This window comes from Prenolepis imparis, unplaced genomic scaffold, assembly GCF_030444845.1.
Source record: "Prenolepis imparis isolate NDT839.2.m4 unplaced genomic scaffold, iyPreImpa1.0 SCAF_184, whole genome shotgun sequence".
NCBI lineage: Eukaryota > Metazoa > Arthropoda > Insecta > Hymenoptera > Formicidae > Prenolepis > Prenolepis imparis.
The window spans coordinates 3,190-73,979 of NW_028141342.1; the positions used below are offsets into that span (position 1 = coordinate 3,190).

The 70,790-nt window shown below is 39.2% G+C and overlaps 5 protein-coding genes and 1 pseudogene across 6 annotated transcripts in view; 4 read left to right on the forward strand and 2 right to left on the reverse strand.

The window, feature by feature from the left end:
- LOC145947911 (uncharacterized) overlaps positions 1-1,028 on the reverse strand; it is a 3,799-nt gene extending 2,771 nt beyond the window's left edge. For both annotated transcript variants that reach the window (XM_083057676.1, XM_083057675.1), the window contains exons 1-2: positions 367-1,028; positions 61-288 (exon numbers count right to left, since the gene is read on the reverse strand). In XM_083057676.1, coding sequence (XP_082913802.1) covers positions 61-265 — 205 coding nt within the window. In that variant the 5' untranslated portion in view covers positions 266-288; positions 367-1,028. The remainder of the gene's footprint in view (positions 1-60; positions 289-366) is intronic.
- A 14,138-nt stretch (positions 1,029-15,166) lies between these two features.
- On the forward strand, positions 15,167-16,003 carry LOC145947914 (rab GTPase-activating protein 1-like). Its single transcript, XM_083057678.1, has 4 exons — positions 15,167-15,253; positions 15,347-15,406; positions 15,483-15,674; positions 15,766-16,003. The coding sequence occupies exons 3-4, from the start codon at positions 15,522-15,524 to the stop codon at positions 15,997-15,999; spliced, it is 387 nt and encodes a 128-aa protein (XP_082913804.1). The 5' UTR covers positions 15,167-15,253; positions 15,347-15,406; positions 15,483-15,521; the 3' UTR covers positions 16,000-16,003.
- Positions 16,004-19,501: 3,498 nt separating this feature from the next.
- Positions 19,502-24,850, reverse strand: LOC145947915 (uncharacterized; annotated as a pseudogene).
- Positions 24,851-29,894: 5,044 nt separating this feature from the next.
- On the forward strand, positions 29,895-34,642 carry LOC145947916 (uncharacterized). The gene is made up of 3 exons (XM_083057680.1): positions 29,895-31,393; positions 31,713-33,786; positions 33,911-34,642. The coding sequence occupies exons 1-3, from the start codon at positions 29,895-29,897 to the stop codon at positions 34,640-34,642; spliced, it is 4,305 nt and encodes a 1,434-aa protein (XP_082913806.1).
- Positions 34,643-40,874: 6,232 nt separating this feature from the next.
- On the forward strand, positions 40,875-41,708 carry LOC145947912 (rab GTPase-activating protein 1-like). Its single transcript, XM_083057677.1, has 4 exons — positions 40,875-40,958; positions 41,052-41,111; positions 41,188-41,379; positions 41,471-41,708. The coding sequence occupies exons 3-4, from the start codon at positions 41,227-41,229 to the stop codon at positions 41,702-41,704; spliced, it is 387 nt and encodes a 128-aa protein (XP_082913803.1). The 5' UTR covers positions 40,875-40,958; positions 41,052-41,111; positions 41,188-41,226; the 3' UTR covers positions 41,705-41,708.
- A 3,241-nt stretch (positions 41,709-44,949) lies between these two features.
- Positions 44,950-45,390, forward strand: LOC145947917 (protein GVQW3-like). Its single transcript, XM_083057681.1, has one exon. It carries the CDS (start codon positions 44,950-44,952, stop codon positions 45,388-45,390), a length of 441 nt encoding a protein of 146 aa, XP_082913807.1.
- Positions 45,391-70,790: the final 25,400 nt, after the last annotated feature.

Here is a 70,790-nt window from a genome sequence, read left to right on the forward strand (position 1 = left end):
TTTTTCATAATAGTTTGCAAACAAGACAGACAGTAAATTAAGAACTCTTGTGATACTTACCATATACACCAAATATTCGTTTAATTGGATACGTGAACCAATTGTCTTGAGGAGGTTGCCGTTTTTTTATTGCTTTAATAATATCATGATCTGTTTTATAATTAGGATACGAACATTTCTTGTCTTTTTGTATCCAATTATCAGGTACTACTTGTATTCCATCCTCAAATTCTAGTAAATGGAATAGATTGTTCGGAAGAGCCATCTTCCAAATTAAATATATTAAATCTGAAAGATAAAAATGTATAAAATGTATGCAATGTATACAATATACATATCAACGAGAAAAAGAATAGATATACGTACATTATGCAACAATGGTAGAAGTACAAATAATGTATCAGAAATGTTGAATTTTACATATTTTATTTTCAGAGAAGTTAAAGGCCAGACCGATAAATGTTCATATCCTGTCGATTTATATATTCCTAACAAGGAGGAATTACATGGTTCGGTATATAAATCACTTAAATTGATAAATTTTCGACCAATAATGAAAAGATCATTAACAGCATTACTGACAATATTTTCTATGATAACAATCGAACCATCGTTTAAACCACAGCAATTATTTGGATTATGAATAGATAGGGTAAAATCTGCTCTTGAAAATGTTGAATATCGAGGACCATTCATTCCAGGCAACACTGGGCCCGCATTGTGTATTCCATGTACACCCATTTTTCTATGTTTTTTTTCAAACGATAAGCAATGTTCCAATTCTGTCAAACGATTGTGAATTTGTTGTAAAGGACGTTCAGCTTTTCTAAGATATTGTTTTATTTTTTTTAAATAATTTTCATATCGAAAAGCGCTGAATGTATCCAGGGGTCCAAATTTTCTAACATCTTCTGCCAAATGAATAAGTGCATGTATATTGTAAGATGCATAATGTGATCCATATAAGATTATAAATGACTGCACAAAGTGTTGTAGTAAAGACTCCGCATAAGTAATATGTAAAAGATCTGGAGAACACGATAGTGCACACATAGCCGAATGGCTACGTGTAATGTTAAAAAATTATTGTAGACATCTTTTTTCATATAATTTTTCAAAACAATGGGACCAGTATATAAAAGAAAAAGTCTGAATTCTGTGGCTTTCCATAAGCTCAAAAAATTTAATTCCCGTGGTCTACGGGCAAATTCTACGGGTATCGATGATCGCATTTCAATAGACAATCTGAAAATACTGCTTATTGATTGTGCCGGCAGTCGAACATTTAATGGTCCGGATAACCAAAGATTCAAAATTTTCTTGACCACACCAATGCAAACCAAGTGCATATAATCCAATGGGATGTGACTTATCATTCCAAAATTCGGTATATCTGATAAAATACTCGACCCAGTGTGATGTTCTATCTGTCTTTGTATAAGGAAACTTTCATTTGTCCGACTAGTACAATTTATATCTGGGAAACACATTCTCCCACTAATATATTCACCTTCAGTTGTACATTTTGGACAACTAAAGTAACCGGTATGTCCTTTTGTGACAGTTACAAAAGATTTTGCGGGTGCATCAGCAATTAATGAATCTATGGATACACGTATAGATTTTCCTTTATACTCAAGTCCTTCAGCTAGAATTTTTGCTTCATCCACAAAATCACGCAAAAATTCATTACAATCATACGGTTTCTTGGAACCATAGTAACAACCTATGATAAAAATATCAGAAAGGTTGGGTCTCACCGAGCCTAAAATAGGCCACAATTGATTAGTAGAGGATTTTGAAATTGGCAATCCATCTATACTGATTTGTACTGAAACTGAATCAACATCATCTTGACTTTTTTGTAGAAACTACACCAGCCGCTCCACCGACCAGAGATCCGAGCGCACCCAACATTGGTAGAATCGGTAATACACCCCCACGTTTCGCTACCGGAAGTATTCGTTTCTTCGCCATCTTTTTCTTCGTCTTCATCTTTGTCGTCTTCAGGCCCATACCGAACTTCGTCTTGGCTTTCATCGCTGCCCAGACAGCTGTGGCGGCGGCTCTCTCACCGAGAGTCGAATCTCTCGCAACGATGCGAGTTTGCGCTTCTTTGGCGAGTATCCTATCTGCCGCGTGTCTCTCGATGAGATCGTTGCTTCGAGAGTACGCTATATCGTGTTCACGGCACGCCGCGTCCAATGGGTTGATACCTCGATCGCCTCTGGCTAATCGCTTTTGTAGTCGCGTGCCCGGACCGCAAAACTGATAGCCGGGGATATGGAATTCGATCGGAAGTGCGTTTATCGCCTGATTTAATAGGCCTCTACCTATTTTCGTTGACATTCGCTGCAATCTTTTATCATCGGTGCTGGACCGTCAATGTGCGTTCGCTGCCACGGTCGATTGTAATGTTCGAAACAGCGGCGATAAGTTTGAACCTCCAAATCCGCCTTTATATGTTCCGGAAGCTTGTCCCACACGCAGTGAACGTAATTGCCGCACATTCGCAATAAAACTGTTTTCGACACAAATTGTAGCTGTTCGGCGCTCAAATTACAAATATCGTAAGGGCTTGATAGCAAGACAAACATTTTTTCGTTACTGAGCAATTCGCAGTTCCGCACAGCTATAAATAGGCAGACGTTCGATCCAGTCAGGAGTGTGAACATGAATTTCGTGCGACAACTTTTCGCGATACGCGTGACGAATTACGACGCCAGATTACGATCGATGGGGGACAACGCGGAGATGCGTAGACACGGTACGATACTGCCGACTACTATACGCGCGATCGTTTGCGGCCCCTCGAATTGCGGTAAAACTAACGTGTTGATTAGTTTGATAGAAAGCCCGCACGGCGTCCGCTTTGAAAACGTGTACGTGTACTCAAAGTCGCTGCAACAGCTAAAATATCGGTATCTGGAGAATTTGTTGACGTCGATCGATGAAATCGGCTATTTTACATTCTCCAATAACAGTGACGTCATTCCACCGAGCGAAGCATGTCCAAACTCGATTTTCGTTTTCGATGACGTGGCGTGTGACAAACAAAATACGATAAGAGAGTACTTTTCAATGGGACGCCACTCGAACGTCGACTGCTTCTATCTCTGTCAGACATACGCAAGAATACCGAAACATCTTATACGCGACAACGCAAACCTGCTAATCATGTTTAAACAGGACGGTACCAACTTGAAACATGTGTACAACGATCACGTGAATACCGACATGTCATATGAGGATTTCAGTGAATTATGTCGTACTTGTTGGCAGCAAAAGCATGGATTTCTAGTGATAGATAAGGATAGCTCGCTTACGAACGGCCGATACAGAAACGGATTTAACGTGTTCGCGATACCGCAAAACAATTAGTCGTTGCCGATGTTCTGTCGAGAGAGGTGAAACACGAGCGTTCGACACTCTACCGACATGGCTGAGAACGATAATATTCGCGAACGTGAAAAGATAGCGAAGGAGATTGCGAAAACGAGTGAAGCAATCCGCAAGAAACATCGCGCTTTGAAGACCGGTAAGATCGATGACGATATCGCGGTCAAGACCCATTTTAGACCTATTATTGAGCCGCTACAAAAGATTGTCGACAACTCGATCGCGGTGAAAAACGAGCCGGAAAGTACCGCAAAGATTAAAATCTTACCCATCAAGCGGTACAAGGAGGAGGAGGAGGAGAAGGATGATGCGACACCGAAAAAGAGGAAACGGTCAAACCCGAATCGCTCATCGACACCGCGTACATCGAATGCTTTATTGGATGAACCGATAAGCTCTACACCGTTCGCAACAACGAGAATCGTACAACCTATGATACCCGAAACACTCGCAAACGAAAATGTTTTCGAAACCTTGGGCAGCACGCTCGAAACATCGTTTGTTCGAAACACATTACAAACGCTGGAAGGTCAAGAAATGTTGCGACAGCACTTGGGACCACTGGGACAAGAGTACATGAGCACTCTCCTCGGTGGCGACAAAGAAAGGAAAATCGATCACGTGTACGGTGTCTATTTCGACAAGGATGAAATGCGTCTCGGTAACAAACGATTCGACATTGACAAACATGACTCTATAATTATAGACGAAGTGAAGTACATTGGTACACCAGGATTATACGAATTGATCTTCAAGAGAATTCCCGATGATGACATTTACACGGAGGATGATATGTATAAGTACAAGAGCATATTATTGGCGACGAACGCACATAAACGCAATTATGACACACAAGGCCAATTACGAAGCAACAGGGGATACAAGTACAAACATATAATCGCACCATTGATATCGATTGAAAAGAAAAAATCTGGAAAGGGAGTATTCATGCCTCACGCGATGGCACTAACCGACAATAAAATCGATTACATACACTGGGATGACCCCAACGAGCTAGTGGATCGGGTACGATTGCTGGACGCTTCGCGCCGAGCTGGCCACAACGCTCACGACAATGAGATCCTGTCGATCATCGAGGAACTTCGCGAAGCAGGCATTATTATAAATTGAATGGTGTCTCGACAAATCTAATCAGTCGATCAGCGTCACTTGTATCGGGAGAAAAAAAAAAAAAAATGCCTATCAACAAATTTGGATTATTCGAACCAAGAAATGATGCAACCGGCACAAGCGATCATTGGGATAGATTGATGAAAAGTTACGTGCGCGGAAACGCTCTGTGTCGTGTCGCTACAGACTATGATGCAAGATCGCGCAAGATTCGTCGTGTAGCGCAACCTGAAGCTGACACTAATGCCGTCAACAAACTGTATGTGGAATCCTGCGTTAAAAGATTGATGAATCAACAGAAAGAATCAGATGAGAAGCTGACTTCGTTCGAGAAGGATGTGCGGGCAATACAGATTGTGATAAACGAACTTCAACGCGCGGCTAACGCTAACTCAGAAACGGCTATCAACCTGAATGAGCAGCAGTGTATATGTTCGATAACCTTCGAGTCCAATCAGCGAATGGTGCTAGATTTTTTGTTACGTTCATAGATGACAGTTCAAGGTGGTGTGAGGTGTACTTCCTTAAGCAGAAAAGCGGTGTATGCAATGCATTCAAGCATTACAAAAGCTTCGTTGAGCGACAGACTGGGAAGAGCATTAAGGCATTGCAATCGGACAATGGTAGGGAATATCTCAACAGCGAAATGAGTTCTCTATTGGCGAATCACGGGATTGAGCAACGATTGACAGTAGCTCGCACCCCTCAACAGAATGGGGTTGCCGAGCGCATGAACCGAACTCTCCTAGATATGTCGCGATGTTTGATGCTACAGTCTGGACTGTCCTCAATGTTCTGGGCGGATGCGGTCGCTACCGCTTGCCATATACGGAATCGCTGTCCATCCAGTAGCCTGGGAGGCTTTACCCCCTACGAGAAGTGGACTGGCGAGTCGCCGAAACTTGAACACCTCAGGACGTTCGGGGCAAAGGTATTTGTTCTCGACAAGGACCCAGCGAAGGACAAATTCGTCGCGGTACGGCGCAGGAAAGGCCGCGGGTGGTGCGGTCTCATTAGCGACGGTTGAGCAAAAATTCGGAAAGCATTCGGCTGGAGAGCCGCCACCGGTCCGTTTATTCGAAGGACGGAGGAGAACGATCCGTAGGATTTAATCGGCGATCGCGTATGTGCGTGTGCCATGGATTGAAAGATGGCGAATGAATAAAAAGCTCCGCAATTACGAGTAAATTGGAAACCGTGCGAGCCACCCGTATATCGGTTCCGCTAGATATCGCGCGCTAATCACGATCTCGCCTAATTCACGATCATAGAGGAAGTGCGCGTACGTTAATGTCAAGATTTGCACTTATTAAAGACGCTTATTCGAGAAAAAGCGCGTGATAAAGTACAATTTTACGATAGATCGTAAAATTGTGATTTGAAACGGTATAATGGTGCATTGATTGCACGACGTCATAATTTTCATCGCGTTATCTTTAATCGCTCTTATTTTTACGTTCCGATCGCTTTGGTAGAACGTTTTCTTTGATCAGATATCGCTGTTTGAAAATGAATGAATATCACCGGCCGGGCAAGTATATAAGCGTTGTCTTTTATCGAATAAAATCGCGTCTTTATATTCGCGCTTTCCAGCGAACAAAATATTAACGTTTGATCAGAGTTACACCCGAGATCAAAGCTATCTCAATTTGCTAGAATATTTTCTAGAGTTTGATTATACACATTCTGTGTTATATAAAAGAATAATCTCTATTGGTCCTCTGGCAATATCGATTTTTATCGCGACAAGAGAGGGAAACGATCCCTCACAGATTTTATGTAATGTAATGTAACGAAACAATACGACGCGGCGCTTTGACCGCTTCTGTACGTAAATCTAATTAAACGCGTTAATTCATTGCAACAACGAGTCGCTGATCCATCAACTAAATAATACGTGTCACGTGACCGTGTCACAAATCGTCGCGGCACAATGTGGTATGCACATCCAGGCCATTAACATTGTCCTGTTGCTTTCGTGAGTGCGTGAGAAGCGACCCTAATTCTGTCAATCCTGAGGGTGGCCTCCGGTACGGATGGTCGTGGTGTACCGGCGATGTTAACTCGTAATTCTCATCGATTCCGGTGTAAATATACCCGGGGGCATGTATACCTGGCCGTGCAGGATTTCCGTTACGCTAGATATACCGGGCGCAATACACACACACACACACACACACATACACACATACAAACAAATCGCCGAGAAACAGTCGGACGTACAAAGGGAGATGAAACGTGCGTACACGCGACAATTGAAACACAAAATGCGGTTCGGGGGTGAGTCGATAACCTCTCGCCTCCTCTCCCTCCTTCCCACCCCTCGAAGAATTAATAGCTTCGAGTATCGAGTACTACCCTCGATATCGTTCGATTCTCTCCGGTTTTGCGACCGAAAAGTACGTATTGGAAACACGGCGCGCATTGCAATGTCGGTGACTCGTTTTTTCCTGCACGGAATTAGCGAACACGAACCTGACGCACATACGAACCTTGATACTACTTGTCTCGAAAAGGAGAAAAGAACAAGTTTTCGCTTGGTCGACTACAGGCGCGATCTCGTATGCACTTGTGCATGCGTTAAAGATGATTATACGTAGATGCACTCGTCTATTGATTTCGAAATATAATATTGCAAAAAGAGACACAGCTAAAGTTTCGTGAAAAGCAACGTCCTAGATTTTCAATTTTAATTATATCGCGTTTCTCGACCTTTTACTATATACATATAAATGCATATACATATATATAAAACAAGGTTTCGTCAATTGCATGAAGAGTTTTTCCACCAGTGAACGGTTGCGTTGTTAATCGCATCCGCACTTGTAACATATGATCAGGCGCATCTCACGAGCGGCAATCAGCGTGATAGCCTGCCAAGCTCACGGCTAGTCCTCGATCCGTGATCCCAATCGAGGGTGTGCGCATATACCACGTAGAGTATACGCATAACGCCCGTTATTGGACATGGATGGTTTCGGTGGATTTCGATGAATTAGCTGTAGGATATGACGCAAACGCGCGCCGCCATTGTACAATGTCCACTTGCGGATATGTATCGGCTGTATCTCGGTTGTATGGCCCCTTGCAAAGCTCCATTCAAAACGTTTGCGATACCCTTGTAGCTCCAACCAGCGTGCATACGATATCCAATACCTTGTATCTAATACCACGTGCAGGAAGCGTGCTCAAAGAGACGGTTTCACCGAGGAACGACAACGAATTAGTCATCGAACGTAACAAGATCGCCTTTAAGGCTTTGTGCTAGTCACTGCATGTTAGAATTATAACGTCAGAAACGAGGAATTACGTGGAATTTCCTCTTCTACATATATAATATACATACATGCAAACAGAGATTAAATCATTCGCGCGCGTGCGTTTGCTAATATATCACCATTTATATTTAATATAAAGTACAACTATAAAATTTAATTGCAAAAAATTGATTGTGTAATTTTTCTCTAAAATATTATGCAAATTTTGTGTATATAATTTTTCAACAGTAGTAATACTATGCCGGTTCTAACCCATGGGGCTCCGAGGGGGGTGCGGGGCGCGGGGGTTCTCCACTGCGAGGGGTATGACGTCACGCGGGGCGGGGGTATCTCGGTGGCGCGGGGGCTGACGTCACGCGGGTAGAGGGGGATGTTTCGACAAAGGAGGGGGAGTTTTCTGAGTGCAATATTTGTAGATGGTATCTTTACGACTTTTTTATGAGGGTTCTTAGACATTTTCCCCAAAAAGGTATAGAACAAGCGCCGATGATTGACAATTTTGTATCCTCGTTAATATAATTTTATTATGGAAGCGCCGATGTCCGGCTGCTCGAACTTGTCAACGGAGTGTTCTAGCATTTTTATTCAAAATTTTACCCTACTTCTACTTAATACTGGATTTTAGTACTTTATTACACTTAGGATTAACATAATTTTTCATATAATATTAAAAAAATTTTTGGTAAAATAAATTATTTTTGTTTTTTATTAAAAAAATGAATAGTCTGTAAACTGCCTTTTCTATAAAGAATAATTCGGTTAAAAGGTAGAATTGAGGACTTGCGAAAAAATTGTATATAATTTTGATAATTTTCTTTTTTACAACACAAAATTAATGAAAAACTACTAGTAAGTGTAAAATCTATAAAATACAAGCATTAAATAAAATGATATATGTCGCTTTAGTTAAATAAATAGTTGACCTGGTAAGTGCCAATCCGTATAAATTTTAAAATATTGCCAAAATTACTGCCTTTTTTTGACGAAAAAATATTCCAGACAGAATTTACTACGCTATTATCCACAAATATCATGTTTTTAGAAAACGTCCTGAAAACTGCCTTTGGACGTACATATATATATATATATATATATATATATATATATATATAATATAGGTCATTAACTTTATTTGGACATTTTATAATTTTCGCAAAAATAATAAAACTTTTAATTTATATATATTATTTGTTTGGCGCTCACCAATTGTTCGTGTCGTATGTTAGTTTGTCTATTATTGTTATCGCGCTAGTTATATTTTCTTTCACATGTTTGTCGTTTCGAATGCTTATTGTAAATTATTTTGACTTTATTGTATTGCCGATGGATAGCGAATCGGAGCCCAAAGGTAATCGATTAACTAAACGGTGCTGCCATCGCTATCCATCGATCCAAATTATTGAGTGTGGGAGCACACTACTCGCTTGCCGTGCCTTACAGGAAGAAGGCTCGGACACTTGCTCACGAGATCCGCTCCGGAACACTTGTTCGAATACTGGCTCAGTATCTATACGACTGGTTGTTCATACCTCACTGGAAGAGAGGAGACTTCATCCCTTTGCAGGAGTTGAAATTGCATGGATGGAAGGAACTGCATTCGGCACGCTTATCTCTCTCTCTCTCTCTCTCTCTTACTTACACTGCTTTATCGCTTAACGCTCACTGCATGCTGCACGGAAAAGCTGTGGAGGATCTGCTTGAGAAGCACGAGGCACGCATCGCACGGTGAGTCGCTTACCTTTGCTCATTAATCGCATATGTATTGGTTTAATCTCGCTATCCACGCGGCTTTGCGTAATTATCGTTTTATGTAAAGCATTCGCGTCGCTTTCGTATCGTTTCGTCTCATAAAACGTTCGCTATCATTCGCAAGATTCGCAAAGGGGAGAATTGTAGATACCCTCCCCTAACATTATTATTATGGAATATTTTATAACGCATTCTCTACAGCAGTATATGTTAAGGCTGGTTTCTCATGCTCTGTATATTGCGTGCGCATGCACTAGAGAGAGTTTTTTTTGTTCGCAAGGTGGCAACCATGCTTTTCTTCTTTTCTTGTTTTGCTACGTTGTCACCACTATCTCTCACTGTATCATTTTTGTGTGGACGAGCGTTACGTACTTTCAGAAGAAGAATAAATTTATACTATCAAAAACGCAGTGATATTCTTATCAATCCTTCCATGCAATATAACTATATAAGATAAAGCCTCAACAGGTTATGGGCCCAGGCACACTGTCTGTGGAGAATATTGCTTGGAAGAGTAATTGATAAAAGTCGAGACATCGCGAAAGTTCGGGAGCACGTGAATAGTGCGTGTAACGGACATTTCTTTGCAGCGAGAGATATCGCGAAAGTTCGGGAACACGCAGACTGTGTGTGCGATTTTTGTGTGAGACAAGAAACCGCGTTGTGCAAGAATAATATCGGACAATTTTCTAACACGACAAATAAAGCGCTTTGATGGCACTGGATTTCAAGGTTGGAAATTCCAGATTACAGCTGTTCTCATGGCGAACGAAATATTCGACGCAGTAGATGGAACAAGAGTAAAGCCGGCAAATCAAGCGGGAGCCAACGCAGAGCTCATGAAAATATGGATCCGCGACAACGCGAAGGCTATGGCGATCATAGCTTCGGCGATGGAACACGATCAGCTCGATAGTGTATTGGTCTGCACATCAGCAAAGGACATGTGGGACAGACTAAACAGAATTCATGAGCAGAAGTCCGCAACAAACAAGTTGATTCTCACCCAGCGGTTTCACGAGTATAGGATGTGCCCAACGGATACAGCGGTGCAACATTGTTCTAAAGTACAGAACATGGCTAAGCAATTAGTCAATCTCGGCGAACCGGTGTCGGATCTAACCGTGATGGCCAAAATATTGGCTAGTCTAACCTCGAAATTTAGCACACTACAAACAGCCTGGGACAGCGTAGACCCGGAAAGACAAACTATAGATAACCTACAAGAAAGACTTATCCGTGAGGAAAGCAGACTTGAAGCGAGCAGTGACACAACAAGTGCTCTCGCAGTTACGAAGTCAAGCTGGCCGAAGAAGAACACGAAGAAAAAGGACAACAAGGAAGATAGAAGGAAACCTCGTACGAAGAAAAATATCGAGTGCTATCGATGCCAAGAAAAAGGACACTATGCAAGTGAGTGTCCACAAAAGGGTCCTGGAAATCGCGATAAAGACAACTCGAACAATCAGTGTGCATTCGTCTGTGAGACGGACGGCAAATCTTCAAGAGTCAACAGTCGGTATTGTCAACCTACAGAAGAGCAAGCGAGACACCTGCTAGGTGTCGCCACGCGCGACGTATGGTTTACCGACAGCGGAGCGTCCGCACATATGACTTCCCGCCGGGACTGGTTTATAGAGTTTCATCAAACTAGTGGCGAGACAGTATATCTTGGTGACGATGGTGAAGTCAGTGGAACTGGAACAATTCAAATTGAAAGGCTTGTGAAAGGTGTATGGCAAAGTGCAACAATCGAAGAAGTGCTCTACGTACCACGTGTGAAGAAAAATCTGTTCTCTGTCGGAATGAACACATCGAAGGGTTTTCTAGTGGAATTCGGGGACGAGCATGTCAAGATCTCACGAGGAAACAAGATCGAAGCCACCGGCGTGAAACAATCAAACAAACTCTACCGATTATTTTTCCGAGTGCCGAATTCTCGACAAGAAGCTAATGTCTCAGAACTGGATATAAAAGTATGGCACGAAAGGTTAGGCCATATTCACAAACGTGCCCTCTGTGAGTTAATAAACAAAAACATGGTACAAGGAGTGTCTGTTAAGAACACGAAAGAATTTTTCTGCGAAGCCTGCCAGCTGGGTAAACTGCACAAATTACCTTTCAAAAAGCTGACAGATAGATCAAACAGACAACCAGGGGAATTCATACACAGTGACGTGTGTGGCCCAATGTCCGTACAGTCCCCAGGAGGCGTTTTTTCTTGACATTCAAGGATGATTTTTCTGATTTCAGACACGTCTATTTCTTATGACATAAGTCAGATGTATTCGACTGTTTCAAGGAATATGAACGGATGGTGTCGAACAAGTTTGGACGAACCATGAAGATTCTACGAGCAGATAACGGCCTCGAATACTGCAACAAGGAGATGCGGAAGTACTTGTCATCAAGAGGGATCACAATGCAGAACACAGCTCCCTATACACCCGAACAAAACGGGAAATCCGAAAGGAATAACCGGACGATAATAGAGTCAGCAAGAACGATGCTACTCTCAAAGAACCTTCCTAAGAACTTGTGGGCAGAAGCCGTAAATACGGCCGTGTACACATTAAATCGGACTGGACTGTCAAGAACGGGCGGAAGTAAGACTCCTTTCGAGCTCTGGATGGGCAAGAAACCAAACCTAAGTCATTTAAGGATTTTTGGATCAAAAGCGTTCACACATGTTCCCAGTCAATTGACCACAAAATTCGATGCAAGGGCAAAGAAAATGATCCTCGTCGGTTACTAGGGTGAATCTACAAACTACAGACTATACAGTCATGAGACGAAGAAGGTCACAATATCGAGAGATGTAGTGTTTAGTGAACAAGCTGATGAAAGAACACCTCACGACTCAGAAGAATCCAATGTCGAACTCACATGGCCAAACCATCCCGAAGAGTCGAACGAGGACAGTATAGCTGAAACTGTGAATGAAGATACATCGGCTCATGGAGAGAAAGAAATCGACAACGATGCAGACAACAAAAATTCAGATAATGGCGGATCGGCGGTGAGCAACGAGAAGCGGAAGCAACAGTCAGCAGGAACCTCCGAGACTCGTAAACTTAGAGAACGTACCTCGTTGAAACCTCCCGCAAGGTATGAGTTGAACTTAGTAGAATACCACATACCGAAACTTTTGAAGAAGCCGTATCGAGTTCAGAGAGTGCTAAATGGAAACAAGCAATCGAGGAAGAACTTGAGGCACACAAGAAGAACAATATCTGGAAACTGGTACCGAGAGTTTCAGGCGAGAAAATAATAGACTCCAAATGAGTCTTCAAGGTCATCAGAAATGAAGATGGCAGTGTGTGTCGCTTCAAAGCTCGACTATGTGCTCGTGGATTCCAACAGCGGAAAGGAATTGACTACGGAGAGACATTCTCACCGGTCGTGAGATACGACTCTCTTCGTGTGCTACTGGCAATCATTACTCAAGACAACCTCGAAGCTGTACAATTTGATGTACGCACTGCCTTTCTACATGGAGAGTTGTCAGAGGACATCTGGATGGAAGTACCAGTCGGCCTCAACATCAATAGAGAAGTGGGTGATTCTGAGACTCTAGTATGTAAGTTAAGAAAGTCCCTATATGGACTAAAACAAGCACCTCGGTGCTGGAACACTAAGTTCCGTGATTTTCTAAAACGTTTCAGCTTCAAAGAATCTGACGCGGATAAATGTGTATTTTTCGGAAACTACAAAGAATCGTTAGTTTACCTTGCGCTTTTTGTAGACGATGGTATCATCGCGGCTAAAACAAAGTTCTCGAATCAATAATCAAATCGTTAAGTGAGTCGTTCGATATTACTTCAGGTGAATGTAGCTGCTTTGTAGGATTACAAATAGTTCGCGATAGGATAAATAAAACGATGTTTATACATCAGAGTGCATATACAAAACAATTGATCGACAAGTTCGGTATGAAAAATGCGAAAGGACTTTCTGTACCGGCAGATCCTCACACCGCATTATACTCAGTCGCAGAAAATGTAGTAGAAGCATGTAAAATACCATATCGCGAAGCAGTAGGCTCTTTAATGTTTTTGGCAATAGTGTCCCGACCGGACATTTCTTATGCGGTGAACAATGTAAGCAAGTTCCTCAATAACTACGATACTAGTCATTGGCAGGCAGTGAAACGCATAATTGCCTATCTAGTCAACACTATAGGATACGGCATAGAATATCGAAGAGACGGGAGTGATTCCGAACTAGTAGCTTTCTCAGACGCAGATTTCGCAAGCGACATCGAAACCAGGCGGTCTACAACTGGCTACGCGTTCCTGATGGCAAATGGACTTGTGTCTTGGTCGTCACAACGACAAAAGCTCGTATCCTTGAGTACTACGGAATCTGAGTACATAGCAGCGTCAACTGCTACACGAGACGCTATCTGGCTGAGAAACCTATTACACGACATAGGACACAAACGTAAACATGCGACAGTCATACACATAGATAACCAAAGCTCAATTCGTCTTGTGAAGAACCCGGAGTTCCACAAGAGAACAAAACATGTAGACATTAGATACCATTACATACGTGAGAAATTCGAGACATATAGGTAACATATACCCCCACAGAAAACCAGTTAGCCGATATATTTACCAAACTCTTGCCTAAAGATCGATTCAAAAAACTCTATATTAAACTTGGAATGTATAATAAAACCTCAATCGACCAATAGAGCATTCAAACGGCGGAAGTGTTAAGGCTGGTTTCTCATGCTCTGTATATTGCGTGCGCATGCACTAGAGAGAGTTTTTTTTGTTCGCAAGGTGGCAACCATGCTTTTCTTCTTTTCTTGTTTTGCTACGTTGTCACCACTATCTCTCACTGTATCATTTTTGTGTGCACGAGCGTTACGTACTTTCAGAAGAATAAATTTATACTATCAAAAACGCAGTGTGATATTCTTATCAATCCTTCCATGCAATATAAGAGTAAAGCCTCAACAGTATATAGTAAAATCAGCTGCTCGTGCTAACGAGAGATATCGTGTATCTGTCTGTCATGTTCTGGACTATCCGTTTTGAATAATCGTGAAAATATGAGCTGTGCAGTGCAAGAACAAATGAGGAGTAAAAGTAATTAGCGTGCTTATGTAATACTCGAGTGTCCAGTGCTCAGTAATCATTTCGCGTTGTATATTCACCTGTGCATATCAGATAAAGACAAAGATGCGTATTCGAAAAAAATATATTTATGATACATGTGAAGCATTTAAGAAACCTGAAGCAAACAGAATATAAATGAAATCAAATTGTTGTAGCAAAAATAAAATCGTGTAGTTTAAAGCATAATAAATTAAAACATTATAATTGTAAGATATAATTATATTTTTTGTGAGAAATTTTGGATAATTATAAAATGTCAAAAATTTTTAAACAAAATCGGCGTATTCTTATAATATATTTCTTATAATTATAATCTATATTTAATTATATTTTTTTAAACTCTCCTAAATGAGAATTGTGTTTGTTCTTCGTATAGAGGCACAGGAAAATGCTGACGAGTACAGTAACGAGGTGGAACAATTACGAGGTACAGTGGCCAGAAACGAAGAAGAGAAGCAAAGATTGGAGGCGGAACCGTTGCAGATTAAAGAGATGTTATAACGTGAGGTGGCTCGGGCAGACGCCGAAAGTCGCAGAAGCAACGTCATTATAACCGAATACAAGCAGGTATTTGCCAAACATTATTTGATTCCACATAGTAAGATTTCAAATGAGTTCAATTGCATAGAACTGCAGGAAACGCAATTTATACTGTTTCAGATCTGTCAGCGTTTGGAAGACGATTACAATGCCGCAAAGACAACGTTGAGCGAATTACGAGTGCGTTACGATTCATCCTATGATTCAATTTGCGTTATATTATTCGTGTACAGAAATAAAACAACTGATGTTTCAGGCGAAGGTTTCAAAATGTGAGAAATGCAGGACATGTATAATGGATTCGTCCAATATATTAGCGGATATCGCGCATCCCTTGGAGAATCGAATAGATCCTATGCTTCACAGAGTGCAGGAAAGGGTGTGCGAATTAGAATTGGAATTGGCGCAGACCAAGTTGGCTCACGTCGAGGCCGAGTGTCGAAATCAGGTGACAAGAATATATATTTTTTTGCGTTACATTAATTTTTCGAAATCGCAAGATATAGAAATCCTTGATACAAATCGCGTTTGCGATGCAGGATCTGACGCATCAATTGCACGCTACTGCCTCGGAGCTGCAAGCCGCGCGAAACAGCTGGCCGTGGCTCAGTAAAACCTTGTCCAGCATAAAGGAAGCAGCGAACAAGAGGGAAGTCCTGGCTCCGGCTGCTTTGAGAGATCTGAGACGCGATAGCGCACCCGGAGGCGATTTGCATCATCTGATACACTCTCGAAGCCGCGACGCGCGGGACAGTCTCAAGGAAGTTGTGTGATGCAGTAAGCATTTCCTTAAAGTAGAGAGAGTAATTTTTTTACAATAAAACTTTATAATATTAAAATAAGACGTAATATTTATAAAATATCAATCGTACGAATGAGAAGCTCATTTTATCTGTATTCAAATTTTTTAAAAATATTTTATAGAAACACAGTCATCGATATTTCTCATTGATGTTGTTTAATATTCTTCCTATCTCTCTTTCTCTTTCTTTCGCATGAACGATATTTCATATTTATATTCGTTAATTTTTTATTATAGACAAAATGCCAGTGGAAGAGTTGGAGTCAAATATGCCAGGCACAAATACGTGAACATGACGTATATTCGTAGTTACATGTAATGTACGATCTGTTAAGTCGATGATGTAATTCTCTGTCACCACTATCCGCCATATTTCGCATGTCAAAGTGCTTTTCAGGCAGCCCTATTTATCGCTAATAATTATATATTGAAAATTGGTGTTACATTTTTTGTTCTTCAAAATTAGATTAATTTCTGTGATCTTTTTCTTTCAATACTCTACGAGTATAAACACGCTTATATTAATTTTATATTAATTTAATTTAATTTTTTTTTTTTTAGCATATGTAAAGCAATGCGCGAGCTTTTCTATGCTTGATAAAATTTTAAAAAAATGATATAACACTACACTTATTACGCGGGCTACTAACAATCGACAATTTACCGCCAAAAGAATCGCATTACGTACGCAAACATACGGTAAATTATTTATAATATTAAAAAATACACAAAATAAGTAATATATGCCGCGTTTTGTACGAAACTAGTCGTAAGTATGAAAGGGAGAAAATGTAGAAACTTCTACCGTGTATACAGTGCTTTCAAGTAACACAACAAATGCGCGATATCAATATACAATATAAATCAAGATTTATATCGCGTAACACAGCAATGAAGAGTTATTCTTTTTTTTCTTAATTAATTTTATCCGGATTAATATAACATTCCAAAATTGTGTGAATGCGTTTTCTTCCATTATTGCTTTTTATTATTAAGTCAGCTATTCTCTGCAATGATTTCAATTTAACTGACGTAATTGATGATGGTACGTACGTATAGTTATGATACTTTTACTGATTCACAATTAGTGTGTTAGAATTGATATTAAAAGTTTTCACTGTTTTAGTTTTTTATATGTATTTTCATCACCGATAAACTCGCGCGAAGCGTATATATTTTATCTCTAGTTCCGTAATGAGACATTAATCATACAAATATAGCAAAATAGATTATGCGTGTAAAAAAATATAACAAATAAATGCGAGATACTCAGAATTTTGTTTAGTTGCAATTTGCACTTTGTTTTGACAAAATTGATAGCAAGAAACAAACACACTATTAAAAGCCATAGAGCTTACTGGCATTAAGGCACTACTTAAAAGCGCAATTCTGTCAAATATTTGTAATTTTATGTAGTATTATAAGTGTTTTAACAATAAATTTGCTAATATATCCCTATAGCACATTCTTGACTATCAAACTTAACTTTGTGAGTCATGCCATTTACTCAAATATGATATATATTTATTTATGTATAATTGCATTTAAAAAATTAAAAAAGAAATTGTTACGCGCAACGAAATATTACTAAAATTGTCTATAATTCTACAAACATATTCATTTATGGCATTTATGCCATTGAGTTATACAATTCGATTTATTTGAAACACGATTCATGTTTATTTAATTTCTCGATTAAAAAAGGAATTTATTAAAATGCGATAAAATTAAGGAAAACTGTGTACACGATTGCAAGTAAAGTTTATGTCACGTTTTGCTTGTACTCTAGCGAATAACCAGTTATATCACTCAAAAAATAAAAGACTTTATTTCTGTAAATACTACAAAACAGTCGAAATGGTCTATTAACAGAATTATGTAAAGTTGTAGGCTAATCTTACGTATAAACCACACATACACACTGTATACCCTGTAATTTCATTCAACAATATTATTATTGAAATAAAGGAAGATATCGCACGTCTTCATGTAAAATATATAATATTAAGAAGTTCATAACTTTTATGCCATACAATATGTACATGCTTTTCTGTATTAGGTCAAAATATATCGAGAATATTATATCTACTATCAGATTTTATACCAATTTTATTTACCCAAAGCACGAGCGCGAACATAACTCTATGCAGTCTCAGTCTTAGGAAGTTTTAAGAAAATTGTAGTTAAATAATCACAAAACAACTCAATATTCATAATATATCACACATTTGTGATAATATAATGTACCAGATATCACACATATATATATATATATATATATACATATATATATATACAAATTTACATATATATTGTATATATTATATATACAGGGTGTCCGGTAATAGTCGCATCAACCGTCGTGTGTAGGTAGAGCTAGTTAAACCGAGTAGAAAAGTCCTCTACCATTTTGCGATATTCTCAATAATAAGAGAGATATTAATTAATAAAGATCGGCCAATTCGCGTAACGACGGCGAGAAGAGACAGCCCAGTTTTATGTCGTTACTAAGCATGCGGCGAAAAGAAACAGTATAATGTTACACGGTTGCTAAGCGCGCGATGAAGCGGGGAGGAGCGCTTTACAAAAGACAATAACTCCATACGAGTAGCGCTAACTCTGGACCCCCGTGTGGGCTGTCTCTTCTCGCCGCACGCTTATCATCGCGCGAATTGGCTGATTTTCTTTAATTTATTTCTCTCTTATTATTGAGAATATCACAAAATGGTAGAGGACTTTTCTACTCGGTTTAACTAGCTCTACCTGCAAACGACGGTTGATGCGACTATTACCGGACACCCTGTATATACATATATATGTGTGTTACACTTATCGAAACTTAACATATTTATGAACTTTCATCAATATTACATTAAGATCTAAACTATTGCATTGAAAACTTTTGACATTCAATAAACAATTAATGAAAATGTAGAATCGTAAGAAAATATATATATATGTATGTATATGCATGTGATATGTAAATGTATATATATGTTAAAAGATCAAATCTCTTGAAATTTTTACTATTAACAAGAATATTTGATCTTTTCTATGAAATAGAGAAGCTGAGATATATTTATCTGATATAAAGCTACAATTTGAAAAACTTCTTGCAATCCGTTCCTTAAGTTTGAGAGAGATGAATAACATAGAACGCAATGTTTGATTTACAATATAAAAATAGAAATTATAAGTTATACTTAATCAACTATAAAGAAAGAGAAAAATATGTTTCTACTTAATAATCAGATTTGCCTTGCTGTTACACATAGGTTCAAAACATTATAATTTCATAACGCCATAAAAAATAAAAATAAATATAGAGGTAGTTAAATGTCAACATGATTTAACCATTTAAATTAAAAAAATGTTGTTTTCATATCAAATATTCTAATGTAAAATGCAAAATTTTTCATCAGATATCAAATATAAGCAAGAATGTTCTCCAATGTATAAAACCTTACCCTCCAAATCTATATCTTGTAGACTTTGTTGGGAACGTCAAAGAATGATATGTACGATTATATTTAAATATCTTAATTATATCACACGCATCACATTCTCCCTTTCACGTCCCAAGTAAGTAAAGTTTTTTGTTCTTTGTGCTTGTAATCATTTTCCAATTTATATATCGCTCTCATTCTCGGAAGAACTGCTATCGAAACCTTCGTCACGACCCACATAGTTACCATCATCTAGTAATAATATTATAATACTTTTTAATAAACATTAAAATTATTTAAATATTACAATTACAAATATAAAATTTAAAAATATATTTTTTGCCTATGCAAACAGTGCAAAAAGATAAGGAGAACACATAGTTACCTGCAACTTCATCTTCGAGGTCCCTCAAATTTTGCCGAGCTTGCATATCAAATTCAAGCAGATTGGCCATGTCCAATAATCTCAATAACCATATAGGAAAGCCGTTTTGCATTACATAAATATCGTTTTCATTCTCGAGATCGTTTTCCAATACATCGATGAGCGGTTGCAAGTTTTCGATATCGTCGGTACCCACAGCTATCATGTTATTACCTTCATCATCTCTGTTATTGTTCGCCAAATCACCATTTTCCACCTCGATCAATTCCAAAATGCCGAGTCTCGGCGCTTCCGCGATGCTCGGCGATTCAGAATCCGGTATATGATCCTGAGCTATGCTGGACAAATCATATTCTGGCGTTATATCTTGCACGGATGCCGAATTCGGGTAACCGAAATCCATAATTTCGGAGGACCAACTGTTCGGCGGAGTCTCAAACGGAGATGATTTAGCTTCGATATTTACTGATCCGACGATATTCGATGTATTTACATCTTTGCTTGTACCAACAATCTCGTCACCTTTTTTCAATACTGATATAAATTGAACATTAGTTGTATCTTTATTACTACTACTATTGCTATTATTAGGTATAAGTCTATCATTTTCTAAAACACTAGGTTTTTTGGCACATTCAGTAGAAGAGCATTCGCTATTGTTCTGCGATTTGAAACTCGATAATTCTTTAGGCGGAGTTAAGCTCTTTTTCCTTACATTCGACTGTGCGAAATCATTAATCTTCTTGGTGCGCTTTCATTGTCGTATCATTATCATCTGTTATGATTAATGTACAACACACATCTTCCTCTTTGTCATTAATATTCTTGTCCGATGACGAGCTGTGGTGTGCATCTATATTTTGTACATCATCTGTAATATCAGACTCACGATTGATTATATCGCTTTTCTCTACACATTTTTCAGGATCACTTGTTGATTCTACAATCTTGCTAAATTCTTCGTTCTCTAAACACAAATGTTGCTGTGTATTATTGCTAACGAGATGTAAGTCTACATTACATTTTGAAGTATTGATAATATTATCGCTTAAAGGATCCACGCACAATTGAAATATTTCTGTAGTAGTAGTGCTATTAGATTTCTGACTAATATCTTTTGATGAACTACTATCAGTATCCGACACATTTTCCTTAGCTGCTTCTATTATACATGATAAATTCCTATTCACTGCAGATGATTCTTTTAATCTGGAATCGCTTCGTTCAATGTTATTAGTGGATGTTTTTGTAGAAACTTTGGGTGAACTTGTAAATTTTGGTTGATTATTAGGACTACTATCAAAAACGTTTAATGGTACTATATCTGCTGTATCATTATTTTCGTAAATTTGATTCTTAACTGAAGTCACTTGTTCAATTTTACAACTATTGTTTATTTTAGAATAATTTGAAATTGATATTGCAGAATTTATTTCACTTATTTGTACACAATCTTCTTCTGGAAAACTTTGTTTGAATGGTAAGGAAAGTATGTTCTCTGTGGTAGATTCTTCTACATTCATAGGCTCATTTGTTATTTCAGATTGACGAAAAGTAAGTCGTTCAATGAAAAAGGATGAAATCTGTCGCACCATTCGTTTTGAAAACTTGCGCTATTATTCAAAGAATTATTTAACTCGGAATTCAAGAGAAGTGGTGGCGACGTTGATGAACGTGAAACAGACATGTACGGTTCGAAATTAGTAGGTTTTTGTACTTGTAATTCTGCAGCTACTAAATTTATATCTCTAGTCTGTGATAGAGTTGATTCTATTACTGTATTGTCGCCGGACGAATAATTTAATGCTAAACTACTGTTGGATTTTGCCAAAGATGTGTCGAAACCTGATGGCGTATCAGCATTGAGCCTTTCTACTTTGCTATCCACTTCCGTCTCATTTGAAGAGAAAGAAGTCAGAGCACTTGAAATCTTCTTGAGAGCTTCTTGTTCAAGATATATTAAAGATTCTGTAATATCACTAATCTTTGAATGTCTAATAACATCATCGTCGTCAATTACATGCGGTTTTTCAGATGATTCATATTCTAATAAATTTTCTCCATCGAATAAATAAATATTTTCTTGGATAATAGAGCAATTTTCAGGTATGATGATGCTAGGTTGTTCATTCCAATTTTCAGTATACGAATTTTCACGTAAATCTTGTTCATCTGCATTAGTGGATTGTGGTATTCTATTTTCTTCATCTATAGAAACAAGATTATCCACATCAAAGTCCTCATCCTCAGAATCAGAAATAGATTTAACTAATACTATTGGTCCATCTTCTTGATCTTTGATAACCCAATTTGCGTCTTTTAGGACTTTTCTCAGTACTTCTATTGAAACAGTGAAATTTCTTTCATGTAAGTAAGATAATATATTATTTAAAATTACTCCTTCATCTTCTTGACCATCTTCTTGACCATAATAAGATGAGAAGATATATCTTATCGTTTCATGCAGTAATATCTCATTGTCTGAGTGATTGTCAACGAATATAGGATAATCAAATTTATCCACTAGTTTAAATAATTCATCTACTCTTATTATTTTACTGCTTTCTTTTATCGATGAAAGTCGGTGAAATACTGCCATTTGTGTGCATGTACCTAATTCTTCAGTGCCCTCAGGTCCCTCACAAATTCCATGAAACATTACGCTATACGATGGATATCTCACCACAATGTTTTGTGCCCTGTTAACAAAATAATAATAAACGTAAAAGAAATTTTCTACAGTTCCAAGCTTAACAAAACTCGAAGAAGCTTTACTCACCAGTCTTGAAATTGTTCCCTTGTCCATTCAAATTTATGATCTGGATGTCTGATGCCTGCGAAATTCGGAAATAGTACATTGAAGTCTGCATTTGGAGTAGTTATTATTGCCACTTTTGGCATGATGTATCCAGAAATATTAAAGGGCAGATCCATTAATGTATCTTCATGCAAATGCTCAATTCTAGAATTAAGAAATATTTATATATAAAAACTATATATGTGTGTACATATATTATTTTAGCATCTCATATAAAAGAACAATTAAAATAAAATAAGACTATAAACTCTACGTTAATATTCATGCAATATAACATACAATTCGATGCAAATTACAGCATCCGTTTGCTCCAACTTTCGGTCATTATGTGTTACACTTCCTTCATATATTTCAATTGTAAGTGGTGTTTTTCGAGGACTTAGGTATTCTACGAGAAGTGGTTCCGCCTTTGCTTTGTAAGACTGTAAAACTTTTCTATCAATGTCAACGCAAAGTATCTCTTCCACGCCTTGTATATTTTTCAAGTGTACCAAAAATCTCATTTCTGCACATCCAAAGTCCACAACCTGACGACAAATATTTCAAAAATACAGTTTCCCTATCTAAAGAAAAAACAGTGAAATTGGTACGCATATTGTAATAGAGCATATTAGAGTACACATTATTTTATGTGTATTAGAGTACACATTATTTTATGTGTACTCTAATATATATATTTTATAAGTATCACTATAAGTTTAAGTATAACTGTTTAATAATCTTAAGTATGCGAATCGTATCTAGAAGCTAATACTGTGGTAATGATTATATATCTCGAATTGATATCGGATTGACTGTGCTTTAGTTTCTCAATGTAATATGATCTCAGTATAATGATTATGATTATAATATTTCAGTAATGATCTGATGATGATTCTTCTCTGCGAGCGGTTATACAGGGTGATTCGAAACAACCGTTTGTCCTTAAAATGTCGTATTCCTGAATGAATTCTGAGACGATTTTTCCTTTGCCAAAATTTTATCCGAAGTTTAGTTTTTAAGTTATAAAAGGAAATAGTTAGCGAATTACGGCACGGGTACGGCCGGTAGGCAGGAGCGGCGCAACTCATCCGACGCGGGCGATTACGCGAGGCGCTCGTTGCGATCAGCTGTTATCTACACGCGATGTGTGTGTGTGCGTGTGTGTGTGTGTGCGTGTGTACATACACCCTCTTTTTCTCTATCTCTCTCTCTCTCTCTCTCTCTCTCTCTTACTTATTCTTACCTTATAGAGATGTCTTCTGATGAATAATTGTACGACTGGAATAGATCACAACGTTGACGTTGACACAGACGTTGACACACCGTGACACACCGAATAATAAACGATTCTTTTTTTATAAATTGTATTATCGACACTTTGATGAATACACTCACGCAATCAGAGAGAATTTTCTCTTAGAATTTACCCTGAGAATCATGATAATCATGGGACAATATGGTATGGAAAGAATTTTTTGAAAATTTCTCTGATTAATATTTATCACATTAAAAATAATAATATCTATCACAATAAAATATAAAATATGTTTGATTAATTTTACTATGCAATTTAGTAAAATGAATCAAACATATTTTATATTTTATTGTGATAGTATTTTTTTTAAATAACTTAACATTATACGTTTTGCTTTTTCTTTTCTCAGCGAGACGTGAGAAAAATAATTATTTTATGTTTTTTTATTGTTTTGCGAACAAGATGTTCCATGTATAAATATGTTGGTCGCTCTGAAAAGAGCGGATTGGTTTTGGTCGCTCTGAAAAGAGCGGATTGACTTTGGTCGCTCTGAAAAGAGCGGATTAATTTATAATTTTAAAAAATTTATAATAGGTGCTCAAAATGAGCACCATCCATCCTTATGCAAGCTCTCATGCGTTTAAGTAAATTTAATTGGACGTTCTCCATTACTTCCTCTTCGATATTCCAAATTGCATATCGCAATCTGGTTTCCAAGTCGTCGACGTCCTCGGGAAGCGTCTTCGGGAAACGATCTACTTTTCTCAGAAAATTTTCGCAAAACGTTCGTCTTGCATGATAATCTTCTGGTCGTAAATGTTGCACGCGTGTGTAATGAAATGCGTGCAACTTTTCTTCTTTAAACGTTCTTTGTACTGTTGAGTACGATAAGTTGTGTTCTCGAGCAACCACCCGAATACTAGGCAAGAAGAACATTTTGTGAAAATTTTCTGAGAAAAGTGGATCGAGATCCAAGATTTTCTTCCCGTGTGATATTCAGTGATGAATCATTATTCACACAAGAAGGGATTTTTAACTCGCACAATATGCATTATTGGAGCGAAGAAAATCCCAGAGTAACGGGGCTCAAAAATTTCCAAGTACGTTGGAAAATAAATATCTGGAATAATGGGTACCCAAATATTTGGGCCCGTTATTCTACCAGATATTTTAACTGGCCAGACGTACGTGGAATTTTTGAGAGAAAATCTGCCAGACTTTTTAGAAGAAGTGCCACTATTTGAAAGAAATAAAATGTTCTTCCAAAAAGTATTATAATACGTTATAATACTTTTTTTTTTAATAACTTTGTTATACATTTTCTAAATTAGCGCATTCATAATACAAAGGCTTCGATTAATCACAAGACACGGTAGCGTCTCGCGTCTCTCGCGGATCTCGCGTCAATCACGTTCGGCAACGCCGCGCGATTATTATCGTCGCGTCGGCGTCGCCGCAGTCTGTTGTCGTAGACTGTATTGTTGTCCGCGACGAGTAATGTACATTTAATGCGTTTTTTAAAAGTAATTTTTAATAATTAATCGGTAGTAACCGCGAATTGTGATTCAGTATTGTGATAGATTAATAAATAATATTTGATCAAGTCTGAGAGAATTTTCTCTTAGAATTTACACTAAAAATAATGGTAATCGTGAGACAATATGGTATGGAAAAAATTTTATGAAAATGTCTCTGATTAATATTTATCACATTAAAAATAATAATATCTATCATAATAAAATATAAAATATGTTTGATTCATTTTATTAAACTGCATAGTAAAATTAATCAAACATATTTTATATTTTATTATGATAGATATTATTATTTTTAATGTGATAAATATTAATCAGAGAAATTTTCAAAAAATTCTTTCCATACCATATTGTCCCATGATTATCATGATTCTCAGGGTAAATTCTAAGAGAAAATTCTCTCTGATTGCGTGAGTGTATTCATAAGTAAGAGAGAGAGAGAGAGAGAGAGAGAGAGAGAGAGATAGAGAGAAAGAGGGTGTATGTACACACACACACACACACACACACACACACACACACACACACACACACACACACACACACACACACACACACACACACACACACACATCGCGTGTAGATAAGCTGATCGCAACGAGCGCTTCGCGTAATCGCCCGCGTCGGATGTGTTGCGCCGCTCCTGCCTACCGGCCGTACACGTGCCGTAATTCGCTAAATTTTTCCTTTTATAATTTGAAAACTAAGCTTCGGATAAAATTTTGGCAAAGGAAAAATCAGAATTCAGGAATACGACATTTTAAGGACAAACGGTTGTTTCGAATCATCCTGTATACATATTTTTGGGCTACCCCCAGATTTTCGGTAGTCATACGTGGAGCAGTATCGATGAGACACGTGTCGCGAAAATATAAACATTCTCGGTATATTTGCTGACTTCTTAGAATATTTGCGCAGTACATTTGTATTTCTAAAGATGTTTTGATTTTTAAATCGAAAACATGTTATTATTATCGTGTACTTTAGAGCATTAAGACTGTGTAATTAAGTATGTTTATCGTCGTTTGAAATAAACCGTTAAATGTATGACATTGGTTACAAATGTTATTGTGTTATTATCCTTGTCAGAGTATCAATATCGTTGGTCGCTAATTAATGTAGATACATGTATGTGTGAACTCTCATTACTATTGTTATAATCATTTTAATATTAGTAATTATATATATATATATTGAAGTGAACTTGATAGCATTAATAATTTAAGTCTAGTTATACATATGAGTGCATGTACAGTATTTTAAGTCAACATACAAATTTATAATTCTTGATATAAGGCATTGCTGACATATATATATTTGTAAAATTCAATAATATGTTACCCATACGTATGCGGTTTTAAGATTATTCATTTGAAATATTATTTGAATATATAAAAGATAAAGGATAGTAGCCTTGGATCTGATTATCAATGCTAGTTTGTTCGTTAATTATTCACTTTAACAGCGTTTTTAAGCTATTTCCGATATTCGAGTCGGTCTTAAGCTATTGTTAGTTGATAATTATGTAAGATGATATTTGTTCCTGTTATAATATGTCTAAATAAAGATGTTAAAGTATATATATCCGTCTGGTTTATTTAGGTTTAGAATCTCACACATCTATGTTCATGATTTTGTCGACAGAGAGTTACACCGTAGATGCATATGTATATTATTATTTTATTATATTTATATTAAAAGAGTTATACGCGTATGTCTACGCTAGGTTCATATATGTGCATAATATAGGTCATTAACTTTATTTGGACATTTTATAATTTTCGCAAAAATAATAAAACTTTTAATTTATATATATTATTTGTTTGGCGCTCACCAATTGTTCGTGTCGTATGTTAGTTTGTCTATTATCGCGCTAGTTATATTTTCTTTAACATGTTTGTCGTTTCGAATGCTTATTGTAAATTATTTTGACTTTATTGTAACGTATTGCCGATGGATAGCGAATCGGAGCCCAAAGGTAATCGATTAACTAAACGGTGCTGCCATCGCTATCCATCGATCCAAATTATTGAGTGTGGGAGCACACTACTCGCTTGCCGTGCCTTACAGGAAGAAGGCTCGGACACTTGCTCACGAGATCCGCTCCGGAACACTTGTTCGAATACTGGCTCAGTATCTATACGACTGGTTGTTCATACCTCACTGGAAGAGAGGAGACTTCATCCCTTTGCAGGAGTTGAAATTGCATGGATGGAAGGAACTGCATTCGGCACGCTTATCTCTCTCTCTCTCTCTCTCTTACTTACACTGCTTTATCGCTTAACGCTCACTGCATGCTGCACGGAAAAGCTGTGGAGGATCTGCTTGAGAAGCACGAGGCACGCATCGCACGGTGAGTCGCTTATCTTTGCTCATTAATCGCATATGTATTGGTTTAATCTCGCTATCCACGCGGCTTTGCGTAATTATCGTTTTATGTAAAGCATTCGCGTCGCTTTCGTATCGTTTCGTCTCATAAAACGTTCGCTATCATTCGCAAGATTCGCAAAGGGGAGAATTGTAGATACCCTCCCCTAACATTGGTCCTTCGAGCCGGATACTAATTTAACGTTAACATTAAAAATTTAGTAAGATTTCGATCATCAATTTATTTCGTTATTTCGTTATTTCGATATCGCTCTCTCGTATTCTCTTTACATTTCGCTCTCTCTCTCGTTTTTTGCGGACATTCCATAATCCCTTTTTTGCTTGTTTGTCTACGCGTCGGTATCTCGTGAGCACTATACTCGATTCGTTCAAACTTCGAAATCTTGCTAATATTGATTGCGTTAAATTAATTCGTTGTACTTTAAACAAATATTTGCAGCACTTGTTAATCGAACATTGTGCTCATTGCTACGTTCGTTATTACTTTGTGATTGCTATTCGCAAGTATTTAGTCATTACTTTCGCTTTATTATTGCGATATTTTCGTTATACAATATTTTGTTACTATTATTTTTCATTTGCCATTGCGCCTAATTTGCTTACTATTTGCAATTATCATGTTATCCTTAATTTTCGAGTTAATATTATATTTTCGTTATTGAATATTTTCGCTACTATTATTTGTATCGTTTATCATTTGCGAGTACTTTGTTACTAATTTGCGCTTACTATTTGCAATCATTTTTATTCCTTATTATTACAATATTTTGTTACTATTATTTTTCATTTGCCATTGCGCCTAATTTGCTTACTATTTGCAATTATCATGTTATCCTTAATTTTCGACTTAGTATTATATTTTCGTTATTGAATATTTTCGCTACACTTATTTGCAATTAATTTCGTTATTGTTTCGCCCTTATTATTTGCAAATATTATTTTTTATTGCTATTTCATATTTTAATTTATTGAACATTGATACTTATATTGCGCTTATTACTTCTATATTTTCTTTCAGTTACTGATCAATATTATACTTAAATTTGCGCTTATTATTCTCTTCTTTATTGTATTTGTTTATTACTTGACATTGTGCTAACATTGTTATTAATTTGTCAGCGGACATATTATTTTCAGCACATTTACAGGTTTGTAATATCAGAGGCAAATTCCAAGGATACGTGCTACTGAGCCATACGTTGTTGATTACCGTCAGCGGTCGTTATCTCATTGTCTGTCTTGTATACAAGGACGTTCTCGGGTATTGAGTCGCTCGTGTATTGCCTTACATTGTATTAACTTTCAATCTCGTATCGCTTATTATGCGAATCGGAATTATTATCGGTCGCTATCACTACGATAATATATAAAGGTAATATTTTAAACGGAGCTTTCACGAAACTATAGTAAGAAAACGCGGTCCGTTGCCTCTATCATTCGTTTCTCTAGTTGTCGCCTTTTGTGTCATATTTCTTTCATTTAGCTTCTTTCATATCCTCTATTGTTTTCGTCTCTGCTTTCTCTTTTCTTCGTTCATTTCGCTCTTGTTACCATTCTCCTTCGCTCGTATTTCTTCCTCGTTTCTCGATCCTTTCTGTATATTTAGTAATTCGCTACACTCAAGTTAAGATGCCGAGGATCGCGCAAGCCAAACGAGAGTTATGCATGAGGAGAGTGAAGGAGATTTATGATGCTTCTTTGATAGCCGACTCCAGTCCACAAGACAAATCGCTCTTTCTTGCCCGTTATCCTAGTTTAAAGACAGTTGCAGACGAATTCGAGCATGTGCATTTGAAATTACTTCATGAAACGACGGATTTTGATAAGGAGGATCTAATTAGAGTCCAGTTCGACAAGATGCATTACGCGATAAAAGCTCAACATTCCTCGATGACGGAACTGTCTCGACGACATCATCTACTCGTGACTCGACTCACAGCTCGACGATTAGGTTGCCGAAGATAACGCTCCCTCAATTCTCCGGAGAGTTAGCACTCTGGCCCTCATTTATTGCGCTTTACAATACGTCAATTCATAAAAACAAGCAAATCTCCGCCATGGAGAAATATCAATATTTGTTGTCGTCGTTGAGGGGGGAAGCGCTGACCATCATAAAAAATTTGCCGTTTTCCGAAGACCATTATCCGATCGCGTATGATACGTTGATAGGCCGCTATCAGAACAAGAGGAAGTTAGCCACTCACTATTGGAATTCGATCGTTAAGGCAAAGCCCTTGAAGCAAGATTCGGCAAGTTCTTTGCTTGCATTGCTGGATACATTCCGCGAGAACATAAGAGCGTTGCAATTGATGAAGTTTCCGACGGAATCGTGGAGTTTCATACTGCTTAATCTATTGCTGGATAAACTCACACCGTCTTTGCGCGAGAAGTTTGAGTCGAAACATCGCAAGACCGAGGTTCCACAATATGAGCAGCTAATAAAGTTCCTGCAGGAGTATTGCAAGGTTCTTGCCGTCATGGCTCCTTCCTCGGATTTCTCGAACAAACCAGGAGAAAAGGACGCGAAGTACAATACTTCATCCTCCAAATCCAGGGCTTCGGTATCGTCTTTTGTGACCAGTTCAGCAGCTTGTCTAGTTTGTAAGGAGCAACACGTTCTTACAAAATGTCCTCAATTTTTGAAGTCCGCGATTAGGGACAGATTTTCTCTCGTCAAGAAATTGAAATTGTGTATTAATTGTCTTCGTGTAGGTCATAATGTGAAGTCCTGCCCTTCTACCTGGACGTGTCGGTCATGCCAATCAAAGCATCACACGCTCCTGCACTTTGATCAAAACCCTAGTTCCGCTTCAACAGTCGCTACTGCCAGCCCGGCTTCTCCGACACAGGATGCTGAGATGGCTGCTTCGTCACAAGGCTCTCAAGCCGTAGTGCTGACTAGCGTGGCAGAATCCAGACCGGTAATATTACTGTCTACTGTGAAGGCCGAGATTCTGGACGTTCACGGCAACACCTTCCCGGTTCGTATTTTGTTGGATAGCGCTAGTCAATCAAACTTCATCACCGAGAGTTGCCTGCGAAGAGGAGGATTTAACCGCACCAAGCATCGCATGCTGGTCTTAGGCGTGAATTATGTCAAGGCCGCCACCGCCAAGGGTAGGACCTCTTTCGTACTTCAAGTAGCTAATCGGGCTGATATTCGATTGCCTGTTGAAGCTACAGTGCTGTCGCGTATCGTTTCTCCCTTGCCAAATATTCAAGTTGAGAAGAAGTCATGGAAGCATTTGGAAGGTTTACCACTCGCCGACCCGGACTACCATCTTCCTTGTTCAATCGACATCCTCTTGGGAGCTGAAATGTTCGTCTCTATTCTTGGCGATGGCCGTCGTAAGGGAAGCTTCGGAGATCCGGATGCCTTCAACACTATTTTCGGGTGGGTTCTGATGGGCGCGGTTTCCTCGCATTCTCCGAGAAACTTGCGTTCATGTGTAACCACCATAGAATCGATTGATGACACATTAAGTAGATTCTGGCAATTGGAGGAAATTCCAGATTGTACTTCAAGTTCTGACAACGATAGGCGCTGTGAGGAATTGTTCGAGCGGACTACTCGTCGCGGGAACTCAGGTCGCTTTATAGTCTCGTATCCCTTTTCGAGGGATCTCCCTTGTTTCGTTGACTCTCGTCAAATCGCGCTTAATAGATTTCGCTCGCTCGAACGCCGCTTCAAAGCGGACGTTACCTTCAAAACAGATTATTGCAAATTCATGCAAGATTATCTCGACAGTGGTCACATGGAGTTAATTAAACAGCCCTATCCAGCAGACGGGCCGGTTTATTATTTACCCCATCATGGAGTAATAAAACTCGACAGTGAGACCTAAGTTACGTGTCATTTTCGATGCTTCGTCTAGGTGTACCAACGGATCGTCATTGAATCAGACCTTGTTGAGTGGACCCAAGCTGCAGCAAGATTTGATGGCGATTCTTCTTCGTTTCTGTACTGGATTCGTGGCTCTAACTGCGGATGTCAAGCAGATGTTTCGACAAATATGGATCGAGCGTGGCCAATGCGACTACCAACGGATCGTATGGCGCTTCTCCGAGGAGGATCAGATATCCGATTACCGGTTGAAAACGGTAACATTTGGGGTCACTCCTTCTCCTTATCTCGCAATTCGTTGTCTGCTCCAACTAGCGAAGGACGGTAGAGATAGTCGTCCCATGGCGTCTTCTACGATCATGTCTTCTCTCTACGTGGACGACATCGTTACTAGTGTACACTCAATGGAAGAGGCTCGCAATTTGCAGAATCAGTTGCAGCTGTTGCTTCAAAGTGGCGGTTTCGAACTGAGGAAGTGGCCATCATGGAGGGCAAGCAGCCATCCAGAAGTGTTAGCCGATTTGAATCCTCAGTACTGCAGTAGCTCGATGATGTCGTTCGAATCAGAAGAGAATCAATTTCTCAAAATATTAGGACTCCGTTGGTACTCTAGTTCAGATAGCTTCGGGTTTCAAGTCAACACGTTGAACAGAGATTGTTCCAAGCGTACAATTCTCTCAGAACTAGCTCGAATATTTGATCCCTTGGGTTTCTTGACGCCTCTCTCGTTCGCAGCGAAGAGGTTAATTCAACTCTTGTGGACCTTGAAACTAGATTGGGACACAACACCTCCCTTGGAGGTGTGTCAGCGCTGGGACAGGTATAGGTCTGAGCTCTCAGTTTTAACTTCGCTTCGCATCCCTCGTTCTTTAGCTCGAAATAACGTAGTTCGCCGTGAGATACATGGATTTTGTGACGCTAGTGAACAAGGCTATGGAGCCGTAGTTTACATGCGCATCGTCGCGCTTGATGGCGTAACCATTCGGCTGCTTAGCGCCAAATCTAAAGTCGCTCCGCTTAAGTCTATCACCTTGCCTCGTTTGGAGCTCTGTGCAGCGGTGTTGCTCTCGGATCTGATCGCATACCTCCAGCAAGTCTTTAAGGATAATCTGAAACTTGACAGCGTGTATGCCTGGTCCGATTCTATGGTCGCGCTTTCGTGGATACGTTCCGCTCTCCATCGATGGAAGACGTTCGTACGTAATCGAGTGGCCAGGATACAAGAAAAGATACAAATCTCGTCCTGGGGGCACGTCGACACTAAGTCTAACCCGGCGGATCATTGCTCACGGGGTTTGTACCCGAAGGAGCTGCTGGACTGTGCTATGTGGCATGGCCCTGACTGGTTGTTGGACTTCAAGTCTCATTCTGAATCTGCCGTCGCGTCCAAACCCGCATCTGTTGTCGAGTCTAACCTCGAATCCGTTGTCGAATCGAATATTCTGGTGGAGGAAGAAGCCAGAACTCTAACCTTTGCTTGTGTCGTAAACTCGAATCAGCTCATGTCGTTACTAGATCGTTTCTCGTCGTTGAATAAAATTTCTAGAATAGCGGCTTATTGTTTACGCTTTATCGCTAAATCAAAAGGGAAGCCAGTTTCAGCCTCTGTAGCAGTAGATCAGTTGGAAATGCATTCGGCATTGCTTCTCCTGGTCAAATCAGTACAGACACGCCATTTCGCTGAGGAGATTTCTCGAATAAAAGGAGGCAAAAGAATTCCCAGGACCTTGCATAAATTTGGACCGTTCATAGATACCGCGGGGATTCTCAGGGTGGGCGGTCGGATCGTAAATTCCGTGTTACCCTATGAATCTAAACATCCAGCGTTGTTACCTAACAAGCATAGGCTCACGGACCTCGTCGTTGAGCATACTCATCAGGTACATTTACATCCAGGTCGACGCGCGATGCAGTACTTGCCAGCGCAACACTTTTGGATTTTAGGAGCACATCGAGCGATAAAACGCGTTTTATCCCGGTGCTACAAGTGCTTTCGCGCTAATCCTCGTTTTGCGCAGCCGCCTATGGCTGATCTACCTTCGGAGCGCGTAATTCAGGAAAAACCTTTTTCTGTTACCGGGACTGATTATGCAGGATCTTTCCTGGTAACTAATCGTCGTGCTCGCGGAATAACACCTTTCAAAGTCTATGTCTGCTTGTTTGTTTGCTTCACGATCAAGGCTATTCATTTGGAAATAGCTTTCTCGTTATCCACGGATTCCTTTTTAGCAGCCTTGCGCCGATTCGTGGCCAGGCGAGGAAGACGGCTCGTTACTGTTTAGCGACTGCGGAACTAATTTTGTTGGTGCGCATCGAGAGCTGGTCGATCACATGCGGTTCGCTTCAGAGACCGAGAAAATAAGATGGTCTTTCAATCCTCCATCCGCGCCTCATTTTGGAGGACTGTGGGAGTCGGGAGTGAAATCGATGAAGACCCATCTCAAACGGGTAGTAGGCGATCAAATCCTCACGATCGAGGAATTTAGTACGGTGCTCGCTCAGATAGAGGCCGTGTTGAATTCAAGGCCCCTCTGTCCTATGACTTCCGATCCGAACGATCTCACGGTACTTTCGCCGGGTCACTTCATCACCATGGAACCACTCGTGTCCATTCCGAGTCCTGATTTGACCTTGGTGCCGATGAATCGACTGGATAGATGGCAACTGGCGCAGCGAATGCATCAGGATTTTTGGAAGCGTTGGCATCAGGAGTATCTCCATACCCTGCAGCAACGTCCAAAATGGCTCAATCAAATCGATCCGATCGAGAAGGGTTCGTTGGTCTTGGTGAAAGAGGATAACGTCCCTCCTTTGCATTGGAAGCGAGGACGCATCACAGAATTGCATCCCGGTCGTGACGGAGTTCCGCGAGTAGCTACCGTAAAAACAACGAATGGCTCATTAACACGTCCTTTGGTGAAGCTCTGCCCATTGCCGAAGGGCAGTCCACCAGATAATTAATGAAAATATATATATATTTGGTGGGCGGTATGTTTGGCGCTCACCAATTGTTCGTGTCGTATGTTAGTTTGTCTATTATTGTTATCGCGCTAGTTATATTTTCTTTAACATGTTTGTCGTTTCGAATGCTTATTGTAAATTATTTTGACTTTATTGTAACGTATTGCCGATGGATAGCGAATCGGAGCCCAAAGGTAATCGATTAACTAAACGGTGCTGCCATCGCTATCCATCGATCCAAATTATTGAGTGTGGGAGCACACTACTCGCTTGCCGTGCCTTACAGGAAGAAGGCTCGGACACTTGCTCACGAGATCCGCTCCGGAACACTTGTTCGAATACTGGCTCAGTATCTACACGACTGGTTGTTCATACCTCACTGGAAGAGAGGAGACTTCATCCCTTTGCAGGAGTTGAAATTGCATGGATGGAAGGAACTGCATTCGGCACGCTTATCTCTCTCTCTCTCTCTCTCTTACTTACACTGCTTTATCGCTTAACGCTCACTGCATGCTGCACGGAAAAGCTGTGGAGGATCTGCTTGAGAAGCACGAGGCACGCATCGCACGGTGAGTCGCTTACCTTTGCTCATTAATCGCATATGTATTGGTTTAATCTCGCTATCCACGCGGCTTTGCGTAATTATCGTTTTATGTAAAGCATTCGCGTCGCTTTCGTATCGTTTCGTCTCATAAAACGTTCGCTATCATTCGCAAGATTCGCAAAGGGGAGAATTGTAGATACCCTCCCCTAACATTATTATTATAATTATTATGGAATATTTTATAACGCATTCTCTACAGCAGTATATGTTAAGGCTGGTTTCTCATGCTCTGTATATTGCGTGCGCATGCACTAGAGAGAGTTTTTTTTTGTTCGCAAGGTGGCAACCATGCTTTTCTTCTTTTCTTGTTTTGCTACGTTGTCACCACTATCTCTCACTGTCCCACATCATTTTTGTGTGGACGAGCGTTACGTACTTTCAGAAGAAGAATAAATTTATACTATCAAAAACGCAGTGATATTCTTATCAATCCTTCCATGCAATATAACTATATAAGATAAAGCCTCAACAGGTTATGGGCCCAGGCACACTGTCTGTGGAGAATATTGCTTGGAAGAGTAATTGATAAAAGTCGAGACATCGCGAAAGTTCGGGAGCACGTGAATAGTGCGTGTGACGGACATTTCTTTGCAGCGAGAGATATCGCGAAAGTTCGGGAACACGCAGACTGTGTGTGCGATTTTTGTGTGAGACAAGAAACCGCGTTGTGCAAGAATAATATCGGACAATTTTCTAACACGACAAATAAAGCGCTTTGATGGCACTGGATTTCAAGGTTGGAAATTCCAGATTACAGCTGTTCTCATGGCGAACGAAATATTCGACGCAGTAGATGGAACAAGAGTAAAGCCGGCAAATCAAGCGGGAGCCAACGCAGAGCTCATGAAAATATGTATCCGCGACAACGCGAAGGCTATGGCGATCATAGCTTCGGCGATGGAACACGATCAGCTCGATAGTGTATTGGTCTGCACATCAGCAAAGGACATGTGGGACAGACTAAACAGAATTCATGAGCAGAAGTCCGCAACAAACAAGTTGATTCTCACCCAGCGGTTTCACGAGTATAGGATGTGCCCAACGGATACAGCGGTGCAACATTGTTCTAAAGTACAGAACATGGCTAAGCAATTAGTCAATCTCGGCGAACCGGTGTCGGATCTAACCGTGATGGCCAAAATATTGGCTAGTCTAACCTCGAAATTTAGCACACTACAAACAGCCTGGGACAGCGTAGACCCGGAAAGACAAACTATAGATAACCTACAAGAAAGACTTATCCGTGAGGAAAGCAGACTTGAAGCGAGCAGTGACACAACAAGTGCTCTCGCAGTTACGAAGTCAAGCTGGCCGAAGAAGAACACGAAGAAAAAGGACAACAAGGAAGATAGAAGGAAACCTCGTACGAAGAAAAATATCGAGTGCTATCGATGCCAAGAAAAAGGACACTATGCAAGTGAGTGTCCACAAAAGCGAAAGGGTCCTGGAAATCGCGATAAAGACAACTCGAACAGTCAGTGTGCATTCGTCTGTGAGACGGACGGCAAATCTTCAAGAGTCAACAGTCGGTATTGTCAACCTACAGAAGAGCAAGCGAGACACCTGCTAGGTGTCGCCACGCGCGACGTATGGTTTACCGACAGCGGAGCGTCCGCACATATGACTTCCCGCCGGGACTGGTTTATAGAGTTTCATCAAACTAGTGGCGAGACAGTATATCTTGGTGACGATGGTGAAGTCAGTGGAACTGGAACAATTCAAATTGAAAGGCTTGTGAAAGGTGTATGGCAAAGTGCAACAATCGAAGAAGTGCTCTACGTACCACGTGTGAAGAAAAATCTGTTCTCTGTCGGAATGAACACATCGAAGGGTTTTCTAGTGGAATTCGGGGACGAGCATGTCAAGATCTCACGAGGAAACAAGATCGAAGCCACCGGCGTGAAACAATCAAACAAACTCTACCGATTATTTTTCCGAGTGCCGAATTCTCGACAAGAAGCTAATGTCTCAGAACTATAGGATATAAAAGTATGGCACGAAAGGTTAGGCCATATTCACAAGCGTGCCCTCTGTGAGTTAGTAAACAAAAACATGGTACAAGGAGTGTCTGTTAAGAACACGAAAGAATTTTTCTGCGAAGCCTGCCAGCTGGGTAAACTGCACAAATTACCTTTCAAAAAGCTGACAGATAGATCAAACAGACAACCAGGGGAATTCATACACAGTGACGTGTGTGGCCCAATGTCCGTACAGTCCCCCGGAGGCGCTCGTTTTTTCTTGACATTCAAGGATGATTTTTCTGATTTCAGACACGTCTATTTCTTATGACATAAGTCAGATGTATTCGACTGTTTCAAGGAATATGAACGGATGGTGTCGAACAAGTTTGGACGAACCATGAAGATTCTACGAGCAGATAACGGCCTCGAATACTGCAACAAGGAGATGCGGAAGTACTTGTCATCAAGAGGGATCACAATGCAGAACACAGTTCCCTATACACCCGAACAAAACGGGAAATCCGAAAGGAATAACCGGACGATAATAGAGTCAGCAAGAACGATGCTACTCTCAAAGAACCTTCCTAAGAACTTGTGGGCAGAAGCCGTAAATACGGCCGTGTACACATTAAATCGGACTGGACTGTCAAGAACGGGCGGAAGTAAGACTCCTTTCGAGCTCTGGATGGGCAAGAAACCAAACCTAAGTCATTTAAGGATTTTTGGATCAAAAGCGTTCACACATGTTCCCAGTCAATTGACCACAAAATTCGATGCAAAGGCAAAGAAAATGATCCTCGTCGGTTACCAGGGTGAATCTACAAACTACAGACTATACAGTCATGAGACGAAGAAGGTCACAATATCGAGAGATGTAGTGTTTAGTGAACAAGCTGATGAAAGAACACCTCACGACTCAGAAGAATCCAATGTCGAACTCACATGGCCAAACCATCCCGAAGAGTCGAACGAGGACAGTATAGCTGAAACTGTGAATGAAGATACATCGGCTCATGGAGAGAAAGAAATCGACAACGATGCAGACAACAAAAATTCAGATAATGGCGGATCGGCGGTGAGCAACGAGAAGCGGAAGCAACAGTCAGCAGGAACCTCCGAGACTCGTAAACTTAGAGAACGTACCTCGTTGAAACCTCCCGCAAGGTATGAGTTGAACTTAGTAGAATACCACATACCGAAACTTTTGAAGAAGCCGTATCGAGTTCAGAGAGTGCTAAATGGAAACAAGCAATCGAGGAAGAACTTGAGGCACACAAGAAGAACAATACCTGGAAACTGGTACCGAGAGTTTCAGGCGAGAAAATAATAGACTCCAAATGGGTCTTCAAGGTCATCAGAAATGAAGATGGCAGTGTGTGTCGCTTCAAAGCTCGACTATGTGCTCGTGGATTCCAACAGCGGAAAGGAATTGACTACGGAGAGACATTCTCACCGGTCGTGAGATACGACTCTCTTCGTGTGCTACTGGCAATCATTACTCAAGACAACCTCGAAGCTGTACAATTTGATGTACGCACTGCCTTTCTACATGGAGAGTTGTCAGAGGACATCTGGATGGAAGTACCAGTCTCAACATCAATAGAGAAGTGGGTGATTCTGAGACTCTAGTATGTAAGTTAAGAAAGTCCCTATATGGACTAAAACAAGCACCTCGGTGCTGGAACACTAAGTTCCGTGATTTTCTAAAACGTTTCAGCTTCAAAGAATCTGACGCGGATAAATGTGTGTTTTTCGGAAACTACAAAGAATCGTTAGTTTACCTTGCGCTTTTTGTAGACGATGGTATCATCGCGGCTAAATCAAACAAAGTTCTCGAATCAATAATCAAATCGTTAAGTGAGTCGTTCGATATTACTTCAGGTGAATGTAGCTGCTTTGTAGGATTACAAATAGTTCGCGATAGGATAAATAAAACGATGTTTATACATCAGAGTGCATATACAAAACAATTGATCGACAAGTTCGGTATGAAAAATGCGAAAGGACTTTCTGTACCGGCAGATCCTCACACCGCATTATACTCAGTCGCAGAAAATGTAGTAGAAGCATGTAAAATACCATATCGCGAAGCAGTAGGCTCTTTAATGTTTTTGGCAATAGTGTCCCGACCGGACATTTCTTATGCGGTGAACAATGTAAGCAAGTTCCTCAATAACTACGATACTAGTCATTGGCAGGCAGTGAAACGCATAATTGCCTATCTAGTCAACACTATAAGGTACGGCATAGAATATCGAAGAGACGGGAGTGATTCCGAACTAGTAGCTTTCTCAGACGCAGATTTTGCAAGCGACATCGAAACCAGGCGGTCTACAACTGGCTACGCGTTCCTGATGGCAAATGGACTTGTGTCTTGGTCGTCACAACGACAAAAGCTCGTATCCTTGAGTACTACGGAATCTGAGTACATAGCAGCGTCAACTGCTACACGAGAAGCTATCTGGCTGAGAAACCTATTACACGACATAGGACACAAACCTAAACATGCGACAGTCATACACATAGATAACCAAAGCTCAATTCGTCTTGTGAAGAACCCGGAGTTCCACTAGAGAACAAAACATGTAGACATTAGATACCATTACATACGTGAGAAATTCGAGACATACAGGTAACATATACCCCCACAGAAAACCAGTTAGCCGATATATTTACCAAACCCTTGCCTAAAGATCGATTCAAAAAACTCTGTATTAAACTTGGAATGTATAATAAAACCTCAATCGACCAATAGAGCATTCAAACGGCGGAAGTGTTAAGGCTGGTTTCTCATGCTCTGTATATTGCGTGCGCATGCACTAGAGAGAGTTTTTTTTGTTCGCAAGGTGGCAACCATGCTTTTCTTCTTTTCTTGTTTTGCTACGTTGTCACCACTATCTCTCACTGTATCATTTTTGTGTGCACGAGCGTTACGTACTTTCAGAAGAATAAATTTATACTATCAAAAACGCAGTGTGATATTCTTATCAATCCTTCCATGCAATATAAGAGTAAAGCCTCAACAGTATATAGTAAAATCAGCTGCTCGTGCTAACGAGAGATATCTGTCTGTCATGTTCTGGACTATCCGTTTTGAATAATCGTGAAAATATGAGCTGTGCAGTGCAAGAACAAATGAGGAGTAAAAGTAATTAGCGTGCTTATGTAATACTCGAGTGTCCAGTGCTCAGTAATCATTTCGCGTTGTATATTCACCTGCGCATATCAGATAAAGACAAAGATGCGTATTCGAAAAAAATATATTTATGATACATGTGAAGCATTTAAGAAACCTGAAGCAAACAGAATATACGAGTAAATGATATCAAATTGTTGTAGCAAAAATAAAATCGTGTAGTTTAAAGCATAATAAATTAAAACGTTATAATTGTAAGATATAATTATATTTTTTGTGAGAAATTTTAAATAATTATAAAATGTCAAAAATTTTTAAACAAAATCGGCGTATTCTTATAATATATTTCTTATAATTATAATCTATATTTAATTATATTTTTTTAAACTCTCCTAAATGAGAATTGTGTTTGTTCTTCGTATAGAGGCACAGGAAAATGCTGACGAGTACAGTAACGAGGTGGAACAATTACGAGGTACAGTGGCCAGAAACGAAGAAGAGAAGCAAAGATTGGAGGCGGAACTGTTGCAGATTAAAGAGATGTTATAACGTGAGGTGGCTCGGGCAGACGCCGAAAGTCGCAGAAGCAACGTCATTATAACCGAATACAAGCAGGTATTTGCCAAACATTATTTGATTCCACATAGTAAGATTTCAAATGAGTTCAATTGCATAGAACTGCAGGAAACGCAATTTATACTGTTTCAGATCTGTCAGCGTTTTGAAGACGATTACAATGCCGCAAAGACAACGTTGAGCGAATTACGAGTGCGTTACGATTCATCCTATGATTCAATTTGCGTTATATTATTCGTGTACAGAAATAAAACAACTGATGTTTCAGGCGAAGGTTTCAAAATGTGAGAAATGCAGGACATGTATAATGGATTCGTCCAATATATTAGCGGATATCGCGCATCCCTTGGAGAATCGAATAGATCCTATGCTTCACAGAGTGCAGGAAAGGGTGCGCGAATTAGAATTGGAATTGGCGCAGACCAAGTTGGCTCACGTCGAGGCCGAGTGTCGAAATCAGGTGACAAGAATATATATTTTTTTGCGTTACATTAATTTTTCGAAATCGCAAGATATAGAAATCCTTGATACAAATCGCGTTTGCGATGCAGGATCTGACGCATCAATTGCACGCTACTGCCTCCGAGCTGCAAGCCGCGCGAAACAGCTGGCCGTGGCTCAGTAAAACCTTGTCCAGCATAAAGGAAGCAGCGAACAAGAGGGAAGTCCTGGCTCCGGCTGCTTTGAGAGATCTGAGACGCGATAGCGCACCCGGAGGCGATTTGCATCATCTGATACACTCTCGAAGCCGCGACGCGCGGGACAGTCTCAAGGAAGTTGTGTGATGCAGTAAGCATTTCCTTAAAGTAGAGAGAGCAATTTTTTTACAATAAAACTTTATAATATTAAAATAAGACGTAATATTTATAAAATATCAATCGTACGAATGAGAAGCTCATTTTATCTGTATTCAAATTTTTTAAAAATATTTTATAGAAACACAGTCATCGATATTTCTCATTGATGTTGTTTAATATTCTTCCTATCTCTCTTTCTCTTTCTTTCGCATGAACGATATTTCATATTTATATTCGTTAATTTTTTATTATAGACAAAATGCCAGTGGAAGAGTTGGAGTCAAATATGCCAGGCACAAATACGTGAACATGACGTATATTCGTAGTTACATGTAATGTACATACGACTTGATCTGTTAAGTCGATGATGTAATTCTCTGTCACTTTCCGCTATATTTCGCATGTCAAAGTGCTTTTCAGGCAGCCCTATTTATCGCTAATAATTATATATTGAAAATTGGTATTACATTTTTTGTTCTTCAAAATTAGATTAATTTCTGTGATCTTTTTCTTTCAATACTCTACGAGTATAAACACGCTTATATTAATTTTATATTAATTTAATTTAATTTTTTTTTTTTTAGCATATGTAAAGCAGTGCTTTTCTATGCTTGATAAAATTTTTAAAAAATGATAGAACACTACACTTATTACGCGGGCTACTAACAATCGACAATTTACCGCCAAAAGAATCGCATTACGTACGCAAACATACGGTAAATTATTTATAATATTAAAAAATACACAAAATAAGTAATATATGCCGCGTTTTGTACGAAACTAGTCGTAAGTATGAAAGGGAGAAAATGTAGAAACTTCTACCGTGTATACAGTGCTTTCAAGTAACACAACAAATGCGCGATATCAATATACAATATAAATCAAGATTTATATCGCGTAACACAGCAATGAAGAGTTATTCTTTTTTTTCTTAATTAATTTTATCCGGATTAATATAACATTCCAAAATTGTGTGAATGCGTTTTCTTCCATTATTGCTTTTTATTATTAAGTCAGCTATTCTCTGCAATGATTTCAATTTAACTGACGTAATTGATGATGATACGTACGTATAGTTATGATACTTTTACTGATTCACAATTAGTGTGTTAGAATTGATATTAAAAGTTTTCACTGTTTTAGTTTTTTATATGTATTTTCGTCACCGATAAACTCGCGCGAAGCGTATATATTTTATCTCTAGTTCCGTAATGAGACATTAATCATACAAATATAGCAAAATAGATTATGCGTATAAAAAAATATAACAAATAAATGCGAGATACTCAGAATTTTGTTTAGTTGCAATTTGCACTTTGTTTTGACAAAATTGATAGCAAGAAACAAACACACTATTAAAAGCCATAGAGCTTACTGACATTAAGGCACTACTTAAAAGCGCAATTCTGTCAAATATATGTAATTTTATGTAGTATTATAAGTGTTTTAACAATAAATTTGCTAATATATCCCTATAGCACATTCTTGACTATCAAACTTAACTTTGTAAGCCATTTACTCAAATATGATATATATTTATTTATGTATAATTGCATTTAAAAAATTAAAAAAGAAACTGTTACGCGCAACGAAATATTACTAAAATTGTCTATAATTCTACAAACATATTCATTTATGGCATTTATGCCATTGAGTTATACAATTCGATTTATTTGAAACACGATTCATGTTTATTTAATTTCTCGATTAAAAAAGGAATTTATTAAAATGCGATAAAATTAAGGAAAACTGTGTACACGATTGCAAGTAAAGTTTATGTCACGTTTTGCTTGTACTCTAGCGAATAACCAGTTATATCACTCAAAAAATGAAAGTCTTTATTTCTGTAAATACTACAAAACAGTCGAAATGGTCTGTTAACAGAATTATGTAAAGTTGTAGGCTAATCTTACGTATAAACCACACATACACACTGTATACCCTGTAATTTCATTCAACAATATTATTATTGAAATAAAGGAAGATATCGCACGTCTTCATGTAAAATATTTAATATTAAGAAGTTCATAACTTTTATGCCATACAATATGTTCACGAGCGCGTGCAGGAAAGCAGATATATTGAGGAAGCGAAGCGATAAGTGCTCTCAGATATTAGTTTAACAATGTTTACTGTATTAGCACAAAAATTAACATATACAACAAAACAGTATTTGTCACGACTAACAATAATGCCGTAATAGAATTCTAGTCCGTAATTCGAAATCGTTAGTTGGTTGATAGCGGGTGTCGACTGCGGTTTTAATTAGGTATAAGCGGTATAACAAGCGTGCGATATGCGGTTTCACGACGGATAACTGCGATAAGGCGTGGATGATCATGGGTGAGCTTCTTTTATTGATTCGGGCCAGGAGTCACCCTTTTCGCCGAGCGCCAATAATCATCCTTAATTTTCAAACATTTAGAGGTGACTCGAAGGCGCCGTACGCTATAGGCTGCCTCGTGATCCGCGCAGAGTAGGCACGTGCCTGTCATGTGCGAGTCTTTAGATCGCGCGATCGATTGGCCTTACAGTGCCCACGTGATGCGGCCGCGCATGCTTTTCGCGACGTCGGTGGTTGTGTTCCGGCGCGGTGGCTGTTACGTGTTTATATGTTTGTGTTGTTTTTTATTGGCGTATCTGTCATCGCAGATTTATTGCCTATTTGTTTTTGTCCTCAAAGTCGCAAAATAACAGATCTTTTTTAAATTGCAGAAATAATGTATAATTATTTATTGCAGCTTTGAACACAATATGTACATGCTTTTCTGTATTAGGTCAAAATATATCGAGAACATTATATCTACTATCAGATTTTACATCAATTTTATTTACCCAAAGCACGAGCGCGAACATAACTCTATGCAGTCTCAGTCTTAGGAAGTTTTAAGAAAATTGTAGTTAAATAATCACAAAACAACTCAATATTCATAATATATCACACATTTGTGATAATATAATGTACCAGATATCATATATATACGAGGGATGTATGATAAGTACCCGTGTTTAACGACTGATAGCGCCACTGATTCAAAATCTGTATACTATTGTTTAATTTCATCTTTCAACTGTCGCCTGTCAAAATTTCAGACATATTTATCGAATAGATTTTGTTTTAAAGCTGTTAAAATTGGGCAAGTTTGTATTTGTTTGCAATCATGGAAAAAGAGCAATATCGATCAGTGATTCGATTCCTTTTTTTGGATGGGAAGACGTGTGAGGAAATCAAAATGCAGTTGCATGCCGTTTATAAGGATCATGCACCTTCGATGACTACCATCAGATATTGGTTTAATGAATTCAAGCGAGGCCGAACATCCGTTTTTGATGAAGAGCGTCCAGGCCGTCCGATTGTGGTGACTACGGAGGATATGGTCAACAAAATCCATGATATCGTGTTAACAGACCGCCGAGTGAAGATCAGAGAGATTGACATTGTAGGCATCTCAATTGAACGCGTACAAAATATCTTACACGAAAAATTGGGCATGAGAAAGCTATCGGCGAGATGGGTGCCGCGTTTGCTCACAGTGGAACAAAAACGGAACCGCATGACAACTTCAGAGTACTGTTTGGACATGTTTAAGCGCAATCCGAAAGAGTTTCTGCGGCGTTTCATAACTATTGACGAAACATGGATCCATCACGCCAGAATCGAAAGAACAGTCTAAACAGTGGACTTCACCCGGCGAACCTGCTCCAAAGAAGGCAAAAACGGTTCCATCGGCCGGAAAGGTCATGGCCACCGTTTTTTGGGATTCGCGAGGCATCATCTTCACCGACTATTTGGAGAAGGGAAGGACAATTACAGGGCAGTACTATGCTGATTTATTGGGCCGATTCGACGCTGAATTGAGAAAAAAACGGCCCCATTTGGCGAAGAAGAAAGTGCTCTTTCACCACGACAACGCACCAGCTCACTCGTCCGCAATCGCTACAGCAAAACTGGTCGAATTACGCTATGAATTGCTACCTCATCCACCATATTCCCCCGATTTGGCCCCCTGTGACTTTTTTTTGTTTCCAAACATGAAAAAATGGCTTGGCGGAAAGCGGTTCACGTCAAACGAAGAAGTTATCGCGGAAACAGAAGCCTATTTTGCGGAGTTCGAAAAATCATATTTTTTGAATGGCTTAAAAAAGTTGGAATATCGGTGGACTAAATGTATTGAACTAAAAGGAGACTGTGTTGAAAAATAAATAAAAAAAAATTTTTTTTAATGCGTTTTCTTCCCTAACACGGGTACTTATCATACACCCCTCGTATATATATATACAGGGTGTTCGGGAACTCCGGTGCCAACCGTTGAGGGGTTGTAGGGTAGGTGAAAATATGCAACTTTTATTAATAAACATGTAGTCTCCGACGACGCCTGTCAACGATGCACGACTGCAAAGCAGAGATGGCGCTCCGCGCTCAGCGGCGCCTGCGCACACGTACGAGGCTCTTTCCTTGTGTTCGTGGTGGCAGCGTCTCGAAACTGGCATCTCTGCGACGCAAAGCAGCGAACGCCTAGTCCACACTGATCTCAGTTCAGCGTTTTGTTTCGGAAATTAAATCGACATGTTTACATTTGCGGAGATGACAGACATGCATCTTGTGTTCGGTGAGGCTCGCTGCAATACAAGACTTGCTGAAAGGATCTACCGTGAGAGATTTCCTAATCGGCGACACCCCTGTCGGAAAACATTTGCAGCCATCGATCGTCGCTTGCGGGAACTGGGAACGATGACGGTGAACAGATTAGACACCGGAGCAAGAAGACTTGTCCGGACCGTTGATTTTGAGGAGGATATTCTGGAAAGATTTGAAAATGAACCGTCCACTAGCACTCGCGCCATCGGCCATGCTATGGGAGTCGCCCACAATACTGTCTGGAAAGTCGTACACGAACAACAATTACACCCCTACCATCTACAGAAGGTGCAAGCAATGGGCCCAGCTGACTTCCCGCTTCGTGTGAATTTCTGTCAGTGGTACCTTAATCGCCTCGTAGACAATCCACATTTTGGTAGCATGGTTTTGTTCTCTGACGAAGCGCAATTCACAAAGGATGGCCTCTTCAACAGCCGTAACAGCCATCTTTGGAATGACGAGAATCCTCACGCGAAACACATCAGGACCCATCAGCAACGGTTTTCTGTAAACATTTGGGCTGCAATCTTAGGTGATCAATTGATCGGCCCGTTCGTGTTGCCACCTCGCCTGAACGGGAACAATTACTTGCAGTTCCTCCGCGAAACCCTGCCTGAGTTAATCGAAGATGTGATGTTGTTTGTACGTAATCAGATGTGGTATTAGCACGATGGTGCGCCGGCCCATTTCTCCCGAGCAGTGCGGGACTATCTTGATCAAACCTACCCTGGTCGCTGGATAGGCAAAGGAGGTCCAGTTGCATGGCCACCTCGCTCCCCAGACTTGACTTCTCTGGATTTTTTCCTTTGGGGTCATGTAAAGAGCCTAGTGTACGCCACTCCTGTAGAAACAGTAGAGGACCTGACTGCGAGGATCTTCAATGCTTGTGAGGTCGTCCAGCATACACCAGGCATTTTCGAACGAGTTCGGCAAAGTATGGTGCGGCGGTGTAATGCCTGCATTGAATTAGGAGGTCGCCATTTCGAGCATCTTTTGTGATTGCATTTTTTGTGAAGGAAAAATAATAAAGTTACTGGCGTCGACAGGCGTCGTCGGAGACCACATGTTTATTAAATATAAAGAAAGAGAAAAATATGTTTCTACTTAATAATCAGATTTTCCTTGCTGTTACATAAAACGTTACACATAGGTTCAAAATATTATAATTTCATAACGCCATAAAAAATAAAAATAAATATAGAGGTAGTTAAATATCAACATGATTTAAGCATTTAAATTTAAATTTAAAAAATGTTGTTTTCATATCAAATATTCTAATGTAAAATGCAAAATTTTTCATCAGATATCAAATATAAGCAAGAATGTTCTCCAATGTATAGAACTTTACCCTCCAAATCTATATCTTGTAGACTTTGTTGGGAACGTCAAAGATTGATATGTACGATTATATTTAAATATCTTAATTATATCACACGCATCACATTCTCCCTTTCACGTCCCAAGTAAGTAAAGTTTTTTGTTCTTTGTGCTTGTAATCATTTATATATCGCTCTCATTCTCGGAAGAATTGCTATCGAAACCTTCGTCACGACCCACGTAGTTAGCATCATCTAGTAATAATATTATAATACTTTTTAATAAACATTAAAATTATTTAAATATTACAATTATAAATATAAAATTTAAAAATATATTTTTTGCCTATGCAAACAGTGCAAAAAGATAAGGAGAACACATAGTTACCTGCAACTTCATCTTCGAGGTCCCTCAAATTTTGCCGAGCTTGCATATCAAATTCAAGCGGATTGGCCATGTCCAATAATCTCAATAACCATATAGGAAAGCCGTTTTGCATTACATAAATATCGTTTTCATTCTCGAGATCGTTTTCCAATACATCGATGAGCGGTTGCAAGTTTTCGATATCGTCGGCACCCACAGCTATCATGTTATTACCCTCATCATCTCTGTTATTGTTCGCCAAATCACCATTTTCCACCTCGATCAATTCCAAAATGCCGAGTCTCGGCGCTTCCGCGATGCTCGGCAGTAGGAATACTATGAGAGTTCTAACCCAGGTCCTCTGAGGGGGGTGCGGGGCGCGGGGGGTTCTCCGGGGCGAGGGGTATGACGTCACGTGGGGCGGGGGTATCTCGTAGGCGCGGGGGCTGACGTCACGCGGGTGGAGGGGATGTTTCGACAAAGGAGGGGGGAAGGGGGGAGTCTAAGCATGTTCGGCAACTGATTATCTTTGTGATTTATGGCTACCCGAAGCCATAAAACTGTTTTTCATTTTATGGACATTTTATCATTAGGAAAGGAATGAAGATTTTAAGCCGACGCTGCGACGAACATGTCAAACGTTATTTATAGGGGTGCAAATGTAAAAGCGTTGACGTTCGGCAGCTTGTACCCTCGCGGAAAATCGGTCGTAAACGAGAGCGAAACATTTTCCTAAATATCTTTTAAGGAAGAATTGCAATAATTTTGAGAGGGACGGGGGTTGAAGCTTATGGAGAGAGAGTCTGTCTCCACATCAAAAAGTCTCGAACAGTCGCCGAGCGAAGTGAGTGTAAAAAAATAGTGAAAAAAATGACTGGAGGTTTTCTGCGCCGTACGCTCCCCGAAATAGTAAGTTGTACAATTTATTTAAAACTATTGTACAGAATATTGCAATATGTTTAGATATATATATTAAATATTCATATTTTTCAGATGATCTATAACATTGTGCAAAATTTACGGCCGCAACACGTGGTGGAGCAAGGTTTAACTGAACGAGAGTGGGTGAGAATGCTGAGGTGGGAACATCGACAAATGTTTGCAGAAATGTGGTGCGAAACTGCAGAGGCGCGGGAAATGGATGCCAATAACAGTTGGCTATGGGAGAACATGTATGCTCTTCGGGAACTGTTTGGTCTAGAGCCATATCCACCAGAACCTGTGGTGGAAAATTGGAACTAGTAAGTATTTCTTTTAATTATAAATTATTAAAATAATTAATAAAAATTTTCTGTTATGCAGGAGTCCCCGCCCAGCCGTCGCCTCCGCTTCTCACAGCACCTAGCATTCGGCTGCCTCACCGCCTCGCATCCACAATCGTCGGCTTTACCATAGCCACCTCCATCACCGACAATTTTTATATATTATGATATTCATTTATATTTTCATCTTTATATTTTCATCTTTATATTCTTATCTTTATATTCATTTATATATATTTTTTAAAATTTTATATCCATTTTATATTCACATTTATATATTCACATTTATATATTCACATTTATATACATTTATATCCATTTATATTCTTTTAAACACACACATACACACACACACACAAATGTATAATACACATTTATTCATAATTAAAAATAATTAATATTAAATTAATATATTCATTTTAAAAATTCCTCTTCTTTTCCTTCACTGCGTCATCTCTCGCATGCGCCTCTCGCTATCTCTGTCTCTCGCGTTCACCTCGCGCTCTCTCTTTCTCTCCTAAGCGCTATCTCTAGCAGTCCCTAACCTCGCGTCATCTCTCTCTCTCTCTCTCTCCTCGCCGCAACATCTCTCTCCTTCACGTTCGCCTCACACCCTCTCTTTCTCTCGCGTTCACCTCGCGCTCTCTCTTTCTCTCCTAAGCGCTACCTCTCTCGCAGTCCCTAGCCTCTCGGTCCCTAGCCTCGCGATCCCTAGCCTCTCAGTCCCTAGTCTCGCGATCCCTAGCCTCTCAGTCTCTAGCGTCACGTTTCCCCTTCCCCGCATGATGTCATCCCCCACAAGGACCGTGCAACGAGCTGCGTATGAGTGCAATATTTGTAGATGGTATCTTTACGACTTTTTTATGAGGGTTCTTAGACATTTTCCCCAAAAAGGTATAGAACAAGCGCCGATGATTAACAATTTTGTACCCTCGTTAATATAATTTTATTACGGAAGCGCCGATGTCCGGCTGTTCGTCAACGGAGCGTTCTAGAGTTCATTAAAACTATGTTTTTCATTTTATGGACATTTTATCATTAGGAAAGGAATGAAGATTTTAAGCCGACGCTGCGACGAACATGTCAAACATTATTTATAGGGGTGCAAATGTAAAAGCGTTGACGTTCGGCAGCTTGTACCCTCGCGGAAAATCTCCCATAAAAACGAGAGCGAAACATTTTTCTTAATATTTTTTAAGGAAGAATGCAACGTATCGGTGCCAACGTTCGGCAGCTTGTGTCCTTACTCCTCTATCCATAAAACCGATATCTCGGGAAACTATCTTTTGAGATACGCCAAATGTTAGAAAAGAAGATAGAATTAGGTGAAATATATATATAAGGAGGATGAGAGCGCGTCAAACCATAGTACGATTTGAAAGCGCATAGATGCAGCGGTGAAAAAAGTTTAGTGGTTACTTTCTTGTATTAGAAGTGTTAGTGGTATAATAGTGAATAAAAGAAATAATGGAAAACATCGAGCAGAACGAACGCGACCTGTTGGAGCGGTCCCATCAAATCACCACCTTGGGCGAATATTTTGAATGGGCGCTGCGCTGCGAGGACTTTATCAAACTGCTCGAAGAACGCAGTCGTGTCAAGCGTCCGCGACTCTCCATTGGATATAGACAATCTTTGGTTGCTAGAATCGCGCGACTCGAGGGTGCAAAGACTCGATTGCAGAGACAGTTTATACCCAGTGGTGGTAATTACAGTGGCGGTAATTACAGTGGCGATAATAACACGGGAAGACTCGTTTGGCGAGAGATCGATACCGCGTTCGAAAATCGGATACTGACAGGTGCGGTGATTAACGCAGACTATATCGAACCGCGACAATTTTTGGAAGACGCTAGTAGTGTAGTTCTTGAGCAAGTGCAAGATGTTATAAAAATACACAACTGTGCAAAAGTAAATACCGTGTTCAACGGTGAGTTTGTGACAGGTGATATGCGCTCCAACAAAAGCATTAACACGCGAAATTATGAACTCTTTCGCACGTCCGATTTACACGAGTGGTATGAGCGGCATGTCATCGAATCCACATTGGCGTCTCTCGAAGAGTTTCAGGAACGTGATAGCGGATGGGCATTGTCACGAATCCTTGATCTTACGGTCAACGTCAACAAGTGCAATCCTATGCGCGCGGGGTGTTATCTAAACTTACCGCGAGAAATTATGACGAAGAGAGCAGTGGTGAACGTGCGATCAACGGACAATGCATGTTTCGCATGGTCAGTGGTGGCCGCTCTGTACCCCGCAGAAAGACATGTGGAACGAGAATTTTCATATCCCCATTACACGACAGTGTTAAATCTTCAGGACATTGAGTTTCCGATGACGTTAAACCAAATTAAAAAGTTTGAACTGGCAAATAACATCTCAATCAACGTCTACGGCATTGAGAGGAAGAAGGAATTATCTATTCTTCCGATACAGCTCACCGATCGGAAGAGAGAAAAACATGTAAATATGCTGTATGTGGAGGAGGACGACAGCGTTGGGCATTTCGCGTATATAAAAAATCTATCTCGGCTTGTCAGCACGCAACTGAGCAAACACAATGGTCAAAAATATATCTGCGATCGGTATGTATATTTATTGCAAACTATATAATAATTTTAAATAAAATTGTAAATAAAATTGTAATTTTTTTTTCACAGATGCTTGCACTTCTTTAATTTGAGCGAAAAATTGGAGGCTCACATTGCGGACTGTCGAGAAATGAACGACTGCGCTATCCGATTACCAAGCGATAAAGACAAGTGGCTCGACTTCGACAACTACAACAGAAAGGAGCGATTTCCCTTCGTGGTGTACGCCGACTTGGAGTGTGTGCTGAAGAAGACGCCGGAACATGCGTCATACTCCCAACATCACGAGGTATTTAGCGTTGGGTATTACGTGCAATGTTCGTACGACAACTCGTTATCCGCGTATAATTCTCGCCGTAGTATCGATTGCGTTTCATGGTTCGCCGAAGAACTTAAAAATTTAGCGCATCGCGTAAAGGGTATTTTGTCTGATAATGTCCACATGACAAAATTAACGCAAAATGAATGGGAAAAATTTCATAGCGTCACGCAATGTCACATTTGCGAAAAACCGTTTGCGCCGGATGATATACGCGTACGCGATCATTGTCATCTGACCGGGGTACAGGGGTCCCGCGCACTCAAACTGTAATCTAAACTACAAAGACTCTTATGTCATTCCTGTAGTTTTCCATAATCTATCCGGCTATGACGCACATTTTATCATAAAAGAAATAGCTACCGCGTATGAAGGACGCGTAGATGTGCTTCCAATAACAAAAGAAAAATACATTTCATTTACGAAGACTGTCAATAGTACCGACGACGATAAAGATCGGAAAGCTTGTATGAAATTACAATTCATCGATTCATACAAATTTCTCAATGCTAGTCTTGACAAATTGGCATCTTTTTTGAATAAGGATAAGTTAAAAATTTTGCGTTCCAATTTTTCCGCATTATCCGCTAACAATTTTGAATTATTAACGCGACAAGGTGTCTTTCCGTACGAGTACATTGACTGCGTGGACAAGCTGCAAGACACGCGTTTACCACCACGCGAATCGTTTTACAGTTCTTTAACCGGTGACACTGTATCCGAGAGCGACTACGCACACGCCGTCAACGTGTGGCAGCAGTTCTCCATTCAAACCTTGGGTGAATACAGCGATCTGTACTTAAAAACTGATGTCTTGTTGTTGGCAGATATATTTGAAAACTTTCGCGACACTTGCATCGCGAGTTACGGACTCGACCCTACGTATTATTATACTCTTCCTGGGTATACATGGGACGCCATGTTAAAACATACATGCGTAAATTTCGAACTGCTTACCGATATCGATATGGTTATGTTTATTGAACGGGGTATACGCGGCGGTCTAAGTCAATGTTCAGGAAGATACGCGCATGCTAATAACAAGTACATGCAATCGTATGATCCGTACCATCATCATATTTAATATATTTAGATGTAAATAATTTGTATGGATGGGCAATGTGTCAACCACTGCCTTATGCCGATTTTCGATGGGTCGACGATGTATCTAACTTTGACATCTCGTCAATAGCGCTCGATTCACCTACAGGCTATATCCTCGAAGTAGATTTAGAGTATCCACAACATTTTCACGACACGCACACTGACCTACCGTTTTGCCCGACACGTGACAAACCGCCCGGCAAGCGGGAAGATAAGCTTCTCGCAACGCTATATGATAAGAAGCGTTACGTCATACACTACCGCAACCTGCAGCAGTGCACGCGTCACGGCCTTCGCGTTACAAAAACACACCGCGTATTACAATTCACTCAATCCGCATGGCTCCGCGATTACATTGAACTAAATACAAAATTTAGAACACAAGCGAAAAATGATTTTGAGAAAAATTTGTACAAATTGATGAACAACGCGGTATTTGGCAAAACGATGGAAAATGTGCGTAATCATGTAGATGTAAAATTATTGACAAAGTGGGACGGACGATACGGAGCAGAGGCGATGATAGCGAAACCAAATTTCCATAGCAGGAGCGTCTTTTCAGAAAATTTAATTGCCGTAGAATTACGTAAACTAGAAGTAAAATTTAACAAACCAATCTATGTTGGTATGTGTATACTCGACATATCGAAAGTGTGTCTGTACGAATTTCATCACGAGTACATGTCACCGCTCTATCGTGAAAGATGCCGGATAATGTACACTGACACCGACAGTTTAATATATCATATTAAATGCGAAGACGTGTATGAAAATATGAAACGCGATATCGCTAGATTCGATACGAGCGATTATCCAATTGACAACGCGTACAGTATACCGCTTGTGAATAAAAAGGTGCCAGGTCTAATGAAGGATGAAAATAATGGCGCGATAATGACTGAATTTGTAGGACTTAGAGCAAAAATGTACGCTTTGCGAGTAGATGGTAAAAAAGATACAAAAAAGGTTAAAGGTGTCAAAAGTAACGTTGTCGCGAGAACGATAACATTCGACGATTATACGCGGTGCCTGAACGACGAGATTGAAATGACACGTAGTCAGTCATGTATTAGGTCGAAATTGCATGAAGTATACACCATCTGCGAGACAAAAATTGCTCTAAGTCCGTACGACGATAAGCGGTATATCATACCTGATTCGACCGACACATTACCATGGGGACATTATACCCTTATAAAATATAATGTAATATAATGTATGTGCGATATGTTATGTAACATATGTGTATGTATTTCATATATTGGAACGGAAAGGATGTATTAATAAAGATTTTGTATTTCACATATTTCATGTATATTGTAATATTTCAAATACTTTTATTTGTTGTACACATTATATATTTTTTTAATTTTTGAATAATTAATAACTACAATTTGTATGAATTAAATTGCATTGTCCTTATGTATCCAAGAGTTGTGCGAATTGTCAAATCCCAGCCATTTTACGTAAACCTCGTCACCCCTCCTGCGCAGTACTTTCTCTACGAGATATACGTCCGGATAATTCGCGCTATGCAATTCGTGCTCGTAAAACGCTCCAGCGACAGATGTTTTGCGATAGTCCTCGAGTAGATAGGTTACGGGATTAGTACGCTGCACTTTAACAATTTTAAACACTTCGGTTGTCCAATTTGGTGTGTAACCCTTCTCAAAAAGTTTCTTGTACTTGCTAACACGTACCGGGTCACCTACTTTGAACTTTGCCGGAGCGGCAATCTTTATGTTACTATATACCGTTTTTAAAAGTTTATCAGCGATCGCGGGGGTGACGTCGACGGGTCGCATGCCGATCGTTCGATGCTTGCGCGCTTGTAATCCGATACGAGTTCCGCCAACGCGTCGATCCACTTGTAAGTTCCGTTCAGCGTAAACATCTTCCACATGTCGTTCTTCAGCGTGCGATTGAATCGCTCCACAACTGATGCCTTCAATACCGAATATGTAGAATAGTGATTGATGTTATGTTTCCGTATAAGCCGTTGCACGTCGGCGTTATAAAATTCTTTCCCCATGTCGGTTTGCATGTTTCTCGGGCATCTCTTGCTATCTCGAATTATCTCGGTGATAGCGTCAGCCGTCTCGCTTCCAGCTTTACTCTTGAGTGGTATGGCCCACGCGTACTTGCTCAACACATCGATGACGGTGAGTATGTAGTGGTAACCTCTGTTGAAACGAGAGTACGGACGCATCTCGACGATGTCAGCTTGCCACAGGTCATCGTATCCCCGCACTATGACGTGTCTTCGGGGAAAATTTTTCCTTGCCGGCGCTTGCAGTTCGTTCACCAACTGCCGTTTCTCCAAACTATGTTGTTTCATCGCTTCGTCGGTTTTTCTCGATCGCCGTTTGTCGCTCGTTTTATGATTCATTTTCGTTTGTCGTTCTTCAATAGCCGTTCGTAGTCGTTCCTGACCCGTTCTTGAGCCGTTCCTGACCCGTTCTTGAGCCGTTCTTGAGCCGTTCCTGACCCGTTCTTGAGCCGTTCCTGACCCGTTCGTAGCCGTTCCTGACCCGTTCTTGAGCCGTTCCTGACCCGTTCTTGAGCCGTTCTTGTGTTGTTTACTTCCGTTCTTGACCCATTCGAAAATCGTTCTTGATTCGTTCGCTGCCTTGTTCACAGTCGTTTCTAATCCGTTCGTAGCCTCTCCTGACCCGTTCGCAGCCGTTACTGACCCGTTCGCAGCCCTGTTTGAGTTGTTTGTAGCCTTGCATGTAGCCTTTAAAGACTTGTTCGTAGCCTCGTTCGCAGCCCTGCTTGAGTTGTTGGTAGCCTCGTTCGCTGTTGCTAGGACGTTCATAGCCTCGTTCGCAGCTGTTGCTAGGCCGTTCACTACCACTCATTGTAGTTAGATAGCAGTTCGATAACCCTTCGTAAATGTTCGATAACCGTTCGATAGCCGCTCCTAACCCGTTCACTGCTGCTCATTCAGGTTGATAGCCGTTTCTGAGTTAGCGTTAGCCGCGCGTTGGAGTTCGTTTATCACAATCTGTATTGCCCGCACATCCTTCTCGAACGAAGTCAGCTTCTCATCTGATTCTTTCTGTTGATTCATCAATCTTTTAACGCAGGATTCCACATACAGTTTGTTGACGGCATCGGTGTCAGCCTCAGGTTGCGCTACACGACGAATCTTCCGCGACCTTGCGTCATAGTCTGTAGCGACACGACATAGAGCGTTTTCGTGCACGTAACTTTTCACCAATCCATCCCAAGAACCGCTCGTGCCGGTTGCATCATTTCTTGGTTCGAATAATCCAAATTTGTTGATAGGCATTTTTTTTCCCCCGATACGAGTGACGCTGATCGACTGATTAGATTTGTCGAGACACCATTCAATTTATAATAATGCCTGCTTCGCGAAGTTCCTCGATGATCGACAGGATCTCATTGTCGTGAGCGTTGTGGCCAGCTCGGCGCGAAGCGTCCAGCAATCGTACCCGATCCACTAGCTCGTTGGGATCATCCCAGTGTATGTAATCGATCTTATTGTCGGTTAGCGCCATCGCGTGAGGCATGAATACTCCCTTTCCAGATTTTTTCTTTTCAATCGATATCAATGGTGCGATTATATGTTTGTACTTGTATCCCCTGTTGCTTCGTAATTGGCCTTGTGTGTCATAATTGCGTTTATGCGTGTTCGTCGCCAATAATATGCTCTTGTATTTACGCATATCATCCTCCGTGTAAATGTCATCATCGGGAATTCTCTTGAAGATCAATTCGTATAATCCTGGTGTACCAACGTACCTCACTTCATCTATAATTATAGAGTCATATTTGTCAATGTCGAATCGTTTGTTACTGAGACGCATTTCATCCTTGTCGAAATAGACACCGTACACGTGATCGATTTTCCTTTCTTTGCCACCGAGGAGAGTGCTCATGTACTCTTGTCCCAGTGGTCCCAAGTGCTTTCGCAACATTTCTTGACCTTCCAGCGTTTGTAATGTGTTTCGAACAAACGATGTTTCAAGCGTGCTGCCCGAGGTTTCGAAAACATTTTCGTTTGCGAGTGTTTCGGGTATCATAGGTTGTACGATTCTCGTTGTCGCGAACGGTGTAGAGCTTATCATCGGTTCATCCAGTAAAGCATTCGATGTACGCTGTGTCGATGAGCGATTCGGGTTTGACCGTTTCCTCTTTTTCGGTGCCGCATCATCCTTCTCCTCTTCCTCCTCTTCCTCCTCCTCCTCCTTGTACCGCTTGATGGGTAAGATTTTAATCTTTGCGGTACTTTCCGGCTCGTTTTTCACCGCGATCGAGTTGTCGACAATCTTTTGTAGCGGCTCAATAATAGGTCTAAAATGGGTCTTGACCGCGATATCGTCATCTATCTTACCGGTCTTCAAAGCGCGATGTTTCTTGCGGATTGATTCACTTTTCGCAATCTCCTTCGCTATCTTTTCACGCTCGCGAATATTATCGTTCTCAGCCATGTCGGTAGAGTGTCGAACGCTCGTATTTCACCTCTCTCGACAGAACATCGGCAACGACTAATTGTTTTGCGGTATCGCGAACACGTTAAATCCGTTTCTGTATCGGCCGTTCGTAAGCGAGCTATCCTTATCTATCACTAGAAATCCATACTTTTGCTGCCAACAAGTACGACATAATTCACTGAAATCCTCGTATGACATGTCAGTATTCACGTGATCATTGTACACATGTTTCAAGTTGGTACCATCCTGTTTAAACAAGATTAGCAGGTTTGCGTTGTCGCGTATAAGATGTTTCGGTATTCTTGCGTATGTCTGACAGAGATAGAAGCAGTCGACGTTCGAGTGGCGTCCCATTGAAAAGTATTCTCTTATCGTATTTTGTTTGTCACACGCCACGTCATCGAAAACGAAAATCGAGTTTGGACATGCTTCGCTCGGTGGAATGACGTCACTGTTATTGGAGAATGTAAAATAGCCGATTTCATCGATCGACGTCAACAAATTCTCCAGATACTGATATTTTGGCTGTTGCAGTGACTTTGAGTACACGTACACGTTTTCAAAGCGGACGCCGTGCGGGCTTTCTATCAAACTAATCAACACGTTAGTTTTACCGCAATTCGAGGGGCCGCAAACGACCGCTTTTTGTTATGTTTGTATCCCTACAGATAAAAATATATCAAACCTAGGTCGCAGCAGCCCCCCCTCGTTGTCCGCCACCTTGACGTGAGGGGGCTCACCCTTCGCAAGGTTTTGCGAAGGGTGCTAAGAGCGGACAGTGCCACTAATAATGTCATTTTTGGGATATTTCAATTCTGCATACGGGTGCTGTTTTGTAATTGCCTGCAGACGTTTGTACCGCTATTCGTTTTGTTTGTACCTTTATAGGTGTAAATATACAGAATTTTTAAAATTGATGTTAGAGCTAATAGTGTCATTTTTCAAGAAATTTTAATTCTCTAAACGCTGTTTTGTTACCGTCTGCAGACGTTTGTATTGCTTTCCGTGTCGTTTGTACCCCTTACGGTGTAAATACACCGAGTTTTAAAAATTGTTGTTACAGCTAATAGTGTCATTTTTAAGATATTTTAATTCTATAAACGAATGTTGTTTGGTAATCGTCTGCAGACTTTTGTACCGTTTTTTGTTATGTTTGTATTCCTACAGATAAAAATATATCAAACCTAGGTCGCAGAAGCCCCCCCTCGTTGACGGCCACCTTGACATGGTGAGGGGGCTCACCCTTCGCAAATTTTGCGAAGGGTGCTAAGAGCGGACAGTGCCACTAATAATGTCATTTTTGGGATATTTCAATTCTGCATACGGGTGATGTTCTGTAATTGCCTGCAGACGTTTGTACCGCTTTCCATTTTGTTCGTATCTATACAGGTGTAATTATACAGAATTTTTGAAATTGATGTTACAGCTAATTATGTCATTTTATGAGAAATTTTAATTCTGTAAACGCTGGTTTGTTACCGTCTGCAGACATTTGTATTGCTTTCCGTTTTGTTTGTAACCCTACAGGTGTAAATACACCGAGTTTTAAAAATTGATGTTACAGCTAATAGTATCATTTTTGGGATATTTCAATTCTGCATACGCGTGATGTTCTGTAATTGCCTGCAGACGTTTGTACCGCTTTCCATTTTGTTCGTATCTATACAGGTGTAATTATACAGAATTTTTAAAATTGATGTTACAGCTAATAATGTCATTTTATGAGAAATTTTAATTCTGTAAACGGGTGCTGTTTTGTTACCGTCTCGAGACGTTTGTATTGCTTTCTGTTTTGTTTATGCCCTTACAGGTGTAAATATACCGAATGTTCAAAATTGATGTTAAAGCTAATAATGTCATTTTTGGGATATTTCAATTCTGCATACGCGTGATGTTCTGTAATTGCCGGCAGACGTTTGTACCGCTTTCCATTTTGTTCGTATCTATACAGGTGTAATTATACAGAATTTTTAAAATTGATGTTACAGCTAATAATGTCATTTTATGAGAAATTTTAATTCTGTAAACGCTGTTTTGTTAACGTCTCAGACGTTTGTATTGCTTTCCGTTTTGTTTGTACCCCTACAGGTGTAAATACACCGAGTTTTAAAAATTGATGTTACAGCTAATAGTACCATTTTTTAAGAAATTTTAATTCTATAAACAAGTGCTGTTTTGTTATCGTCTGCAGACGTTTGTATTGCTTTCCGTTTTGTTTGTACCGTTACAGGTGTAAATATACCGAATGTTCAAAATTGATATTAGAGCTAATAATGTTATTTTTGGGATATTTCAATTTTGTATACGGGTGCGGTTTTGTAATTGCCTGCAGACGTTTGTACCGCTTTCCGTTTCGTTTGTACCCCTACAGGTGTAAATACACCGAGTTTTAAATATTGATGTTACAGCTAATAGTTTTTTAATTCTGTAAACGAATGTTGTTTTATAATCGTCTGCAGATGTTTGTACCGCTTTTTGTTATGTTTGTATCCCTACAGATAAAAATATATCAAACCTAGGTCGGAGAAGCCCCCCCTCGTTGTCCGCCACCTTGACGTGGTGAGGGGGCTCAGCCTTCGCAAGGTTTTGCGAAGGGTGCTAAGAGCGGACAGTGTCACTAATAATGTCATTTTTGGGATATTTCAATTCTGCATACGCGTGATGTTCTGTAATTGCCTGCAGACGTTTGTACCGCTTTCCATTTTGTTCGTATCTATACAGGTGTAATTATACAGAATTTTTTAAATTGATGTTACAGCTAATAGTGTCATTTTATGAGATATTTTAATTCTGTAAACGCTGTTTTGTTACCGTCTGCAGACGTTTGTATTGCTTTCCGTTTGTATCCTACAGATGTAAATATACCGAATGTTCAAAATTGATATTAGAGCTAATAATGTTATTTTTGGGATATTTCAATTTTGTATACGGGTGCTGTTTTGTAATTACCTGCAGACGTTTGCACCGCTATCCGTTTTGTTTGTACCTTTATAGGTGTAAATATACAGAATTTTTAAAATTGATGTTACAGCTAATAATGTCATTTTTTAAGATATTTTAATTCTGTAAACGAATGTTGTTTTATAATCGTCTGCAGACGTTTGTACCGCTTTTTGTTATGTTTGTATCCCTACAGATAAAAATATATCAAACCTAGGTCGCAGCAGCCCCCCCTCGTTGTCCGCCACCTTGACGTGAGGGGGCTCACCCTTCGCAAGATTTTGCGAAGGGTGCTAAGAGCGGACAGTGCCACTAATAATGTCATTTTTGGGATATTTCAATTCTGCATACGGGTGCTGTTTTGTAATTGCCTGCAGACGTTTGTACCGCTATCCGTTTTGTTTGTACCTTTATAGGTGTAAATATACAGAATTTTTAAAATTGATGTTAGAGCTAATAGTGTCATTTTTCAAGAAATTTTAATTCTCTAAACGCTGTTTTGTTACCGTCTGCAGACGTTTGTATTGCTTTCCGTGTCGTTTGTACCCCTAATGGTGTAAATACACCGAGTTTTAAAAATTGTTGTTACAGCTAATAGTGTCATTTTTAAGATATTTTAATTCTATAAACGAATGTTGTTTGGTAATCGTCTGCAGACTTTTGTACCGTTTTTTGTTATGTTTGTATTCCTACAGATAAAAATATATCAAACCTAGGTCGCAGAAGCCCCCCCTCGTTGACGGCCACCTTGACATGGTGAGGGGGCTCACCCTTCGCAAATTTTGCGAAGGGTGCTAAGAGCGGACAGTGCCACTAATAATGTCATTTTTGGGATATTTCAATTCTGCATACGGGTGATGTTCTGTAATTGCCTGCAGACGTTTGTACCGCTTTCCATTTTGTTCGTATCTATATAGGTGTAATTATACAGAATTTTTGAAATTGATGTTACAGCTAATTATGTCATTTTATGAGAAATTTTAATTCTGTAAATGCTGGTTTGTTACCGTCTGCAGACATTTGTATTGCTTTCCGTTTTGTTTGTAACCCTACAGGTGTAAATACACCGAGTTTTAAAAATTGATGTTACAGCTAATAGTATCATTTTTGGGATATTTCAATTCTGCATACGCGTGATGTTCTGTAATTGCCTGCAGACGTTTGTACCGCTTTCCATTTTGTTCGTATCTATACAGGTGTAATTATACAGAATTTTTAAAATTGATGTTACAGCTAATAATGTCATTTTATGAGAAATTTTAATTCTGTAAACGGGTGCTGTTTTGTTACTGTCTCGAGACGTTTGTATTGCTTTCTGTTTTGTTTATACCCTTACAGGTGTAAATATACCGAATGTTCAAAATTGATGTTAAAGCTAATAATGTCATTTTTGGGATATTTCAATTCTGCATACGCGTGATGTTCTGTAATTGCCTGCAGACGTTTGTACCGCTTTCCATTTTGTTCATATCTATACAGGTGTAATTATACAGAATTTTTAAAATTGATGTTACAGCTAATAATGTCATTTTATGAGAAATTTTAATTCTGTAAACGCTGTTTTGTTAACGTCTGCAGACGTTTGTATTGCTTTCCGTTTTGTTTGTACCCCTACAGGTGTAAATACACCGAGTTTTAAAAATTGATGTTACAGCTAATAGTACCATTTTTTAAGAAATTTTAATTCTATAAACAAGTGCTGTTTTGTTATCGTCTGCAGACGTTTGTATTGCTTTCCGTTTTGTTTGTACCCTTACAGGTGTAAATATACCGAATGTTCAAAATTGATATTAGAGCTAATAATGTTATTTTTGGGATATTTCAATTTTGTATACGGGTGCGGTTTTGTAATTGCCTGCAGACGTTTGTACCGCTTTCCGTTTCGTTTGTACCCCTACAGGTGTAAATACACCGAGTTTTAAATATTGATGTTACAGCTAATAGTGTCATTTTTTAATTCTGTAAACGAATGTTGTTTTATAATCGTCTGCAGATGTTTGTACCGCTTTTTGTTATGTTTGTATCCCTACAGATAAAAATATATCAAACCTAGGTCGGAGAAGCCCCCCCTCGTTGTCCGCCACCTTGACATGGTGAGGGGACTCAGCCTTCGCAAGGTTTTGCGAAGGGTGCTAAGAGCGGACAGTGCCACTAATAATGTCATTTTTGGGATATTTCAATTCTGCATACGCGTGATGTTCTGTAATTGCCTGCAGACGTTTGTACCGCTTTCCATTTTGTTCGTATCTATACAGGTGTAATTATACAGAATTTTTTAAATTGATGTTACAGCTAATAGTGTCATTTTATGAGATATTTTAATTCTGTAAACGCTGTTTTGTTACCGTCTGCAGACGTTTGTATTGCTTTCCGTGTCGTTTGTACCCCTAATGGTGTAAATACACCGAGTTTTTAAAATTGTTGTTACAGCTAATAGTGTCATTTTTAAGATATTTTAATTCTATAAACGAATGTTGTTTGGTAATCGTCTGCAGACGTTTGTACCGCTTTCCATTTTGTTCGTATCTATACAGGTGAAATTATACAGAATTTTTAAAATTGATGTTACAGCTAATAGTGTCATTTTATAAGATATTTTAATTCTGTAAACGCTGTTTTGTTACCGTCTGCAGATGTTTGTATTACTTTCCGTTTTGTTTGTATCCTTACAGATATAAATATAGCGAATGTTCAAAATTGATATTAGAGCTAATAATGTTATTTTTGGGATATTTCAATTTTGTATACGGGTGCTGTTTTGTAATTACCTGCAGACGTTTGCACCGCTATCCGTTTTGTTTGTACCTTTATAGGTGTAACTATACAGAATTTTTAAAATTGATGTTACAGCTAATAATGTCATTTTTTAAGATATTTTAATTCTGTAAACGAATGTTGTTTTATAATCGTCTGCAGACGTTTGTACCGCTTTTTGTTATGTTTGTATCCCTACAGATAAAAATATATCAAACCTAGGTCGCAGCAGCCCCCCCTCGTTGTCCGCCACCTTGACGTGAGGGGGCTCACCCTTCGCAAGGTTTTGCGAAGGGGTGCTAAGAGCGGACAGTGCCACTAATAATGTCATTTTTGGGATATTTCAATTCTGCATACGGGTGCTGTTTTGTAATTGCCTGCAGACGTTTGTACCGCTATCCGTTTTGTTTGTACCTTTATAGGTGTAAATATACAGAATTTTTAAAATTGATGTTAGAGCTAATAGTGTCATTTTTCAAGAAATTTTAATTCTCTAAACGCTGTTTTGTTACCGTCTGCAGACGTTTGTATTGCTTTCCGTGTCGTTTGTACCCCTAATGGTGTAAATACACCGAGTTTTAAAAATTGTTGTTACAGCTAATAGTGTCATTTTTAAGATATTTTAATTCTATAAACGAATGTTGTTTGGTAATCGTCTGCAGACGTTTGTACCGTTTTTTGTTATGTTTGTATTCCTACAGATAAAAATATATCAAACCTAGGTCGCAGAAGCCCCCCCTCGTTGACGGCCACCTTGACATGGTGAGGGGGCTCACCCTTCGCAAATTTTGCGAAGGGTGCTAAGAGCGGACAGTGCCACTAATAATGTCATTTTTGGGATATTTCAATTCTGCATACGGGTGATGTTCTGTAATTGCCTGCAGACGTTTGTACCGCTTTCCATTTTGTTCGTATCTATACAGGTGTAATTATACAGAATTTTTGAAATTGATGTTACAGCTAATTATGTCATTTTATGAGAAATTTTAATTCTGTAAACGCTGGTTTGTTACCGTCTGCAGACATTTGTATTGCTTTCCGTTTTGTTTGTAACCCTACAGGTGTAAATACACCGAGTTTTAAAAATTGATGTTACAGCTAATAGTATCATTTTTGGGATATTTCAATTCTGCATACGTCATTTTATGAGAAATTTTAATTCTGTAAACGGGTGCTGTTTTGTTACCGTCTCGAGACGTTTGTATTGCGTTCTGTTTTGTTTATACCCTTACAGGTGTAAATATACCGAATGTTCAAAATTGATGTTAAAGCTAATAATGTCATTTTTGGGATATTTCAATTCTGCATACGCGTGATGTTCTGTAATTGCCTGCAGACGTTTGTACCGCTTTCCATTTTGTTCGTATCTATACAGGTGTAATTATACAGAATTTTTAAAATTGATGTTACAGCTAATAATGTCATTTTATGAGAAATTTTAATTCTGTAAACGCTGTTTTGTTAACGTCTGCAGACGTTTGTATTGCTTTCTGTTTTGTTTGTACCCCTACAGGTGTAAATACACCGAGTTTTAAAAATTGATGTTACAGCTAATAGTACCATTTTTTAAGAAATTTTAATTCTATAAACAAGTGCTGTTTTGTTATCGTCTGCAGACGTTTGTATTGCTTTCCGTTTTGTTTGTACCCTTACAGGTGTAAATATACCGAATGTTCAAAATTGATATTAGAGCTAATAATGTTATTTTTGGGATATTTCAATTTTGTATACGGGTGCGGTTTTGTAATTGCCTGCAGACGTTTGTACCGCTTTCCGTTTCGTTTGTACCCCTACAGGTGTAAATACACCGAGTTTTAAATATTGATGTTACAGCTAATAGTTTTTTAATTCTGTAAACGAATGTTGTTTTATAATCGTCTGCAGATGTTTGTACCGCTTTTTGTTATGTTTGTATCCCTACAGATAAAAATATATCAAACTTAGGTCGGAGAAGCCCCCCCTCGTTGTCCGCCACCTTGACGTGGTGAGGGGGCTCAGCCTTCGCAAGGTTTTGCGAAGGGTGCTAAGAGCGGACAGTGCCACTAATAATGTCATTTTTGGGATATTTCAATTCTGCATACGCGTGATGTTCTGTAATTGCCTGCAGACGTTTGTACCGCTTTCCATTTTGTTCGTATCTATACAGGTGTAATTATACAGAATTTTTGAAATTGATGTTACAGCTAATAGTGTCATTTTATGAGATATTTTAATTCTGTAAACGCTGTTTTGTTACCGTCTGCAGACGTTTGTATTGCTTTCCGTTTTGTTTGTATCCTTACAGATGTAAATATACCGAATGTTCAAAATTGATATTAGAGCTAATAATGTTATTTTTGGGATATTTCAATTTTGTATACGGGTGCTGTTTTGTAATTACCTGCAGACGTTTGCACCGCTATCCGTTTTGTTTGTACCTTTATAGGTGTAAATATACAGAATATTTAAAATTGATGTTACAGCTAATAATGTCATTTTTTAAGATATTTTAATTCTGTAAACGAATGTTGTTTTATAATCGTCTGCAGACGTTTGTTTGCTTTCTGTTTTGTATATACCCTTACAGGTGTAAATATACCGAATGTTCAAAAGTGATGTTAAAGCTAATAATGTCATTTTTGTGATATTTCTGCATACGGGTGCTGTTTTGTAATTGCCTGCGTTTGTACCGCTTTCCGTTTTGTTTGTATCCCTACTGGTGTAAATACACCGAGTTTTAAAAATTGTTGTTACAGCTAATAGTGTCAAGGTTTTGCGCAAGGTTTTGCGAAGGGTGCTAAGAGCGGACAGTACCACTAATAATGTCATTTTTGGGATATTTCAATTCTGCATACGGGTGCTGTTTTGTAATTGCCTGCAGACGTTTGTACCGCTATCCGTTTTGTTTGTACACTTACAGGTGTAAATATACCGAATGTTCAAAATTGATATTAGAGCTAATAATGTCATTTTTGGGATATTTCAATTCTGTATACGGATGCTGTTTTGTAATTGCCTGCAGACGTTTGTACCGCTTTCCATTTTGTTTGTACCTTTATAGGTGTAATTAAATACACCGAATTTTGTTAATTGATGTTACACCTAATAGTATCATTTTTTAAGATATTTTAATTCTGTAAACGGGTGCTGTTTTGTTACCGTCTGCAGACGTTTGTATTGCTTTCTGTTTTGTATATACCCTTACAGGTGTAAATATACCGAATGTTCAAAATTGATATTAGAGCTAATAATGTCATTTTTGGGATATTTCAATTTTGTATACGGGTGCTGTTTTGTAATTGCCTGCAGACGTTTGTACCGCTTTCCATTTTGTTCGTATATATACAGGTGTAATTATACAGAATTTTTAAAATTGATGTTACAGCTAATAATGTCATTTTATGAGAAATTTTAATTCTGTAAATGCTGTTTTGTTAACTGTCTGCAGACGTTTGTATTGCTTTCTGTTTTGTTTGTACCCCTACAGGTGTAAATACACCGAGTTTTAAAAATTGATGTTACAGCTAATAGTACCATTTTTTAAGAAATTTTAATTCTATAAACAAGTGCTGTTTTGTTATCGTCTGCAGACGTTTGTATTGCTTTCCGTTTTGTTTGTACCCTTACAGGTGTAAATATACCGAATGTTCAAAATTGATATTAGAGCTAATAATGTTATTTTTGGGATATTTCAATTTTGTATACGGGTGCGGTTTTGTAATTGCCTGCAGACGTTTGTACCGCTTTCCGTTTCGTTTGTACCCCTACAGGTGTAAATACACCGAGTTTTAAATATTGATGTTACAGCTAATAGTTTTTTAATTCTGTAAACGAATGTTGTTTTATAATCGTCTGCAGATGTTTGTACCGCTTTTTGTTATGTTTGTATCCCTACAGATAAAAATATATCAAACCTAGGTCGGAGAAGCCCCCCCTCGTTGTCCGCCATCTTGACGTGGTGAGGGGGCTCAGCCTTCGCAAGGTTTTGCGAAGGGTGCTAAGAGCGGACAGTGCCACTAATAATGTCATTTTTGGGATATTTCAATTCTGCATACGCGTGATGTTCTGTAATTGCCTGCAGACGTTTGTACCGCTTTCCATTTTGTTCGTATCTATACAGGTGTAATTATACAGAATTTTTTAAATTGATGTTACAGCTAATAGTGTTATTTTATGAGATATTTTAATTCTGTAAACGCTGTTTTGTTACCGTCTGCAGACGTTTGTATTGCTTTCCGTTTTGTTTGTATCCTTACAGATGTAAATATACCGAATGTTCAAAATTGATATTAGAGCTAATAATGTTATTTTTGGGATATTTCAATTTTGTATACGGGTGCTGTTTTGTAATTACCTGCAGACGTTTGCACCGCTATCCGTTTTGTTTGTACCTTTATAGGTGTAAATATACAGAATTTTTAAAATTGATGTTACAGCTAATAATGTCATTTTTTAAGATATTTTAATTCTGTAAACGAATGTTGTTTTATAATCGTCTGCAGACGTTTGTACCGCTTTTTGTTATGTTTGTATCCCTACAGATAAAAATATATCAAACCTAGGTCGCAGCAGCCCCCCCTCGTTGTCCGCCACCTTGACGTGAGGGGGCTCACCCTTCGCAAGGTTTTGCGAAGGGTGCTAAGAGCGGACAGTGCCACTAATAATGTCATTTTTGGGATATTTCATTTCTGCATACGGGTGCTGTTTTGTAATTGCCTGCAGACGTTTGTACCGCTATCCGTTTTGTTTGTACCTTTATAGGTGTAATTATACAGAACTTTTAAAATTGATGTTACAGCTAATAGTGTCATTTTATGAGATATTTTAATTCTGTAAACGCTGTTTTGTTACCGTCTGCAGATGTTTGTATTACTTTCCGTTTTGTTTGTATCCTTACAGGTGTAAATATACCGAATGTTCAAAATTGATATTAGAGCTAATAATGTCATTTTTGGGATATTTCAATTTTGTATACGGGTGCGGTTTTGTAATTGCCTGCAGACGTTTGTACCGCTTTTCGTTTGTACCCCTACAGGTGTAAATACACCGAGTTTTAAATATTGATGTTACAGCTAATAGTGTCATTTTTTAATTCTGTATACGAATGTTGTTTTATAATCGTCTGCAGATGTTTGTACCGCTTTTTGTTATGTTTGTATCCCTACAGATAAAAATATATCAAACCTAGGTCGGAGAAGCCCCCCCTCGTTGTCCGCCACCTTGACGTGGTGAGGGGGCTCAGCCTTCGCAAGGTTTTGCGAAGGGTGCTAAGAGTGGACAGTGCCACTAATAATGTCATTTTTGGGATATTTCAATTCTGCATACGCGTGATGTTCTGTAATTGCCTGCAGACGTTTGTACCGCTTTCCATTTTGTTCGTATCTATACAGGTGTAATTATACAGAATTTTTTAAATTGATGTTACAGCTAATAGTGTCATTTTATGAGATATTTTAATTCTGTAAACGCTGTTTTGTTACCGTCTGCAGACGTTTGTATTGCTTTCCGTTTTGTTTGTATCCTTACAGATGTAAATATACCGAATGTTCAAAATTGATATTAGAGCTAATAATGTTATTTTTGGGATATTTCAATTTTGTATACGGGTGCTGTTTTGTAATTACCTGCAGACGTTTGCACCGCTATCCATTTTATTCGTATCTATACAGGTGTAATTATAAAGAATTTTTAAAATTTATGTTACAGCTAATAATGTCTTTTTATGAGAAATTTTAATTCTGTAAACGCTGTTTTGTTACCGTTTGCAGATGTTTGTATTGCTTTCCGTTTTGTTTGTACCCTTACAGGTGTAAATATACCGAATGTTCAAAATTGATATTAGAGCTAATAATATCATTTTTGGGATATTTCAATTCGGCATACGGATGCTGTTTTGTAATTGCCTGCAGACGTTTGTACCGCTTTCCATTTTGTTTGTACCTTTATAGGTGTAATTAAATACACCGAATTTTGTTAATTGATGTTACAGCTAATAGTGTCATTTTTTAAGAAATTTTAATTCTGTAAACAAGTGCTGTTTTATTATCGTCTGCAGACGTTTGCATTGCTTTCCGTTTTGTTTGTACCCTTACAGGTGTAAATATACCGAATGTTCAAAATTGATATTAGAGCTAATAATGTTATTTTTGGGATATTTCAATTTTGTATACGGGTGCGGTTTTGTAATTGCCTGCAGACGTTTGTACCGCTTTCCGTTTCGTTTGTACCCCTACAGGTGTAAATACACCGAGTTTTAAATATTGATGTTACAGCTAATAGTTTTTTAATTCTGTAAACGAATGTTGTTTTATAATCGTCTGCAGATGTTTGTACCGCTTTTTGTTATGTTTGTATCCCTACAGATAAAAATATATCAAACCTAGGTCGGAGAAGCCCCCCCTCGTTGTCCGCCATCTTGACGTGGTGAGGGGGCTCAGCCTTCGCAAGGTTTTGCGAAGGGTGCTAAGAGCGGACAGTGCCACTAATAATGTCATTTTTGGGATATTTCAATTCTGCATACGCGTGATGTTCTGTAATTGCCTGCAGACGTTTGTACCGCTTTCCATTTTGTTCGTATCTATACAGGTGTAATTATACAGAATTTTTTAAATTGATGTTACAGCTAATAGTGTCATTTTATGAGATATTTTAATTCTGTAAACGCTGTTTTGTTACCGTCTGCAGACGTTTGTATTGCTTTCCGTTTTGTTTGTATCCTTACAGATGTAAATATACCGAATGTTCAAAATTGATATTAGAGCTAATAATGTTATTTTTGGGATATTTCAATTTTGTATACGGGTGCTGTTTTGTAATTACCTGCAGACGTTTGCACCGCTATCCGTTTTGTTTGTACCTTTATAGGTGTAAATATACAGAATTTTTAAAATTGATGTTACAGCTAATAATGTCATTTTTTAAGATATTTTAATTCTGTAAACGAATGTTGTTTTATAATCGTCTGCAGACGTTTGTACCGCTTTTTGTTATGTTTGTATCCCTACAGATAAAAATATATCAAATCTAGGTCGCAGCAGCCCCCCTTCGTTGTCCGCCACCTTGACGTGAGGGGGCTCACCCTTCGCAAGGTTTTGCGAAGGGTGCTAAGAGCGGACAGTGCCACTAATAATGTTATTTTTGGGATATTTCAATTCTGCATACGGGTGCTGTTTTGTAATTGCCTGCAGACGTTTGTACCGCTATCCGTTTTGTTTGTACCTTTATAGGTGTAAATATACAGAATTTTTAAAATTGATGTTAGAGCTAATAGTGTCATTTTTCAAGAAATTTTAATTCTCTAAACGCTGTTTTGTTACCGTCTGCAGACGTTTGTATTGCTT

What these genes read in the sequence shown, in the direction of transcription:
- LOC145947914 (XM_083057678.1), top strand. Translation starts at nt 15,522, where the DNA reads ATGGATTCGTCCAATATATTAGCGGATATCGCGCATCCCTTGGAGAAT. An exon ending in AGGCCGAGTGTCGAAATCAG is followed by an intron (nt 15,675 to 15,765) that starts GTGACAAGAATA and finishes TTTGCGATGCAG; the next exon opens with GATCTGACGCATCAATTGCA.
- LOC145947916 (XM_083057680.1), top strand. Translation starts at nt 29,895, where the DNA reads ATGGAGAAATATCAATATTTGTTGTCGTCGTTGAGGGGGGAAGCGCTG. An exon ending in GATAGGCGCTGTGAGGAATT is followed by an intron (nt 31,394 to 31,712) that starts GTTCGAGCGGAC and finishes TGCTTCGTCTAG; the next exon opens with GTGTACCAACGGATCGTCAT. An exon ending in ATTATGCAGGATCTTTCCTG is followed by an intron (nt 33,787 to 33,910) that starts GTAACTAATCGT and finishes ATTCCTTTTTAG; the next exon opens with CAGCCTTGCGCCGATTCGTG.
- LOC145947912 (XM_083057677.1), top strand. Translation starts at nt 41,227, where the DNA reads ATGGATTCGTCCAATATATTAGCGGATATCGCGCATCCCTTGGAGAAT. An exon ending in AGGCCGAGTGTCGAAATCAG is followed by an intron (nt 41,380 to 41,470) that starts GTGACAAGAATA and finishes TTTGCGATGCAG; the next exon opens with GATCTGACGCATCAATTGCA.
- LOC145947917 (XM_083057681.1), top strand. Translation starts at nt 44,950, where the DNA reads ATGCAGTTGCATGCCGTTTATAAGGATCATGCACCTTCGATGACTACC.